This window comes from Rana temporaria, chromosome 9 (genome assembly GCF_905171775.1).
Source record: "Rana temporaria chromosome 9, aRanTem1.1, whole genome shotgun sequence".
NCBI lineage: Eukaryota > Metazoa > Chordata > Amphibia > Anura > Ranidae > Rana > Rana temporaria.
In genome coordinates, this window is record NC_053497.1 from 171,034,299 (window position 1) to 171,106,387 (window position 72,089).

Below are 72,089 nucleotides of genomic sequence, written 5' to 3' on the forward strand. Positions count from 1 at the left end.
GAAATGGAGGGTGCTCTAATTGCTAAATATAACTATCGTAATTTACTAATTAATGTGCTTATAACAATTATGCCAAACACAACATAGAAATCCTCGTGAAATGACAGTGATAGCCCTAGGCCAACCAGTGACGCTGGTTAGTCCAATAGTGGCTAATTAATAATAATGTCACAATATATATGTGAAGTGCAAAAACAGCAGGTTTTCTTCAAACACTCTGCATGCAATCTTGTTCCAAAGTGATACTGTGTTCCTTCACCATAGAAAATACAACATCTTCACCCGAAGTGCTCAAGATAAGTATTGCGCTTACCAGATAGTCACACAAAGCTTTGACAGGATTGTGCCTGCACACGTAGTAGGATTGACTGGATCTGGGATTATTTCCTCATGTCCAGAATGCAGATAAGGACAGAAAACAAAGAGTGCCCATAGCGTAATATTGTTTTATAAAAGTAAACATAAAAAAGATAGCCAGATGGCCTCTTACATTAAGAAGTGCCTTCCGGCACTGGGGCTGCAGACGTGTCAGATTGAAAGTCTTGGGGTCCCGCTCGCTCTAGCTTCCCAGCCGCGGCATGTACTCCCTCCAACTCTGATACCTCCACAAGCGCCGGGGACAGCGTGGGTATACACGTGACCAGGTATCGCCGCCGACGTACGTTTCGTATGTCTTACGTCATCAGGGGGCATACCTGGTCACAAAGGATCACGGTATTTGTAGTCTGCTTAACGATGTCATTACATCTTAGGCGGGGATAATTAAAAACCAAATCTGTTGCAGTTGCCGATCGGCTTACACATTGATATAAATGGTAATGCAACATCCCCATGCTTAAAATCAATTCTTATTCTTACAAAAAATTCCTATTATTTCGTAACATTAGTTATGGCGTATGTAAGGAACTTGTAATTAACTCTTCAACGGCAAGATATGGTGGTGCTACCTGTCCAATCCAACTGCGACTCTATGCATTTTTTATTAGTGATTAGTGTATTAAATTGTCGTACTCTCTACAGAAAGGAGATATTCCTATATAGTTAATTGAGGGGTTTCATAATAACTCATGTCCCTTCCTCTCAGATGAGATTTATATTGTAAATTAAAAAAATATACAGTATGTAATACCAGAATGACTTCCATTGTGTGATGGCCCTTCCCCCCTCCTGGAGCGGACCAATGATACCCCATATTGTTATATGTACCCTGCATACCAAAAGTGCATTGGCATTTGGTTACATTAGTACAAAATATAAATATATATGAAAACCAAATCTAAACGATTAATACCAGTTAGATTTAAGAATATAATTAACCACCCTTAAAGTGTTAAAGAAAAAAGGGTCAATGTTTTCCCTACAGGAACAGAAAAAGAAAGAAAGAAATCCCCCTTACCTATCAGTAGGTTTGAAAATGGTGAGGGTTTCAAACCTGACCCCATTTTTCCTGATGGTCAAATCCAGATAGTTAACGGACACGGTGCTTGCTTCTGCCAGAAACTTCAGCCCATAATTGTTATTATTCATTTGTGCAAGATACAAATGTAGATTGGCTTCTGTCCCCTGCCAAAACATGATCACATCATCAATGTAGCGTTTGTAAAACATGAGAGATTCATGCCTCTTAAGAAAAATGGTCTCCTGCTCCCACTTATTCAGCACTATATTTGCTACACTGGGTGCATAGCGAGGCCCCATGGCAACACCCCCTATTTGGTTGTAGAATTGGTTGTTAGCCCAGAAATAATTATTACCCATGGCCATTTGAAGGCCTTGGATTAGATAATTAATTTGTACTTTTTTGTACAAAATCTCAAAGCCACAGAAACTACCATCATGGCTACAGTGGACATAGAATCACTCTATACCAACATACGCCATCAAGATGCAGTTGAGGCTCTTCGGTGGGCCCTAACTAAAGATTCTAAACTATCTTTAGTTAGGGCCCACAGAAGAGCCTCAACTGCATCTTGATGGCGTATGTTGGTATAGAGTGATTCTATGTCCACTGTAGCCATGATGGTAGTTTCTGTGGCTTTGAGATTTTGTATTGCTACTATAAGATCTCTACTATCCTTCAAATAGGATGGGCTTTGGGACACTAGAGGTTTAAAAAAAACATCTAAGTACTCCCCTAGTCTGGAAAACAGGGACCCAATCCCGCTAATGATGGGTCGTCCAGGTGGGCTTGCTTTATTTTTGTGTATCTTTGGCACTGTGTAGAGTACCGGGACTTTTGGTGCATGTGGAACTAGGTATTCTGCCTCTTTGGGAGTAAGGATTTTCCTATCCACCCCCTCAGTAACCCAATTAATTAACACATCTTTCAAATGCATGGTAGGATCCCCCTTCATTAGTTGATAGGTGTTTGCATCTTCAAGTTGTTTTTGCATTTTACTATAGTAATATTTTCACGTAAGTATAACTAATCCCCCCCCCCTTTGTCAGCTGGTCTGACTACTATTTGTTTATTATTTTCTATGGATTTGATACCTTGTTTAAATTTGATATTGTCGAAGATTGAGTGATTGGTAACTCCCGAATCTTGCCCTGTACCATATTCCGAAATACCTCAATATGGTGGTTCATGCCTTTTTGAGGGTTAAACACCGACTGATTTCTTAACCCGCTATGCACATACGGGTCTCTTAAACTTGGTGTTGTATCAATGGTACGGCCCCCGCAAAGTATTTTTTAATGTTTAGTTTTCTAATGTGTTTTTCGATGTCAATAAATAAATCAAACTTATCCACATCTTTATTAGGAGCACATTTTAAAACTTGTTGTAATACCTCTAATTCTTGGTTGATAAATTCTACACCTGCTAGGTTGTAAATTCCCTCACTTAACTTTTTATTTTTATTTTTCTTTCCACCTCTTCCTCGTCTGCCTCTCTTTCTGAGGGTTCTTTTGGGTATTGGGGAGATTTGGGGGGATACAGTAGGCCTCCTTCCACCCCCTCCCCCCCCTGGTACTGATTATAGTAGGGCCCAGGTCTCCCCCTGAAATTCCCTCTAAATCCCCCTCGAGGGGGTCTGGGTGGGTATTGATGGCGATAAGGCTCATAGTAGTAGGGATCCGGAGCTCTATTATCCAAAGGGGCATACCTGTTATATAAATCCACTGGCTGAGGGGGAGGGTATGCATATGTCCCAGGTGTAGGATACCCCAAGGACTTGGATTGAGCTACCGGAGGTTTAGAGCTAGGTTTATTTATGTGTTTTTGGGGGGTACTGGATACTTGAGAATTCCCTTTAGTTATCCTAACAATGGGAGGATAAGTAGGCCATCCCTCAATGGTAGATTCTGGAGATGTTACTTGGCTCACAGTGTCTTGCCATTTATAGACTTTGGCCCGGATTCTCAAACGAGTTACGCCGGCGTATCTCCAGAAATATCTAGATTCTAGAACAGGGGCACAGGAGCGCCGCCCCCTCTCTCCTGCACCCGTCACTCAACAATAGATATATTCATGCATTGCATGAATCTATGTATTGTCACAGCTGAGTTCCAGCCATCTGAATAACAGCGGTGGGTGTGTTTTGGAAGTGCCTGATTAGAGCTATTGGCTCTAATAGGCTTCCTGATTAGAGCCTGTGGGCTCTGATCGGCTTCCAAATGGTTAAACAGAGGGCGCACTGCTGTGCGTTCCCTGTTCAAACCTTGCTGTGTTAGGGAATTGCTTCCTTAACACTGACCCCGCCTCTCAGCCAATCAGGTGCACTGGGTCTGGTTACCGGTCACCTGATTGGCTGAAGCGTCATCGAGGATGGGAGAAGACATTGGGGACTCGGAGGCAGCGGAGGGAGCATAGAGGAGGATGGCGCTGACCCAAGAAAGGTAAGTGCCAGCCGAGGGGAAACTGGCTGCATTTTGGGGGAAACTGGCTGCATTTGAGGGGAAACTGGCTGCATTTGGGGGGAAACTGGCTGCATTTGGGGGGAAACTGGCTGCATTTGGGGGGAAACTGGCTGCATTTGTGCGGACACTGGCTGCATTTGAGGGGAAACTGGCTGCATTTGTGGGTAAACTGGCTGCATTTGTGGCTAAACTGGCTGCATTTGTGGGTAAACTGGCTGCATTTGTGGGAAAACTGGCTGCATTTAAGGGGGCAAACTGGCGGTGTTTAATGGGCACAGTGGCTGCGTTTAATGGGCACAGTGGCGGCAATTGACTATTTTTTTGTAGCAACCCTAAATAATCCCAATTTACAATTATATCTTCCTTTCCAGCCAACATAAATGATGGACAGAAAGGGATATGGATGTCAGATGACTTTGTTTGGAGGGAACATAAGAATAAAACGAGATACCAGAAGAGAAGTTTGATGACTGAATCTGAAAAACCTACTCCAGCTGTATCAGAGAATACACACTACACTGAATCTGAGGGACCTACTCCAACTGTACCTGATAATACACATTACACAGAGACTGGGAGGTCTACTCCAATTGTATCTGAGAATACGCACTACACTGAATCTGAGGGATCTACTACAACTGAACCTGAGAATACACACTACACTGAAAATGGGGGAACTATTCAAACTGTATCTAAGGATACACCTCACTCTGAATCTGAGGGACCTACTCTAACTGTGCCGGCGAACAGACACAACACTAAAGTTGGTCGAACTACTTCAAATGTTTCTGATACTACTCACCACACTGAAACTGAGAGGTCTACTCTAAATGTACCCAAGAATACACACTACTCTAAATCTGAGGAACCTACTACAACTCTACCTAAGACTACACACCACACTGAAACTGGTGGAACTACTCCAACTGTACCTGAGATTACACACCACACTGCATCTGAGGGACCTACTACAACTGTATCTGATAATACACACTACACTGAATCTGAGGAACCTACTCCAACTGTATCAGAGAATACACAATACACTGAATCTGAGGGACCTACTCCAACTGTACCTCATAATACACATTACACAGAGACTGGGAGGTCTACTCCAACTGTATCTGAGAATACACACAACACTGAATCCGAGGAACCTACTACAACTGTATCTGAGAATACACACTACATTGAATCTGAGGAATCTACTCAAACTGTATCTGAGAATACACACTACACTGAATCTGAGGGACCTACTCCAACTGTACCTGATAATACACATTACACAGAGACTGGGAGGTCTACTCCAATTGTATCTGAGAATACACACTACACTGAATCTGAGGGATCTACTACAACTGAACCTGAGAATACACACTACACTGAAAATGGGGGAACTATACAAACTGTATCTAAGGATACACCTCACTCTGAATCTGAGGGACCTTCTCTAACTGTGCCGGCGAACAGACACAACACTAAAGTTGGTCGAACTACTTCAAATGTTTCTGATACTACTCACCACACTGAAACTGAGAGGTCTACTCTAAATGTACTCAAGAATACACACTATTCTGAATCTGGGGAACCTACTAAAACTGTACCTGAGTATACACACCACACTGAAACTGGTGCAACTACTCCAACTTCACCTGAGATTACACACCACACTGCATCTGAGGGACCTACTACAATTATATCTGATAATACACACTACACTGAATCTGAGGGACCAACTGCAATTGTATCTGAGAATACACACTACACTGAATCTGAGGGATCTACTCCAACTGTATCTGAGAATACACACTACACTGAATCTGAGGAACCTACTCCAACTGTATCTGAGAATACACACTACACTGAATCTGAGGAACCTACTCCAACTGTATCTGAGAATACACACAACACTGAATCCGAGGAACCTACTACAACTGTATCAGAGAATACACACTACACTGAATCTGAGGAACCTACTACAACTGTATCAGAGAATACACACTACACTGAATCTGAGAGGTCTACTCCAAATGTATCAGAGAATACACACTACACTGAATCTGAGGGACCTACTCCAACTGTACCTGATAATACACATTACACAGAGACTGGGAGGTCTACTCCAATTGTATCTGAGAATACACACTACACTGAATCTGAGGGATCTACTACAATTGAACCTGAGAATACACACTACACTGAAAATGGGGGAACTATTCAAACTGTATCTAAGGATACACCTCACTCTGAATCTGAGGGACCTTCTCTAACTGTGCCGGAGAACACACACAACACTAAAGTTGGGGGAACTACTTCAACTGTATCTGATAATACTCACCACACTGAAACTGAGAGGTCTACTCTAAATGTACTCAAGACTACACACTACTCTGAATCTGGAGAACCTACTAAAACTGTACCTGAGAATACACACCACACTGAAACTGGTGCAACTACTCCAACTGTACCTGAGATTACACACCACACTGCATCTGAGGGACCTACTACAACTGTATCTGATAATACACAATACACTGAATCTGAGGGACCTACTCCAACTGTATCCGATAATACACACTACACTGAATCTGAGGGACCTACTTCAATTGTATCTGAGAATACACACTACACTGAATCCGAGGGACCTGCTCCAACTGTATCTGAGAATACACACTACACGGAATCTGAGGCACCTAATCCAACTGTATCTGAGAATACACACTACACTAAATCTGAGGGATCTACTCCAACAGTATCTGAGAAGACGCACTACCCGGAATCTGAGGAACCTACTACAACTCTACATGAGAATACGCACTATACTGAAACTGGAGGAACTATTCCAACTGTATCTGAGGGACCTACTCTAACTGTGCCGGAGAACACCCACAACACTGAAGTCGGGGGAACTACTTTAACTGTATCTGAGAATACTCACCACATGGAAACTGAGAGGTCTACCATAAATGTACCCAAGAATACACATAACTCTGAATCTGAGGAACCTACTACAACTATACCTGAGGATATACACCAAACTGAAACTGGTGGAACTACTCCAACTGTACCTGAGATTACACACCACACTGCATCTGAGGTACCTACTAAAACGGTATCTGAGAATACTTACCACAGTGAAACTGAGAGGTCTACTCCAATTGTACCTAGAAATACACACCACTCTGAGTCTGAAGTACCTACTCCAACTGTACTTGGGAAAACATTCCACACTGCAACTGGGGGAACTACTCTAACTGTGTCTGAGGATAAACACCACTCTGAATCTAATAAACCCTTTCCTACAGAGAATACACACCACACTGAAACTGGTGGAACTACTTCAACTGAATCAGAGAATACACACCACATTGAAACAGGGGGAACTATTCCAACTGTATCAGAGAATACACACCATTTTGAATCTGAGAGGCCTACTCCAATTGTATCTGAGAATACACACAACACTGAAATTGGTGAAACGACTGCAACTATGCCAGAGAATACACACAACTCTGAATCTAAGGGACCTACTCCAACTGTACCCAAAAATACACACCAAAGTAAAATTGGGGAATCTACTCTAACTGCATCTGACAATACACACCACACTGAAACCAAAGGGTCTACTCCAAATGTACCAGAGACAACATACCAAACTGAAATTGGGAAAACCACTCCAACTGTTTCTGAAAACATACACACCACCAATACTAGGGGAACAACATCTACCATAAATGGGAAAACATTCTACACTACAAATGAGAGTTCTACTCCCACTACAAATAACAAAACATTACCCACGGCAAAGGAGAGATCTACTCTTACTATAAGTGAGAATATATTTAACACTACAACTGAAAGCCCTATGCCTACAATAAATCATAATACCTTTCACGCCCCAACTAAGGAAATCCCAAGTACAATAGGTGAGAATGGATTACACACCACAACTAAAAGATCTACTCCTAACATAAATGAGAGTACATTACACACTGTCATTGAGAAAGTTACTGCAACTATTAGTGAGAAAACATTTCACACTACAAATGAAATATCTACTCCTACCATGAGTGAGAAAACATTCCACACCACAACTGTGATATCCATTCCTACCATAAGTGAGCATACATTCCACAACACAAGTGAGGGATCCATTCATACCATAAGTGAAAACATATTCTACTCTACAACTAAGAAATCTTCTCCAACCACAACTAAAAATGTATCGAACGCTACTACTCAGATTTCTAGTTCTACTATGAGTGAGAATACATTCCATACCTCAACTGAGAGATTTATTCCTACAATAAGTGAGAACACATTCCACACTACAACTGAGAGCTCTACTTCTACCCTATATGAAAATACATTCAACACTGCAACTGAGAGATCTACTCCTACTATAAGTGAAAGTATATCCCATTCTACTATTCAGAGATCTACTCCTACCATAAGTGACAATATATTCCATTCTACAACTGAGAGATCTACTCCTACCACAAGTGAGAATGCATTTCATTCTACAACGGAGAGATCTACTCCTACCACAAGTGAAAATATATTGAACTCTACTATTCAGAGGTCTAGTTCTACCGTAAGTGAGAATACATTCCAGACCACAACTGAGAGATCCATTCCCACCATACGTGAGAATACATTTCACACTACAACTAAGAGATCTACACCTGCCATAAGTGAGAAAACATTCTTCACTACAACTGAGAGATCTACTCCTACCGTAAGTGAGACTATATTCCACACCAAAACTGAGAGATCTACACCTACCATAAGTGAGCATACATTCTACACTACAACTGAGATATATACTCCTACCATAACTAAGAATACATTCCACCCTACAACTGAGATATCTACTCACACAATAAGTGAGCATATATTCCACACCATAACTGAGAGATCTACACCTACAATAAGTGAGAATACATTCCACACCACAACTCAGAGATCTACACCTACCATAAGTGAGAATACATTCCACACCACAACTCAGAGATCTACACCTACAATAAGTGAGAATACATTCCACACTAAATCCGAGAGATCTACACCTTCCATGAGTGAGAATACATTTCACACTACAACTGAGAGATCTACACCTACCATAAGTGAGAATACATTCCACACCACAACTGAGAGATCTACACCTACGCTAAGTGAGAATACATTTCACACTAAATCTGAGAGATCTACACCTACCATAAGTGAAAATACATTCCACACCACAACTGAGATATCCACACCTACCATAAGTGAGAATACATTCCACACTACAACTGAGAGATCTACTCCTACCATTAGTGAGAATACATTCCACACCACAACTGAGATATCCACACCTACGCTAAGTAAGAATACATTCCACACTAAAACTGAGAGATCTATGCCTACCATACGTGAGAATACATTCCACACTACAACTGAGAGATCTACTCCTACCATTAGTGAGAATACATTCCACACCACTACTGAGAGATCTACACCTACCATAAGTGAGAATACATTCCACACTAAAACTGAGAGATCTACACCTACCATAAGTGAGAATACATTCCACACTACAACTGAGAGATCTATGCCTAACATAAGTGAGCATACGTCCCACACCACGACTGAAATATCTACTACTACCATAAGTAAGAATACATTCCACACCACAACTGAGATATCCACACCTACCATAAGTGAGAATACATTCCACATTACAACTGAGAGATCTACACCTACGCTAAGTGAGAATACATTCCACACTAAAACTGAGAGATCTACACCTACCATAAGTGAGAATACATTCCACACTACAACTGAGATATCCACACCTAACATAAATGAGAATACATTCCGCACTACAACTGAGAGATCTACACCTACCATAAGTGAGAATACATTCCACATTACGACTGAGAGATCTACTCCAACCATAAGTGAGAATACATTCCACACCACAACTGAAAGATCTACGCCTACCATTAGTGAGAATACATTCCACACCACAACTGAGAGATCTACACCTACGCTAAGTGAGAATACATTCCACACTAAAACTGAGAGATCTACACCTACCATAAGTGAGAATACATTCCACACCACAACTGAAAGATCTACACCTACCATAAGTGAGAATACATTCCACACCACAACTGAGATATCCACACCTACCATACGTGAGAATACATTCCACATTACAACTGAGAGATCTACACCTACCATAAGTGAGAATACATTCCACATTACAACTGAGAGATCTACTCCTACCATAAGGGAGAATTCATTCCACACCACAACTGAAAGATCTACTCCTATCATAAGTGAGAATACATTCCACACCACAACTCAGATATCCACACCTACGCTAAGTGAGAATACATTCCACACTTCATCTGAGAGATCTATGCCTACCATAAGTGAGAATACATTCCACACCACAACTGAGAGATCTATGCCTACGATAAGTGAAAATACATTCCACACCACAACTGAGAGCTCTATGCCTACCATAAGTGAGAATACATTCCACACTACAACTGAAAGATCTACTCCTACCATAAGTGAGAATACATTCCACACTACAACTGAGAGATCTACACCTACCATAAATGAGAATACATTCCACATTACAACTGAGAGATCTATGCCTACCATAAGTGAGAATACATTCCACACCACAACTGAGAGCTCTATGCCTACCATAAGTGAGCATACGTTCCACACTACAACTGAAAGATCTACACCTACCATAAATGAGAATACATTCCACACCACAACTGAGATATCCACACCTACCATAAGTGAGAATACATTCCACATTACAACGGAGAGATCTACACCTACGCTAAGTGAGAATACATTCCACACAAAAACTGAGAGATCTACACCTACCATAAGTGAGAATACATTCCACACCACAACTGAGATATCCACACCTAACATAAGTGAGAATACATTCCACATTACGACTGAGAGATCTACTCCTACCATAAGTGAGAATACATTCCACACCACAACTGAAATATCTATGCCTACCATTAGTGAGAATACATTCCACACCACAACTGAGAGATCTACACCTACGCTAAGTGAGAATACATTCCACACTAAAAATGAGAGATCTACACCTACCATAAGTGAGAATACATTCCACACCACCAGTGAGAGATCTACGCTTATGATAAGTGAGAATACATTCCACACCACAACTGAGAGATCTATTCCTACCATAAGTGAGAATACATTCCACACTACGACTGAAAGATCTACTCCTACCATAAGTGAGAATACATTCCACACCACAACTGAGATATCCACACCTACCATAAGTGAGAATACATTCCACACCACAACTGAGAGATCTACACCTACGCTAAGTGAGAATACATTCCACACTAAAACTGAGAGATCTACACCTACCATAAGTGAGAATACATTCCACACTACAACTGAGAGATCTATGCCTAACATAAGTGAGCATACGTCCCACACCACGACTGAACGATCTACTACTACCATAAGTAAGAATACATTCCACACCACAACTGAGATATCCACACCTACCATAAGTGAGAATACATTCCACATTACAACGAAGAGATCTACACCTACGCTAAGTGAGAATACATTCCACACCACAACTGAGATATCCACACCTACCATAAGTAAGAATACATTCCACACTACAACTGAGAGATCTATGCCTAACATAAGTGAGCATACGTCCCACACCACGACTGAAAGATCTACTACTAAAATAAGTAAGAATACATTCCACACCACAACTGAGATATCCACACCTACCATTAGTGAGAATACATTCCACACCACAACTGAGAGATCTACACCTACGCTAAGTGAGAATACATTCCACACTAAAAATGAGAGATCTACACCTACCATAAGTGAGAATACATTCCACACCACCAGTGAGAAATCTACGCTTACGATAAGTGAGAATACATTCCACACCACAACTGAGAGATCTATGCCTACCATAAGTGAGAATACATTCCACACCACAACTGAGAGATCTATGCCTACCATAAGTGAGAATACATTCCACACTACGACTGAAAGATCTACTCCTACCATAAGTGAGAATACATTCCACACCACAACTGAGAGATCTATGCCTACCATAAGTGAGAATACATTCCACACTACGACTGAAAGATCTACTCCTACCATAAGTGAGAATACATTCCACACCACAACTGAGATATCCACACCCACCATAAGTGAGAATACATTCCACACCACAACTGAGAGATCTATGCCTACGATAAGTGAAAATACATTCCACACCACAACTGAGAGCTCTATGCCTACCATAAGTGAGCATACATTCCACACTACAACTGAAAGATCTACTCCTACCATAAGTGAGAATACATTCCACACCACAACTGAGAGATCTATTCCTACCATAAGTGAGAATACATTCCACACTACAACTGAAAGATCTACTCCTACCATAAGTGAGAATACATTCCACACCACAACTGAGATATCCACACCTACCATAAGTGAGAATACATTCCACACCACAACTGAAAGATCTACACCTACGCTAAGTGAGAATACATTCCACACTAAAACTGAGAGATCTACACCTACCATAAGTGAGAATACATTCCACACTACAACTGAGAGATCTATGCCTAACATAAGTGAGAATACATTCCACACCACAACTGAAAGATCTACACCTACATTAAGTGAGAATACATTCCACACCACAACTGAGAGATCTACACCCACTATACGTGAGAATACATTCCACACCACAACTGAGAGATCTACGCCTACGATAAGTGAGAAAACATTCCACACCACAACTGAAAGATCTACTCCTACCATTAGTGAGAATACATTCCACGCTACATCTGAGAGATATACACCCAATATAAGTCAGAATACATTCCACACCACAACTGAGAGCTCTATGCCTACCATAAGTGAGCATACGTTCCGTACTACAACAGAAAAATCTACTCCTACCATAAGTGAGAGTACATTCCACACTACAACTGAGAGATCTACGCCTACGATAAGTGAGAATACATTTCACACTACATCTGAAAGATCTACTCCTACTATAAGTGAGAATTCATTGCACTCCACAACTGAGAGAACTACTCCTACCATAAGTAAGAATACATTCCACATTAAGACTGAGAGATCTATGCCTACCATAAGTGAGAATACATTCCACACCACAAGTGAGAGATCTACGTCTACGATAAGTGAAAATACATTCCACACCACCACTGAGAAATCGAATCCTATCATAAGTGAGGATACATTCCACACAACGACAGAGAGGTTTTCACCTACCATAAGTAAAATGACAGCCCACCCTACAACTGAAAAATCCAAGGCTACTACAAGGATGATTACCACTGAGAGCAGTGGTACCACAAATCAAGAAACATTCTATTCTGCAACTGTGGAAAGTGGAACCATACACACACTCCACACCCTACCAGGAATTTCATCTTCAGCTTTAATTCCTGGATCTTCCCATATAACAACTGAAAGCCAGAGTACTAAGATATCGAAGACAACAGAGTCCACAACCCAGACACATACCAGTAATGGACTCCAGACAACAGAAAGTAAGTATGACTATCTGTACACTTTTGTAGCGCTACCACCATAGAAGCTGTTTAGTAGATGCCAGGATCCCTTTCCCAGTAATTTCCTCACAGCCAGGCATACAGTACATTTCCAATCACTCTTCAGATTCAATAAACTGTCTTAAGCCTCATACACACGGTCGGACTTCAAACAAACTTTTCCGTGGATTTTTGTTTGAAGGGCGTGGCCGTGAACTTGGTATGGACTTTTTCAACGAACTTTCGCGAAATCAAGTGGTTTTTCAGCTCTTTTCTGCTCTTTACCGCCACCCTTTGGTCAACTTCTGCCATTGTTGGTTTATTTTAACATTGGTTCTAAGCATACGTGTTTGTACTTTGGACGATGGATTTCTGTACACACGATAGGACTTTGCACCGTAGGACTTTTGTTGCCGAAAAGTTTGTCCGTTTGCAGAGCAAACTTTTGTTAGATGAAAACCGAAAAAAAGTTTGTCCGATGGAGCGTACACACGGTCAGATTTTTTTGAAAACCTGCTCATTTTGAAGTTTGACCGTGTGTATGGGCCTTAAAGCCTCATACACACGGTCGGAATTCAAACAAACTTTTCCATGGATTTTTGTCCCAAGGGAGTTGGCCGGGCACACCCATAGCATACACACAGCAGGACTTTTCTGCAAACTTTCCTAAAACTTTCCCAACATCACGTGTTTTTTCTGCTCTTTTCTGCTCTTTACCGCCACCCCTTGGTCAACTTCTGCTATTGTTGGTTGATTTTAACATTGGTTCTGGGCATGCGTATTTGCACTTCGGACAAAAGTCTGATGGATTTCTGTACACACGATAGGACTTTGCACCGTAGGACTTTTGTTGCCGTAAAAGCCCCATACACACGGTCAGACTTTTGGCCAACCAACTTCAAAATTCGCATTTGTCCGACCGTGTGTACGTTCCATCGGACCAACTTTTTGGGCTTTCGTCGGACAAAAAGTTGGGTCTGCAAACGGACCAACTTTACGTCAACAAAAGTACAAATGCGCATGCTCAGAAGTAAAGAGCAGCCGGAAGCCTTCTGTCTAGTAAAACTAGCGTTCGTATTTGAAAAAGCACATTCGTGACGCGGCAAGTTTCGAAATCACGAAAGCACTCACACGAAACGTCAACTAACTATAGAGTAGCTGAAGGAACGCAACGGGTGACGTCGGAGAATTGAACTTCCTCTTTTAAATGCTTGGCAGTACGTTGAAACGTCACTACGTTCGTGTTGGTTGCCGAAAAAGTCTGAGCGTGTGTATGCTATGGGTGTGATCGGACAAATCAATTAGGACAAAAATCCAAGGGAAATTTTGTTGGATGTCCGACCGTGTGTACGAGCCTAAAGTTTGTGCGTTTGCAGAGCGAACTTTTGTCAGATGAAAACCAAAAAAGTTTGTCCGATGGAGCGTACTTTTGAAAACCTGCTCATTTTGAAGTTTGTTGCCTAAAAGTTCTACCGTGTGTATGGGGTGTAAAGCACTTTGATGCTTTAATGAGAACTTAAGCCTCATACACACAGTCGGACTTCCAACTGACTTTTCCGTGGATTTTGCTCCGAAGGGCGTTGTCCGTTAACTTGGTATGCATACACACGGTAGGACTTTTTCAGCCAACAAACACGAACGTATTGACGTAATAGACGTACTACGTGTTTTTTATGCTCTTTACCGCCACCCTTTAGGCAACTTCTGCTATTGTTGTCTGATCTTTAGCATTGGTTCTGAGAATGTGTGTTTGGACTTTAGTCCGATGGACTTGTGTACACACGATCGGATTATCCTCCATTGGACATTTGTTGTTGAAAAGTTTGAGAGCATTCACAGTCAACATTTGTCCAATGAAAAACAGAAAACAATTGTCCGACGGAGCATACACACGGTCGGATTGTCTAATAAAACACGTCCGTCTGACCGTTGTTGTCAAAAAGTCAGATCGTGTGTATGGGCCTTCAGAAACAATATGAGGACACTAAACTTTTTCCTCTAGAACTGTGAGCCAAGTACTCGCATCAAGTACTCGCACAAGTAAATGATGGACTGAGCTTTGAAGTTGCAACTTGAGGAGTTTAATCTTCCTCTTAAACAGAAAGGGGTGTGGTCTTGACAGGAAGGGGTGGGTCATATTTAAATTAGGGGGTGCACAAGTTTAGTCAGGCCTAGGGCAGCACAAAACCTAATTACACTACTCACTGCCAGTGTAAATACACTACTCACTGCCACTACTCACGGCCGCGTACACACGACCGTTTTTCGTTTCTAAAAAACAACGTTTTTAAGGGTCTAGAAAAAACGATTTTTTTTTCAACCCGATCATTAAAACGGCCTTGCCTACACACGATCGTGAAAAAAACATGCTCTAGCAAAGCGCGGTGACGTACAACACGTACAACGGCACTAAAAAAGGGGAAGTTCCATTCGGATGGTGCCACCCTTTGGGCTGCTTTAGCTGATTTCGTGTTAGTAAAAGACAATTCGCGCTTTTCTGTCTGTTACAGCGTGATGAATGTGCTTACTCCATTACGAACGGTATTTTTACCAGAACGAGCGCTCGCGTCTCATAACTTGCTTCTGAGCATGTGCGGATTTTTCACGTCGTTAAAGCCCACACACGACCATTTTTTACAACCTTGAAAACGACAACGTTAAAAACGTTGTGAAAAAATAGATATTGTTCGAAAAAAAATTTGCCCGTTTTTCAGAACCCGAAAAATGCTCTGGAGCCCACACACGATCATTTTTAATGACATAAAAAAAACGTCATTTTTTAGAACCCGAAAAAAGGCCGTGTGTACGCGGAATAAGGTTCTTTCTTCCAACTGACCACCAGCATAGGCAGTGTTCTTCTCCTTGACAACCAACGTAAGGTGGTTTCTTCCCATTGACCGCCAATGTAGGTTTCTTTCTTCCCACTGACGATCAAGGAAAGTAACATTCTTCTCCACTGACCATTATTGTATGGGTATTTCTTACAAATGACCACCAATGTAAAAGACATTCTTCTCCTTTATCATAAATATAAGGATTATTCTTCCCAATGTCACCAATGCAGGGGACATTCTTCTCCTTCACCAAAATATAAGGTCATTCTTCTCCTTGACCACCAATGTAAGAGGACATTCTTCACCTTGACCAGCAATGTAAGGAACATTCTTTTCCTTGACCACCAATGTAAGGAGGCATTCTTCGCCTTAACCACCAATGTAAGGAACATTCTTCTCCTTGAACACCAATGTAAGGAACATTCTTCTCCTTGACCATCAATGTAAGGAACATTCTTTTCCTTGACCACCAATGTAAGGAACATTTTTTCTCCTTGACCACCAATGTAAGGAACATTCTTCTCCTTGACCACCAATGTAAGGAACATTCTTCTCCTTGACCACCAATGTAAGGAACATTATTTTCCTTGACCACCAATGTAAGGAACATTCTTCTCCTTGACCACCAATGTAAGGAACATTCTTCTCCTTGACCACCAATGTAAGGAACATTATTTTCCTTGACCACCAATGTAAGGAACATTCTTCTCCTTAACCACCAATGTAAGGTCATTCTTCTCCTTGACCAGCAATGTAAGGTCATTCTTCTCCTTGACCAGCAATGTAAGGGGGCATTCTTCTCCTTGACCACCAATGTAAGGAGGCATTCTTCTCCTTGACCACCAATGTAAGGAGGCATTCTTCTCCTTGACCACCAATGTAAGGAACATTCTTCTCCTTGACCACCAATGTAAGGAACATTCTTTTCCTTGACCACCAATGTAAGGAGGCATTCTTCTCCTTGACCACCAATGTAAGGTCATTCTTCTCCTTGACCAGCAATGTAGGTCATTCTTCTCCTTAACCACCAATGTAAGGTCATTCTTCTCCTTGACCAGCAATGTAGGTCATTCTTCTCCTTAACCAGCAATGTAAGGGGCATTTTTCTTCTTGAACACCAATATAGGAGGCATCTTTCTCCTTGACCACCAATTCATTAATGTAAAAGGTTTGGATTGGGGGAGGATTTTGTAAAATGGATAAAACTTTTGTATGCAGCCCCAACAGCAAGGATTAGGATAAATGATGAGATGTCGGAGGCCTTTCCTTTGTTCCGGGGTACTAGGCAGGGGTGCCCTTTGTCGCCCCTGCTTTTTGCCCTAGCATTGGAACCCTTGGCCTCTAGGATACGTGCTTCCCCTGACATAGTGGGATTTCGGCGCAGGCATGGAGAGAACAGACTGTCCCTGTATGCGGATGATGCACTGCTGTATCTGGGGGATACAGAGGGGTCCCTGCTTGCCGTGATGCAACTCATCGAGCGTTTTGGGGAGTTGTCTGGTTTTGCTAATAACTGGCATAAATCGGTGCTCCTCCCGCTCGATGATCCACCTTCGGGGTTGCCGGAGGGAGTGTCCCGGATACAGCTGGTAGAATCCTTCAAATACTTAGGAATTGTAGTGACTAAAGACCCGACAGATTATGTGTCCCTTTAAAACGAAATGCTCCGCCTGGGGTAAGTTACCTCTGACAGTTACGGGACGAGTAAACTTGATCAAGATGATCTGGCCCCCACAACTGTTGTATATTTTGCATAACGCCCCGGTATGGATCCCGAAGTGCTGGTTTCAGCGTATAGACTCCCAATTCAGGTCCCTTATTTGGAACAACCGAGTGGCTAGGATAAAACTTACCACTCTGCAATACCCTAAGGATCAGGGGGGAATGGCAGTTCCCCATGCTCAGACGTATTTCTATGCAGTCCAATTACAGCATTTTGCAGGGTGGAACCAGTCAGCGGTGGCAGACCCCTCTAAGGCCTTGCTCATTGACCCAACCACCTCGTACTCTGCACTATCTCACATGGAGTTGGGTTTCCCTGGTGCCCCTGAGACATGCCCTACGGTCTGTCTTTTCAAAAAATTGTGGAGTAATGTTAGGAGGAGAATGGGGATCACGGGCTTCCTGACTAGTACGCCCATTTGGCGGAACAGGTCTTATACCGAACTAGTTAAAATACAAGATTGCTCTAGATGGGAGGCAGCGGGCATTAAATATTTGAGTCAAATCCTTGATGGGGCGGTCCTGAAATCTTTTGAAAGGCTGAAGGAGGAATTCCCTTTATTGGGTGGGTCCCACTATCAATATATTGGGTTGGCGCACGCAATTAGATCCCAGGGACATTGCTCAACTCTGCGCCTAGAGAACGCTCACTTTCTGGGTTCAGTTTTCGATGAAACTGAAAAAAAGGGATCGTCTCTCAAAACTACCGGTCATGAGGTTAATGGGATGGGTGGCTTGATAAACGATGTATCTGTGGCCTCAGGCTGGGCTGGTTCTTCCCCCCCCCCTTTTTTTTTTTCTTTTTGCTTTTTGTTTTCTCTTTGTTCTTTATCGCTATTCCTCTCCTGACGGATGTACCAGGGGGTGAAGTAGCAGCTGTACAAGGTCATAGATACAGTACTGTTATTGAGTTTATGTATTGCTCCCTGGTTTTATGTACAACTGATTATGTATCCTGTGTGGCCCTTTCTCCTTTGGGTCACTTAACTGCTCTGTACATTTCTTGTATTTTGTTTTGCTTTTTTCAAAATAAAAACTTTTCTGATTTAAAAAAAAAATTAATGTAAAAGGAATTCCCTGAGACCTGATAATTATTTTAAGGGTTCCCCTGGAATAAAAAGGTTGAGAAAGGCCGGTTTAGATGGAGCTAATGTTTGTTACAATTCCTTTATCTTAAAGGGGTTGTAAAGGTAAAAAATGTTGGGCAATATGCGATCTATATTCTATATAGATGTTATTTGAGACTAAATGATTTAATTACCTGTTGGATAAGTGTGCTTTTTCACCACTTCCTCCTTTCCTCTCTGTATTCTCTCCTAAATTCCGGGTTTTTGAGCGTGTTCACTTTAACTACATCAAGGCTTCAAAGGAACTACAGTTCCGTTGAGGCTTAGCAACATCGCGCATGCGCAGTGCCGCTTTTTCGCAGTGTGATTCAGCAAACAAGGGGCGGAGTTAAGGCGGGGCTGTGCTGCTGAGATAGTCACTTAATACAATAACAAGGCACGGAAGGCAGAGCTACAGCGTCTTAGACACACCCGTGGCTCCCCTGCCTCCCCTGCCTGTGAAGGCACACAGCGTCTCCCCGCAGGGATGTAGTGCCAAGGGAGGGGGCGAGCACGCCTAGTAACCCCCAGCCAGAATGGTTGGGATGATGGGGGCAAGCTTACAGAAGAGGAACAGGAAGTTAGAACTTAACAAAAAAGAAAAAAAAAATATTTACAAGGGAAAACATTAGTGAACCAACAATACACTTGCTTAAAAGAACATATTTAGAAAATAAAAAACAAACCTTTAGTATCACTTTAATTTCCCTAGGTGGATTTTTTTTATCCTTATTTTTATTTCAGCTTGTTTAAATGAAGGCCACTTGAATGGAACCTCATGTGCCTGCCCAGCTAAGTTTTATGGCTCTCGATGTCAGTATGCAAGCCCCACTGTCAATATAGGTAAGTTGATCTTCTCCTCAGCCATTTTTCCTCAGTATTTATGCTTTGGAACGTATGCAAACGGTGGCGTTCTATATCAGATTAATGTTTCAATGAACGGGCAAAGCACAGGTTTAATGGTTTATCTAAATCTACCGTAATAAAAATCTAAAATATTGCAGTCTGAGGCCTCGTACACACGACGGGACATCCGCGGACCGTTTTCATCGGACATGTCCGCTGCCGGATTTTGGTCTGATGGCTGTACACACCATCAGACCAAATTTCCCGCGGACAGCGAACGCGGTGACGTGACCGCGCCGTGGAAGGTCAATGCTTCCACGCATGCGTCGAATCACTTCGACGCATGCGAGGGCTTTCGGCCGAGCAGACATGTGCGGTGAGCATGCTAAGAAACATTTGTCCGCTGGAAACCTGTCCGATCCGCCGGAAAATTGTCCGGTCGGCCGTACACACGACCGAACATGTCTGCGGAAACTGGTCCGCGGACCAGTTTCAGCAGACATGTTCGGTCGTGTGTACGAGGCCTTAGATGTGGTGACTGTAATCATTTTTCTTTTTTAAGCTAAGTACAGTGGAACCTTGGATTACGAGGATAATCCGTTCCAGGAGAACGCTCGTAATCCAAAGCACTCGCATATCAAATCGAGTTTTCCCATAGAAGTCAATTAAAACAAAAATAATTTGTTCCGCATTGGCTTCAATGGCATGCAATACCGCTTGCAGCCAGAGGTGGAGGGGGGGCACCGGAGAGCCTCGAAAAACGTCCGGAAAGGCCTGAGGACAGCTTGCAAAGGCTCGGGAATGGGGTATTTCTGTGTCTTTCTGAGTCTTTCCGAGCATTTCCAAACGGCGCAGATCGATTGCGATCAGCGCCATTCGGCTCCGCTGCCCACCCCCACCTCAGGCCAAACGTGGTACTGCACACTGCTTTGGCCTGAATCTTGCTTGTTTTGCGAGACAACATTCGCAAACCAAGTTAGGATTTTTTTTTTAAAGTGGATGTAAACCCAATTATTTATTTATTTTTGATGTCACAATGTAGAGTATAAGATTTTCTATCATCTGTGCCCAGTCTTGCCACACAGAGTTAATCCAGCTCTGAGCAATCCTCTTTTATTGTTCAGTGAAATAAAACGGACTTACAGAGAAAAACCTTAGTCCGTTCTGCTCCCCTTGCTGTGAGTGACAGGTTATTTACATATCTCATACACTAGCCTGGAGACAGGCATTATTTTTTAATTCCCACCCCCTTTCCTTTTCTGAAGTCATGTGGTTACTTTTCTGGATTTTGACTGGATGTTAGTGATCATAGCAGAATTTAGTGTAAGGAATACACAGGAAAAAATGCATGTTGACAAGGGGAGTGTAGAGGAGGGCGGGGAGTCTACTGACATCACGACTCCACCCACCGAGCTCCAGACAACAGACCCGCCCACAGACTCTGCAGTTTTTCAGTTCTTATAACAGACAGAGGGGAGACATTTGACAGGTAAGGACACATGCAGGAGGCATCTATATCCTTATAGATCAGCACTATGGCAGGAGTTTAGAAAGGATGAGAGTGGCTTTACGTCCACTTTAATGACACACAAGTCGCTTCTCTGTTCCTTCGGATCTATAAATCTGCCTGAATGTGTATTTGATCTGCTGGAAAGTTGCTTCAGATATGACTCTTACCAGTTAAGATGAAGCTAAACACAAGGCTAAGCCTTTCTCGTTTTATTAGAAACAACAGGAACACAGAGACAGGAAATGACATCATAATCCTGTAGTTCCATTAGAAAGGACAATACATTATGAAAGCAGAACATCACCACCTAGTGGCAGACTACTATTAACAATATCATATATGAGAATTGTTGTTGCACATATGTCTATAAAAACATCATGTTAACATAATCATTGTATACGACTGCAGACAGAGGCGGCTCTCTAATTAAGGCCTCGCACTGACAGGGGCCTCGCAGCTGCCTAATTTGCCTAAGAGCCACCTCTGAGGCTGTCCCACAGGGCACCCATGGATGAGACAAAGTCATGCCTGTCACTCTCTGACTCCTGTCACATTTGTAAAGACACAGACACACGCGGGCATAGATTATCCTCCCTCTCATCTCTTTCTGGCACTGCCGCTCAGTGCGCTCCAACGCTGTCTGCAAAAATCTTACAAGGGAGGGGGTGGAGCTGCCCCCCTCCTGCACATACCACCCACCCCTATTCACTCCATGCCCCCCCTCTTGCACATACCACCCAACCCTATTCACTCCATGCCCCCCTCGTGCACATAACACCCACCCCTATTCACTCCGTGCCCCCCTCCTGCACATACCACCCACCCCTATTTACTCCATACCGCCCTCCTGTACATACCCCCACCCCCTCTTCGCCCTGTGCCCCCCTCCTGCACATACCACCCACCCCTATTCACCCCATGCCCCCCTCTTGCACATACCACCCACCTCTATTCAGTCCGTGCCCATCTCGTGCACACACCACCCACCCCTATTCACTCCCTGTCCCCCTCCTGCACATACCACCCACCCCTATTCACTCCGTGCCCCCCTCCTGCACATACCACCCACCCCTATTCACTCCGTGCCCCCCTCCTGCACATACCACCCACCCCTATTCACTCCGTGTCCCCCTCATGCACATATCACCCACCCCTATTCACTCCGTGCCCCCCTCGTGCACATACCACCCACCCCTATTCACCTTGAGGGTGAGGATCTCATTACTGCTGCTGCTTGTATGGGTGGGATGTGTACAGTGGAACCTTGGTTTAAGAGGGACTTGGTTTGAGAGCGTTTTGAGCTTTTTTTTTTAATTCTGACTCGGTTTGCGAGTGTTGACTCACAAGATGAGCAGAATTCAAGCTAAATAGGCCAGCAGTACCTCGTTTGGCCTAAGGTACGGGGGGCGCAGAAGCCGAGTAGAGCCAAAAATAGGCCTGCAGTACCTCATTTGGCCTGAGGTACGGGGGTGCAGGGAACGAGCTGAAGTGTCCTCTGGCCTTTTTGGACGTTTTTGGCACTCTCTGGCGCCCCCACCCCACCTCTGGCCGCATTCGGCATTGCATCCCATTGAAGTCCAATGCGGAACAAATTATTTTCGTTTCCATTGACTTCAATAGGAAAACTCGCTTTGATATGCAAGTACTTTGGATTACGAGCATACTCCTGGAACGGACTATGCTCGCAATCCGAGGTTCAACTGTACTGCGCTAATCCTTGCTGGCCCTCCTTTCATATTGATCTCATGTAATTGGTGCAGTACACATTCCACCCGCACAAGCAGCAGCAGTAATAAGATGCTCGACCTCGGGGTTCTTCCTTAACCCCTGCAAAGGGTGTGAGTGGGGCCTCATGTCTAAATTTTGCCTAAGGCCTCACAAAGCCTAGAGCCGCCTCTGACTGCAGAAATGTGGTGTAAAGAACATTATGTAGATTCTGACATTCCTCTAACTGTTCATTTTTTCAGTTGAAGTAAAGGTGATAACAATTTTTCAACTGAAAATTACCAACCGTATTTTTAATAAAGATCTCTCTAACACAAGCTCTGTTCAGTATCACATGTTGGCTAACAGACTGACTATAGAGGTGAGTAATATATCATTTTGTGTTTCAAGTTAGCGCTTTGTAAAAAAAAATATTCCACATTTTCATACCTCCCAACTTTTTGAGATGGGAATGAGGGACACCTATTAGCAAAAGTATGCAGGCATAGGACACACCCCTTGCCACGCCCCCTTAAAGGAGAATTGTACAAAAACACAAGATTGGTTAAAACCACAAGTGCTTTTTTTTTTTTTTACCACTACTATTTCTTTATATTGGCTTTTTGAATTTACAAATGCAACAATTTAGAAATCAGATGAAAGGTTTAGCGTTGGGAAACACTTTTTGATGGATAAAATGTGCATTTTATATACAACTCTAAAGATCAGACCAAAATGAGGGACAAATGAGGAGGAATGAGGGACAGAGGGACATTGCTCAGGGACTGTTGGGAGCTATGGGGCAGATTCACAGAAGAAGCACGCCGGCGTATCTACTGATACGCCGGTGTACTTTCAAATTACCCGCGTCGTATCTTTAGTTTGTATTCTCAAACCAAGATACGACGGCATTTGGGTAAGATCCGACAGGCGTACGGCTTCGTACGCCTTCGGATCTTAGATGCAATACTTTGGCGCCCGCTGGGTGGAGTTCGCGCCGTTTTCAGCGTCGGGTATGCAAATTAGCTATTTCCGTCGATCCACGAACGTACGCGCGGTTGTCGCATTCTCTTACGTCGCCTGTAGTCGGCTTTTTCCGGCGTGAAGTTAAAGCTGCTATTTTGTGGCGTATAGATAGTATGGCCGTCGTTCCCGCGTCGAAATTTGAATTTTTTTTTTTTCGTAAGGCGTCCGTGAATAGGAATGAACGTAAGTCACGTCGAGGTTCTAAAAACGACGTCGCTGCGACGTAATTTCGCGCAAAGCACGGCGGGAAATTTCGAGACGGAGCATGCGCAGTACGATCGGCGCGGGAACGCGCTTAATTTAAATGATCCACGCCCCCTACCTGGATCATTTGAATTAGGCGGGCTTGCGCCGGTGGACTTTACGCTACGCCGCCGCAACTTTACAGGCAAGTGCTTTGTGAATCAAGCACTTGCCCGTAAAACTTGCGGCGGTGTAACGTACATGAGATACGTTACGCCGCCGTAATTCTATGTGAATCTGGCCCTATGCATTTGCTGAACAAGATTTATCTAATAGGTGATGGTAATGCTTCTGATCTTTTCAAGTTATTGTGCATATAAATATCCCTACAGTCTTCCTGGGGTCATCTATGTACTATCTTTCCTATAATTACATTGCCAGTCTGAATTAATAACAAACTGCATCTAGTTACACTAGTGATTTAGTGGTACATACGGCTCTCTCGTTCTGGGACGACGTCATGACGTCACCCCAGTCTCACCATGCTTGTGCGCCAGCGGGGGCCTGCTGTGTCCCTGGGACACGGCTCAACTCTGATCTCAGTAAAGAGCCGTTGACAAGGCTCTTTGCCCATGTGATCAGCTGTGTCCAATCACAGCTGATCACATGTAAACAAGGGAATGCAGGTCATTTGCTTTCCTCTCCTCACACTGACAGCGTGTGAGGAGAGGAGAGCTGATCAGCAGCATTTCCTCATAGGGGGACCTGTACAGATAATAAGTGCCCTGATTATCAGTGCAGCCCCGACAGTGCCCAGCAGTGATGCCAGTCAGTGTTGCCTTTCAGTCCCATCAGTGCCTGCTCATTAGTGCCGCCCATAAGTGCCACCTATCAGTTCCCATAAGTGCCACCTATCAGTTCCCATAAGTGCCACCTATCAGTTCCCAAAAGTGCCACATATCAGTGCCTATCAATGCTGCATATCAGTGCCCATTAGTGCCATCTATCAGTTCCTATAAGTCTCACCTATCAGTTCCCATTAGTGCCACCTATCAGTTCCCAAAAGTGCCACCTATCAGTGCTGCATATCAGTGCCCATTAGTGCCACCTATCAGTTCCCATAAGTGCCACCTATCAGTGCTCGTCAGTGCCCACTATCAATGCTGCATATCAGTGCCCATTAGTGAAGGAGAAAAAATCTTTTATTTAAAAAAAATTCTGGCAGAAACTAAGAAAAACATATTTTTTTCAAGATTTTCGGTCTATTTTTTTTTGGCAGAAAATATAAAAAACCCAGAGGTAATTAAATACCACCAAAATAAAGCTCTATTTGTGTGGATAAAATTATAAATACAGTATTTATCGGGGTATTGCATTTATTACATTTTACTACTTACAGTTTTGGTGTCTTGCCCGGCGTCCATCGGCGGCCTCGTCCGGTCCTGCGTCCGTCTGCGGCCTCAGTGGTGTCCTCCCGCTCTGTCTTCATGTAGAATCCCCGCTTCCCGCGCTCAGTTTGAAGCCTCCGCCGATGTATACTGAGCGCAGTACACTCGGGTATATTCGGCCAGGCTCGGCTTCTCACGCATAAACGCCACAGAGCGTGACTACGAGCGAAGCCGAGCCTGGCCGAATGTACCCGAGTGTACTGCGCTCGGTATATGTCGGCGCAAGCATTCAAACACGGCGTGGGAAGCGGGTATCGGCGTATATCGCGCACCCACGATTTTGCCCTGATTTTCAGGGCAAAAAAGTATGCGGTATACGCCGATAAATACGGTATGTCATTTGGGTACAGTGTTGTATGACCGCACAATTGTCATTCAAAGTGCGACAGCGCTGAAAAATAAAAATTGGCCTGGGCAGGAAGGGGGTAAAAGTGCCCAGTATTGAAGATCTTAAAGTTGTTATAAACCCTTATATATACCCAGTAAAGTGACTATCCTCGGGTGATACAGAGAGAAGAAACAAATCTTCCTACATAAGTTGTACCTGTTTATGGGCAGGCTTCTCTTCTCTACAGCCATTCAAAGTGCTACATTGATAAAGCTTGTCTGAGCTGTCAGAAAGCAGGGGGTGGAGAGATGAAGTTACACACTACAGAGCTCAGTGAGGAGAGGTCTGAGAGCTGATTGGAGGGAAGGGTAACACCCCCCTTCACACTACAGCTCACAGGATCAGAGCTGAGGTCCCTCCCCATCAGGGGCGGACTGACAACTCATGAGGCCCCCGGGCAATAGGAGATTATGGGGCCCCCAGGCAATAGATTATGGGGCCACACGGTATACACACACACACATACAGTATACATACACAGTATACACACACAGGCTCACAATAAACACGCAAAGTATACACACACTGGCCCGGATTCAGAGAGCAATTGCGCCTGCGTAACCATAGTTACGCAGCGCAATTGCTTACTTTCCCGGGCGTAACGAGTGTTCTGTATTCAGAAAGCTTGTTACGCCGACTGCAGCCTAAGATATGCGTGGCATAAGGCTCTTATGCCCGGATATCTTAGGCTGCATTCTTGCGATGGCCGCTAGGGGGCGTTCCCGTAGTGGTCAGCGTATAGTATGCAAATTGCATACTAACGCCGATTCACAACGTTACGCGAGCCCTGCGTACGCAGTTTACGTTGTTTGCGTACGGCGTTTTTTTTTGCGTAAGGCTGCCCCTTCTATAGCAGGGGCAGCCAATGCTAAAGTATACCTGTCGTTCCCGCGTCGCGAAATTTGAAATTTACGTTGTTTGCGTAAGTGAATCATGAATGGCGCTGGACGCCATTCACGTTCACTTTGAAGCAAATGACGTCCTTGCGACGTAATTTACCGCAATGCACGTCGGGAAAGTTTCCCGACGGAGCATGCGCACTACGCTCGGCGTGGGAACGCGCCTAATTTAAATGATTCCCGCCCCCTACGGGATCATTTAAATTGCGCGCGCTTACGCCGGGCATTTTGCCGGAGCGCCCTCGCAATTTACGGAGCTACTGCTCCGTGAATCGAGGGTAGCGCAGAAAATTTGCGGGGGCGCAGGGCAAAAACGGTGCCCTGCGCCTACGTAAAAAATGCGCATATCTTACTGAATCTACCCCACTGTATACATACACACAGAATACACACACACACTAAAAAGGTACTGTAGAGGCATGGCAGCTATAATCTTGGAATTTTTTTAAAAACACAGATTTTTACATACTGTCACTGGTTTTACTGAGGCTGACAACCCTGATGGGCCCTCCAGTGGCATGGGGCCCTCGGGCAGTGCCCGAGTGCCAGAATGGTCAGTCCGCCCCTGCTCTCCGTCACGATTTTCTCTTGTCGTCAGGAAAACTTGCCAATGATTTATGCTGATAGCAGAGGAAGGAGGCAGCAGACAGAAAGGACACTCGTAGACACAATCGGATTTTCCGGCGGAAAAACCTTGGATGTTTTTTCCGACGGAATTCCGCTCAAGCTTGGCTTGCATACACACGGTCACACAAAAGTTCTCTGAACTTTTAACCGTCAAGAATGCGGTGACGTACAACACTGTGACGACACACAGCTCTTTTCTCTATCTGCAACGTAGAGAGCATCCTGACTCTCCGGTAGTCCAAGGGAGGGGGCGAGCACAACACTCCACACCAGGGAGAAAGCCTTGCATTACGGTGTGGAGTTACAGACAGAAGAACAGGAAGTGAGGATTTCTCAGAAGAAATAAGGACATTTAAAAGCAAAATGGAAGGATGAGGTAAGTAAAGGAGGACTGCACTAAGGTAAAGGAAGCTATTTAGGGAAAAAAATATTTTGCGCTGCCCTCGATTCACGGAGCAGTAGCTCCGTAAATTGCGAAGGCGCGCCGGCAAAATTGCCCGGCGTAAGCGCGCGCAATGTAAATGATCCCGCCGGGGGCGGGAATCATTTAAATTAGGCGCGCTCCCGCGCCGAGCGTACAGCGCATGCTCCGTCAGGAAACTTTCCCGACGTGCACTGCGGCAAATGACGTCGCAAGGACGTCATTTGCTTCAAAGTGAACGTGAATGGCGTCCAGCGCCATTCACGAATCACTTACGCAAACGACGTGAAATTAAAATTTCACGTCGCGGGAGCGGCGACTATACTTTAGCATTGGCTGCCCCTACTATTAGAAGGGGCAGCCTTGCGCTAAAGTTGCCGTACGGAAACTCCGTACCTGGCTTGCGCAGGGCCCGCGCAAGTTTGTGAATCAGTGGTAGTATGCAATTTGCATACTACACGCTGATCACAATGGGAGCGCCCCCTAGCGGCCCACGCAAGAATGCAGCCTAAAATCTGCGTGGCATAAGAGCCTTATGCCGCGCAGATTTTAGGCTGCAGTCGGTGTAACGAGGTTCCTGAATCAGGAGCACTCGTTACACCGGAGCAAGTAAGCAATTGCGCTGTGTAACCTATGGTTACACGGGCGCAATTGCTTCTTGAATCTGGGCCACTGTACCTTTACAACTCCTTTAAACTCGACAATAATTAAACACAGGATCACTCACAATATGTAGATGGATTTTTTTTCCTGGGGAGAATAAACAGATCATGATTGAGAATGTGTTTTTCTTTGCAGATGCAGCTCATTTATACCGACATTCAAGAATTTTATATTTCAAACATTGTCTTCACGTAAGTATCTTCTCATTCTTGTGCCATGGGTAACACCGAACATCTGGGGCCAGATTCACGTAGGAGAGCGTATCTTTATTTGGGCGTAACGTATCCTGTTTACGCTACGCCTCCGCAACTTAAACAGGCAAGTGCAGTATTCACAAAGCACTTGCTCCGTAAGTTGCGGCGGCGTAGCGTAAATCGAATTCCCGCCTAATTCAAATGTGGAAGAGGTGGGCGTGTTTTATTAAAATGAGCCGTGACCCCATGCAAATGAAGCGCCGATCGTACGGCACATGCGCGCGCATGCTCAGTATCACGTCGAATTTACTCCATAAGATACGCCAGGCCCAATGCCTGTGACGTGAACGTAATCCTACGCACAGCCCCATTCACGTACGACTTACGTAAATGACGTAAAAAGATACGCTTGCCGACGTCCATACTTTGCATTGGCTGCGCCTCATATAGCAGGGGTAACTTTACGCCGGACGTAAGCCTAACGTAAACGGCGTAGCGGGCGCAAGTACGTTTGTGAATCGGCGTATTTACCTAATTTACATACTCTACGGAAGCGCCCCTTGGGGCCAGCGTAAATATGCACCCAAGATACGACGGCGTAGGAGACTTACGCCGCTTGTATCTTGGCCAAATCTATGCGTAACTGATTCTAAGAATCAGGCGCATAGATACGACGGCTCACATTCGGACCTACGACAGGGTACATGGAGATAAGCCGTCGTAAGTCCACTGTGAATCTGGCCCCTGGGGTTTATTATCAAGCTCCCTCAACCGTCTTGCCTAAAATAACTAATGAACTTCTTTTAATTGCCATTTGAGTGGAAAACATATGAATGCAATTTATACACTGGGGGGAGAACCTCTGGGGGAATCTAGGATGGAAAAGGACCTGGGGGTCCTAGTACAGTTGAACCTCAGATTACGAGAATAATCATTTCCAGGAGAATGCTCATAATCCAAAGTACTCGCATATCAAAGCGAGTTTTCCCATTGAAGTCAATGGAAACGAAAATAATTTGTTCCGCATTGACTTCAATGGCCAGAGGTGGGGGGGGGGCGCCGGAGAGCCTTGGGAACACACAAAAAGGCCTGAGGACAGCTCTGCAAACATCAGAAAGGCTTGGGAATGGCGTATTTCCAAGTCTTTCCCATCATTTCCGAACTGCTCAGAACACCACCGATCGGCACCTTTTGGCTCCGCTCCCCCCACCTCAAGCCAAACGCGTTACTGCACACCACTTTGGTCTGAATCCTGCTCGTTTCGTGAGACAACACTCGCAAACCGAGTTAGTATTTTTCAAAATACAGTTCTCGTATTGTGAAACGCTCGCTAACCGCATTGCTTGCAATCCGAGGTTCCACTGTAGATGATAGGCTCAGCAATGGCATGCCAAGCTGCTGCAAGCAAAGCCAACATACTATTGGCTTTAAAAAGGAGGTCAACTCCAGAGATAAGGCAATAATTCTCCAGCTCTTCAAGACTCTGGTCCTGCCGCACCTGGAGTATGCTGTCCAGTTCTGGGCACCAGTCCTCAGGTAGGATGTACTGGAAATGAAGAGAGTACAAAGAAGGGCAACAAAGCTAATAAAGGGTCTGTTAGATATTAGTTATGAGGAAAGGTTGCGAGCACTGAACTTATTCTCTCTGGAGAAGAGACACCTGAGAGAGGATTTGATTTCAGATTACAAATACCGTACTGGTGACCCCACAATAGGGATAAACCTTTTCCGCGTTAGGAAATTTAACCACTTGCCGACCTGCCGCCATAAAATTAGGGTGACCGCATGTCCTGGATTGCCCGGGACAGTCCCGCATTTTGCAGGTCTGTCCCGGGCACCTTTATTCCAGGACAATACAGTGTCCCCGGAATGAAACTGACACAGCCACCCCCCCAAGCCAAACTAATGCCCCCAAAAAAGGCCGACACATCACCGCTTTACTCACTGACAGTGCTTGTCCTGGCCGGGAATTCCTGGAGGAGCACAGTCCCCACCCCCTGCTTGTGATTGGAGAAATCATAATTCTCGCCTCTTGTGCCTCACTGTGCTGTGATTCGTTACAGCACAAGCTGATTTTTGGGGGTGTGTCCCTGAATGGAAATTTGGAAATGTGGTCACCCTACGTATAATGATTTATATATTATACAGCGACAGGTCGGCACGATCCCGCGAGCCGTCGTAGCTGTACGTTGGGTCCTTTAACCACTTAAGCCCCGGACCATTTTGTTGCTAAATGCCCAGGCCAGGTTTTGCGATTCGGCACTGCGTCGCTTTAACAGACAATTGCGCGGTCGTGCGACGTGGCTCCCAAACAAAATTGGCGTCCTTTTTTCCCCACAAATAGAGCTTTCTTTTGGTGGTATTTGATCACCTCTGCGGTTTTTATTTTTTGCACTATAAACAAAAATAGAGCGACAATTTTGAAAAAAATGCTATATTTTTTACTTTTTGCTATAATAAATATGCCCCAAAAACATATATAATTTTTTTTTTCCTCAGTTTAGGCCGATACGTATTCTTCTACCTATTTTTGGTAAAAAAAATCGCAATAAGCGTTTATCGGTTGGTTTGCACAAAATTTATAGCGTTTACAAAATAGGGGATCGTTTAATTGCATTTTTATAAAAAAAATTTTTTTACTACTACTGATCAGCGATTTTTTTCGTGACTGCGACATTATGGCGGACCCTTCAGACAATTTTGACACATTTTTGGGACCATTGTCATTTTCACAGCAAAAAATGCATTTAAATTGCATTGTTTATTGTAAAAATAACAGTTGCAGTTTGGGAGTTAACCACAGGGGGCGCTGTATGAGTTAGGGTTCACCTAGTGTGTGTTTACAACTATAGGGGGGTGTGGCTGTAGGACTGACGTCATCGATCGAGTCTCGCTATAAAAGGGATCACTCGATCGATGCAGCCGCCACAGTGAAGCACGGGGAAGCCGTGTTTACATACGGCTCTCCCCGTTCTTCAGCTCCGGGGAGCGATCACGACGGAGTGGCTATAAACGAATAGCCGCGCCGTCGTCCCGGATCGCCCCGCGGGTATCCGACCGCCGCATGTAGCGGGGGGGTCCCGATCGGACCCCCGACCCGCGCAAAGGCAGGGACATACATGTACGCCCATATGCCTGTACGTGCCATTCTGTGGACGTACATATACATGCGGCGGTCGGCAAGTGGTTAAGCAGGTAAGCAGGCGCCGGGGTGCCGATGCTCGTGACCGGCAGTCGCAATGACGCTGGCGGCAAGCGATCACGGGCACGAAAGGCAGAAGAGGGACAAGTGTGTGTAAACACACAAATCCCTGTTCTGTTCTGTCAGGAGAAATAGGTCATGAGTTACTAATAGCTAGGAACCAAGATCTGTCATTTCCTCTGGTCAGTCCCCCCCCCCCTACAGTTAGAACACAGAGAGGGAACACATTTAAAGCGGATGTGCCATGGGAACATAATATTAAAAGCCAGCAGCTACAACTACTGCAGCTGCTGACTTTTAATATTAGGACACTTACCTGTCCTGGAGTCCAGCGCCGATCGCAGCAGAGCACGAGCGATCGCTCGTCACCCTGCTGCTCCCCCCTCCATCCACGCTCAGGGAACCAGGAAGTGAAGCGATGCGGCTTCACTGCCCGGTTCCCTACGGCGCATGCGCGAGTCGCGCCGCGCCAGCCGATTGGCTCCCGCTGTGTGCTGGGAGCCGAGTGTTCCCAGCACACAGCGGGCGACAGACGGGATGTGACGGAATGCCCGTCTTTTGCCCGTAGCGTGTGGCCGGAAGTGGGTGCAAATACCTGTCTTTAGACAGGTATCTGCACCCCCCTCCCCCCTGAAAGGTGTCAAATGTGACACCGGAGAGGGGGAGGGTTCCGATCAGCGGGACTCCACTTTAGGGTGGAGAACCGCTTTAACCCCTTGATCACCCCCTAGTATTAACCCCTTTCCTGCCAGTGACATTTATACAGTAAACATTTTTATAGCACTGTTCGCTGTATAAATGACAATGGTCCCAAAAATGTGTCAAAAGTGTCCGAGGTGTCGGCCATAATGTCGCAGTCCTGATAAAAATCGCTGATCGCCGCCATTACTAGTAAAAATAATAATAATAATAATAAAAATGACATAAATCTATCCCCTATTTTGTAGACACTGATACTTTTGCGCAAACCAATCAATAAACGCTCATTGCGATTTTTATTACCAAAAATATGTAGAAGAATATGTATCGGCCTAAACTGAGAAAAAATTTGCTTTTTTAAAAAAGAAAATGGGGATATTTATTATAGCAAAGTAAAATACCACCAAAAAAAAAGGTCAATTTCGTTTGTCAGTTAAAGTGACGCAGTGCCGAATCCCAAAAAATTGCCTGGTCATTCAGCAGCCAAATCTTCCAGGGCTAAAGTGGTTAACAAGACACGTGGCCGGGGGTGGACTGACAACTCATGGGGCCCCCTGGCAATAGAAGATTATGGGGCCCCTGGGCTTACAGATGGCCACTATGCCAGGAGGCAGTGCAGAGGCGGGGCAGCTAAAATCTCTGGATTTTCACATCAAAAGCATGTCGGTTTCGGACATATCAGGGACAGATCTAAAAAAAACACATATTTTTACATACTGTCCCTGGTTTTACTGAGCCTGGCAACCCTAATGGGGCCCCCTAGTGGCATTAGGCCCTCAGGCATCCGAGATTTGGATGTATCCTAATCTCCGAATCACAATAGTAACAAATTTTGACGAATTTGAAATAAATGATAACAAAATACATTTTTCAAATTCTAAATTCAATTCAAATTTGAATTCAAAAGTGATGTGATGATTTTTCATTGTGCACATCTCTATATGCACTGGCTGGACTGGAATGCTTTTTGATTCCTTAAAGCCCCGTACACATGGCTAGGGATCCCGTCTATTTGAAAACCGTCAGTTTTCCAGACGGGATTCCTGCCAAGCTTGCCTTGAAAAGCCATGTATACACACAGCCACACAAAAGACTCGCCGTTCTTTTGAATGGCAAGAACGCGGTGACGTCAAAGACAACGACGACCCGGCTAAATTATGTTCTATGCTACCGCGCATGCGTCAAATTGTTATCGAGCATGCGTGAATTATTTCCCCTTCAGGTAAGCATACAGACGATCGGTTTTCTCGTCAGGAAACACTCTGCCGCAGTGGCGGCTGGTGCTCAAATTATTTTTTTATGGGGGGGGGGGGGGGGGCGCAAACAAACGAAAAACAATTGCAGCCTCACTGTGCCCATCAAATGCAGCTACTGTGTCCATCATTTGCAACCACTGTGCCCCTCAAAGGCAGCCACTGTGCCCATCGAATGCAGCCACTGTTCTCATCAAATGCAGCCACTGTGCCATCAATTGTCGCCACTGTGCCATCAATTGTCGCCACTGTGCCATGCCATCAAATGCAGCCACTGTGCCACACCATCAAACGCAGCCACTGTGCCAACATTTATCGCCACTGTGCCCTTCAAATGTCACCACTGTGCCATGCCATCAAACGCAGCCACTGTGCCCATTGTCACCACTGTGCCATCAATTGTCGCCACTGTGCCCATCAATTGTCACCACTGTGCCCATCAATTGTCACCACTGTGTCCATCAATTGTCACCACTGTGCCATGCCAAACGCAGCCACTGTGCCATCAAACGCAGCCACTGTGCCATCAATTGTTACCACTGTGCCATCAATTGTTACCACTGTGCCATCAATTGTCACCACTGTGCCCAGCAATTGTTACCGCTATGCCATGCCATCAAATGCAGCCACTGTGCCATCAATTGTTGCCACTGTGCCCAGCAATTGTCACCACTGTGCCATGCCAAACGCAGCCACTGTGCCATCAATTGGCTCGTCGTGGTGTTTGACGTCACTGCGTTCTTGCCATTCAAAAGAACGGCGGGTCTTTTGTGTGGCCGTGTGTATACATGGCTTTTCAAGGCAAGCTTGGCAGGAATCCCATCGGGAAAACTGACGGTTTTCAAACAGAAAGGATTCCTGGCCATGTGTACAGGGCTTAACCTGCCTGCTTATTCTGTCTTGCTGTGTTCCAAGCCCTACTCCTTAGAAGCAATAGTTTCCATGCACTGCACTTATGATGGCCAAAAAGCCTGAAACAGCTGTATATAGTTTAGAATAAATGGCTCTATAATATTCGGTTATATTTGCACCATACACCGGCAATACTGGATGTGCATCTGGCTCTTGGGACATAAAGCAATGATTTACATAGCTCCACCCACTGTCCTAAAATGAGGGATAATCCTCTTTTTTGGATATGTGATGGAGGGAGAAATGTGAACACTTTCTGTTCTTAGAAGACTTTACTATTCTATACACCGATCCATTTTGAAGACTTTTTGAGTCCTTTAGTCACTTCTCAGCATAACCTGTATGCATGGGCGTCCGCTCCATAGGGCAAGGGAGGGCAATTGACCCCCCCTGGAAAATCGAGAAGGTGTTGAAGAGTCTCGCGGCCGCGGGCTGTCTGAGCGGTCCCGGGCCGGATGTCACACAGACGCGGCGAGCAGAGTGAAGCCGACTCCCCCTCCAGTGTTTATGTGTACACAGGGGGAGGGAACCTGCTGTGACCCGGCCATGCTGATGGCTGATCTGAGGTACTGAATGGGATGGGGGGGAGGGGAGGTCCGTCTGTGCTGAAGGGGGGGTCTGTGCTGAATGGAGGGGTCTGTGCAGAATGGGGGGCTGTGTTGAAGGGGGGGTCCATCTGTGCTGAAGGGGGGTCTGTACATTCTCTAGGCTATATTTATATGGACATGGAGTGAAGCTGAATTATCTCAAGAGCTATTTCACACTGCCAGCTGGCCGCGTTATCGGTAAAGCGCCGCTAAAAGTGCCGCTTTACCATCGTTTTAGCTGCGCTATTCAGCCGCTAGCGGGGCGCTTTTAACCCCTGCTAGCGTTTGAAGAAAGGGTTAAATGTGTATGGCCGCTGCAGAAGCGCCCCCCCCCTGAAAAAATTTCAGCGGACACCCATGCCTGTATGGTTATAATGTCTCTCAATCCATATGATAGCAATAACCTAATAACCATTTGTCTCTGTGACAGGAACGGAAGTGTCAATGCGAGCTTTGAGGTTCATTTCACTCTAAACAATGCTCCCAAGGATCAGTTAAATAAAGACTTCAATGACACAGTGAGTGGCATGGTGGATAGGCTGCAAGCGGCAAACCAGTCCCAACACTACTGCCAGCAGCAAGGTAATGTATTACAATGAAGAGTATTTCACAAGACAAGCCAGAGCTGCATACTCATTATATGTGAATCACAGGAAAGATGGTTGGCACTCAGGATGGCAACCAGTAAATATCGTCCTTTATTGAAAAAACAAGTACAAATAGCTGTAAATCGGCCTACGCGTTTTAGCCGTTAGGGCTCAATCATGGCATGATTAAGGCCTGGCAGTCGAAACACGTTAGCTATTGTGTTATAGAGGCACCGGCAGCCTCAGAGTCTGAGAACCGGGGGCGCAGCTTCGATGCATGAAGGTCGAAGTGCCCATACATCTGTTTCCAGAAGAGAATAGGAGCATGAACTCCCCCTTTCCGAGGCACCCCTTTTCTCCACGCATCATTCCTTGGTTCAGTCCCCTACCCACCACCCAGTACATCCTTTTAAACAATACAGAACCAAGTATTATTTAGTGGTGCTAAGTAACAACAATGAACCACCTGCAACAAACCCCCCCCCCCCCAGCAACAATAGACTCCTGGCAACCACAACAGATCTCCCCACTGCCAGCATCAAAAGACTCTTCGGCAGCCAGCAACAATTGACCCCTCTCTCAACAGTAGATCTCTCCCAGCAACAACTGGAGAGGCCTCCATCATCCGTAAATAGAAGAAGCTTGGAAACACCAGGACTCTTTCTAGAGCGGGCCGCCCAGCCAAACTGAGCGATCGGGAAGAAGGGCCTTAGTAAGGAAGGTGACCAAGAACCCAATGGTGACTCTGGCAGAGCTCCAGTGTTTTTCTGTGGAGAGAGGAGAAAATTCCAGAAGAACAATCATCTCTGCAGCACTCCAACAATCAGGCCTGTATGGTAGAGTGACCAGACAGAAGCCACTTCTCAGTAAATGGCACATGACAGCCCGCCTGGGGGGTTGCCAAAAGGCACCTGAAGGTCTCTCAGACCATGAGAAACAAAATTCTCTGGTCCGAAGAAACAAAGATAGAACACTTTGGCCTGAATGTCAAGCATCATATCTGGAGGAAACCAAGCACTGCTTATCCCCTAGCCAATATTATCCCTACAGTGAAGCATGGTGGTGGCAGCATCATGCTGTTGGGATGTTCTTCAGCGGCATGAACTGGGAGACTAATCAGCATCGAAGGAAAAATGAATGCAGCAATGTACAGAGACATCCTTGATTAAAAGCTGCTCCAGAGCACTCTGGACCTTAGAATGGGGCGAAGGTTCATCTTCCAACAGGACAAAGACCCTAAGCACACAGCCAAGATAACAAATGAGTGGCTACAGAACAACTCTGTGAATGTCCTTGAGTGGCCCAGCCAGAGCCCAGACTTGAACCCAAATAAACACCTCTGGAGAGATCTGAAAATAGCTGTGCACCGACACTCCCCATCCAACCTGATGGAGCTTGAAAGGTTCTGCAAAGAAGAACGGGAGAACCTGTCCAAAAATATGTGTGCCGAGCTTGTAGCATCATACTCAAAAAGACTTTAATTGGTGTAATTGGTGCCAAAGGTTCTTCACTGCATCTCTGGACCCCTTTACATTACACAGCACCCTGCACCTCACATTAAACAGCACCCTGCACCTCACATTACACAGCACCCTGCACCTCACATTACACAGCACCCTGCAGCTCTGGACCCCTTTATATTACATAGCACCCTGCAGCTCTGGACCCCTTTACATTACACAGCACCCTGCATCTCTGGACCCCTTTACATTACATAGCACCCTGCAGCTCTGGACCCCTTTATATTACATAGCACCCTGCAGCTCTGGACCCCTTTATATTACATAGCACCCTGCAGCTCTGGACCCCTTTATATTACATAGCACCCTGCAGCTCTGGACCCCCTGCATGTTACACAGACCCCCCTTCAGTGCAGTGTATGGATTGCGCTAACTCTTATGCCGCGTACACGTTTTTCATGATGAGAAAAATGCAATTTTTTTATTGGTCGGGAAAAACAGTCGCGTGTATACTCCAGAGCATTTTTCTCGACAAGAAAAATAGGCTAAAAAAATTTAGCGCCTTCTCTATTTTTACTCTCGTCGTTTTTCACGTCGTGAAAAACAGTCGTGTGTACGCTTTTACGAGGGGGAAAAAACGCACATGCTCAGAAGCAACTTATGAGACAGGGAAATTAGCAAAAGCAGCCCCAAGGGTGGCGCCATTTGAATGGAACTTCCCCTTTATAGTGCCGTTGTACATCACCGCGCTTTGCTCGAGCATTTTTTTTTTCACAAACCTCTGTATGCAAGGCCGGCTTGAGAGGAATCACGACAAATCATGTCGAGAAAAATGTTGTTTTTTGGCATGACAGGAATAACAGTCGTGTGTACGCGGCATTATAACAATTTATATCATACCACTTCTTATCGTGCCCAAAATATATACAATTTAAATATTTATGTATATACCCTGTTTATTGTGGGGGATCCTTGCGGGTAATACTCCTAGTGCCTCCTTCTTAAAGACTATATATACCCTAAATCTATGCTATAGTGAATAAATCGATTCAAATGATATAATACCAAAATGCATGTACCGTATATACTCGAGTATAAGCCGACCCGAATATAAGCCGAGGCACCTAATTTTACCACAAAAAAATGGAAAAACCTATTGACTCGAGTGTAAGGCTGCTTTCACATTGCAGCGTGCAGCGCGGTGACGGTATAGCCGCGCTATTTGTAGCGCGGCTATACCATCGTGTTTACCGCGATATTCGGGCGCTAGCAGTGAGGTTTTAACCCCCGCTAGCGGCCGAAAAAGGGTTAATACCGCGCTTTCCCATTGATTTCAATGGGAAGGCGCGGTATAGGAGCGGTGAACACACCGCTCCTATACCACAGTAAAGATACGGCTAGCAGGACTTTTGGAGCGTTCCTGCTAGCGCATCGCTTCAATGTGAAAGCCTTCGGGCTTTCACATTGAAGACTACAGGGCATGATTTTTCATGCGGTATAGTAGCGCTATTTTTAGCGATGTACCGCATGAAAAACGCCCCAATGTGAAAGGGGCCTTAGCCTAGGTTCTCCATCTGCATGCCTCACTGTGCCTCACGCCTCTCTGTGTCCATGCCTCACTGTGTCCATACCTCATCTTAATAGCATCATAGGCCCCTGGGCAAAGTAATTCGCTGGGACCCCTACGAGTCTGCATCAGTACCCCCTTACATCATGTTTCCCTATCACTGTGCCCATATACATCAGGTGTCCCCATACATCATGTTCCCCCATCACAGTGTCCACATACATCAGAGTTGTGCCCCCCTTGTACTCACAGATCACAAATGCTGTTCCCACCTACAATGAAGGCAGCTCCTTCTTCCTCTCTCATGCGCTGAGACTGAGGTGAGTTCTCAGTCTCAGTGCCTGCTCTCTTCCGCCCCCTACAGGGGGAAGGAGAAAGCTGAATCCTCTCTCAAGCAGAAACCAGCCATGTGCCAGCCAAGCCGCAATCGTGGCTGTCGGCATGAGATCTGTGAATTTTTTTCCTGATCTCATGCTTTCCAGCCTGGAGGAGAGATGTGAGGTCTTATTGACCCTGTATCTCTCCATAAAGAGGACCTGTCACAATATATTCCTTATTATATTACAAGGGATGTTTACATTCCTTGTAATAGGAATAAAAGTGATCAAGTGTAAAAAAAAAATGCAAAAATATTTTTTCTTTAGTAAAATATATATATTTTTTAATAAAATGTTTTATTTAAAACACCCCTGTCCCTGGTAGCTCGCATTTAGAAGAGAACACACACGTAAGTCCTGCCCACATAGGTAAACACCATTTAAACCACATATGTGAGGCATGGCCACGTGCGCTAGAGCGCTAGTAATAATTCTAGCACTAGACCTCCTCTGTAACTCTAAATTGGTAACCTGTAAAAAAAAAATTAAGCGTCGTCTATGGAGATTTTTAAGTACTGAAGTTTGGCGCCATTCCATGAGTGTGCACAATTTTAAAGCGTGAAATGTTAGGTATCTATTTTCTCAGCGTAACATAGTCTTTCACATTATATAAAAATAATTGGGCTAACTTTACAGTTTTTTATTTTTTAATTCATAAAAACGTTTTTTTTTTCCAAAAAAGTCGTTTGAAAAATTATTGCGCAAATACCGTGCGAGATAAAAAGTTGCAATGACCGTAATTGTATTCCCTAGGGTGTCTGCTAAAAAAAAACATATATAATGTTTGGGGGTTCTGAGTCATTTTCTAGCAATCAAATGATGATTTTTGCATGTAGGAGAAGAGTGCCAGAATAGGCCCGGTAGGGAAGTGGTTAAGAAGGAGGCACTAGGAGTATTACCCGCAAGGATTCTCCACAATAAACGGGGTATATACATAAATATTTTAATTTTATATATTTTTGGCACGATAAGAAGTGGTATGATATAAATTGTTATAAGAGTTAGCGCAATCCATACACTGGTTATCAACCCCCCTTTTTTTATTTTATTATAAAAAAAATATATTTTATATATATATATATATATATATATATATATATATATATTTATATATTTATTATTTTTAGTTTTTATTAAAGGACCCAGAGGTCCCCGGAAGGCAACCCCCCCTTTTTTTTCATATAATTTCTTTTTTTTATATATATATATTTTTTTTTTATTAAAGGGCCCGGAGATCCCCAGAGCCCCGGATGGCTACCCCTCACCCTTTATTTTTTTTTATATATTTTTTTGTAAGGGGCACAGAAGCCCCCAGGGCAACCCCCCCTTTTTTTGTTCGTCAGCACCCAAAGCCCCCCTCAATTCGTGGCGGCAACACCCCTCGCTTCTCAATTCGTGGCCACCCCCTTGCTTCTCAATTCACGCCCCCCCCGCTTCTCAATTTGCGGCAGCCCCCCGCTTCTCAATTTGAGGCAGCAGCACCCCCCCCGGTTCTCTGCTCCAGGGGGCCCATGCCTCAAGCTGTGTAAGGGGCCCCATAATTCCTGATGGTGGCCCTGCTGGTTATACTCAGAAGACTTATTTAATAAAAAAAAAAGTTAAAAAAAGTTCCATATTACAACGCAAAGGCATCCAACTAACTGAAAAGCTTTTAGAAGTTTAGAAGCATCTTCCATGTACATCATTTACATATATATCTATTTCTTCTTCAGATCTGCTTTGCTTCCGTAAATCCTCCATTTCTGCTGTCCAAACTATTAACTATACTGGTAAGTGAGAATAAATTATAGTTTTATTTTTCTAGAAAAACTCCAAGCACTTGTATGAAAACAGCATTTGTTGCCAGAGCTCTTTTGTTAAAGAGGAAGTAAACCCTCTAGAAATTTCCCCCCAAAAAAACCCTGCAAGAAAAAGGCATAATGAGCTAGTATGCATAGCATACTAGCTCATTATGAATGACTTACCTGAGATGGAAGCCCCGAATCGCTCCTCGTTCCCCTCCGCCGCCACCGTCATCTCTCCTCCGAGTGCCTTCTGGGTATCACCGCTCCGACGCTGTGACTAGGGCTGCAACTAACGATTATTTTCATAATCGATTAGTTGGCCGATTATTGTTTCGATTAGTCGATTAATCGGTTAATAACCTTAAAAAGAAGTGTGGCCATACAACGTCTTCCTTCAAAAAAATTTATAATTTTAGGAACATTCATTCGATTTTCTAATCGTCAGTGGGGTCAAATCGACGTTCTTTTTCAACCACAGTGACGGAAGTTTACAAATAATAGAAAACTTCTTGGTCAAAGGAATTTTCAGACAGTGTATGTGGTTCAGAAATTACATTCATTTTATACCTGAATGTTAAAATCAAGTGAACATTTCAAACAACATTCTTTTCGAATGTACAAAGATTTTTTGTATTAATATAATAGTAACAGTAGTGATTATTTTCTCGTTTTGTACTACAAAGGGCTAATTTTCATTTTTTTTAACCCATCATGTTACTGGCCGATTAATCGATTCTGAAAATAGTAATCGATTAATTTCATAATCGATTAGTTGTCGATTAATCGATTAGTAGTTTCAGGCCTAGCTGTGACTGGCTGGAGCTGCGATGATGTCACTTCCGCGCATGCGCGTGGGACTGGCAGATTCCTGGCAGATCCCATTCAAGACCCGGAACGCTCAGTGCACCTGCGCCAATATGTTTGCGAGATATTGCAAACACCTACAGGTAAGCCTTAATCTAGTAAAGATACGCCGTTTACGTAACGCACTTTCAGGCCTAAAGTTATTCCATCAAATAGCTAGAATAGTAATGTTAAGTATGGCCATCGTTCCCGCGTCTAAATTTGAAAATTTTACGGCGTTTGCGTAAGTCGTCCGTGAATTGGGATTTACGTCATTTACGTCCACGTCGAAACCAATAGGACCGTGCGGCGTACTTTGCCGCAATGCACACTGGGATATGTACACGGACGGCGCATGCGCCGTTCGTAAAATACGTCAATCACGTCAGGTCAACCCCCATTAACATAAAACACGCCCCCTCAGCCGAATTTGAATTAGCCGCCCTTACGCCCGCCCGATTTACACTACGCCGCCGTAACTTAGCAGGCAAGTACTTTGTGAATCATGTACTTGCCTCGCTAACTTACGGCGGCGTAGTGTAAACACGATACACTACGCCGCCGCAAAGTTAGGGCGGTCTTTGTGAATCTAGCTATTAGTCTTAGGACTAAAATGGCATTTTAGTTTTAGTCCCATTTTAGTCTTCTGCAATTGTTTTAGCTTTATTCGTATTTGGTCGACTAAATCTCCAGTACATTTTAGTTGACTAAAACGAATTTTAGTCGTCTAAAATCGAATGGGTGTGATTAAATTGTAATGCATTAGTTAATATTTCTCTACAGTTTCCAAACTCATTATTTACTGCTGGAGTGAAGAATCGAATATGTTATTATTTATGGTATTGAGGTATGAACATTTTGAAGTAAAATTTCAATTTACCCGTATATACTCGAGTATAAGCCGACCCGAATATAAGCCGAGGCACCCAATTTTACCACAAAAAAATGGGAAAACGTATTGACACGAGTATAAGCCTAGGGTGTCCATCTGCATGCCTCACTGTGCCTCACTTTGCTTCACTGTGTTCATGTGCATACCTCACTGTGCCCATGCCTCACTGTGTCCATGTGCATGCCTCACTGTGCCCAGATCAGATCAGGAGTGCGCTACGTGCAGAGATCAGGAGTGCACTACGTGCAGAGATCAGGAGTGCGCTACGTGCAGAGATCAGGAGTGCGCTACGTGCAGAGATCAGGAGTGCGCTACGTGCAGAGATCAGGAGTGCGCTACGTGCAGAGATCAGGAGTGCGCTACGTACAGAGATCAGGAGTGCGCTACGCGCAAAGTTCAGGAGTGCGCTATGTGCAGAGATCAGGAGTGTGCTACGTGCAAAGTTCAGGAGTGCGCTACATGCAGAGATCAAGAGCGCACTACCTGGAGCAGAGATCAGGAGAGTGCTACATGCAAAGATCAGCAGTGCATTACGTGCAGTAAACCATTGTGTCCAAGGCAGTCGTTCCTCCTGCCCACCCCTTGTCCAGGTCCTGCCAGCTCCTGTGCCTGTCACTTTATATATGCCTTGATTACATTGTTGATCTTACAAAATGTTCTTTGATTTCAGACATTTGTGTTCCAAATGTGCCGGAAGGATATTCCCAGTTCTATTCTCCTAGTTTTACAGACTCTGTCCTCACATGTACTTCTGCCTGTTCATTGGGAGCAAAAAATCAGTTAAACTGTCACTATGGGGAATGCAGATTAACCCAATCAGGACCTGTGTGTGTGTAAGTCAAAAACATGTTAATAATTTTTTATATATTTTTTAAAAAGTGCAATGCATATTATGATTGTCTGTATTTGTAAGCTCCTATTTATTTAGGTTGCTGGCAGAAGTTTCACAATTAGGGATGAGCCGAACACCCCCCAGTTCGCAGCAGAACATGCAAAAAATGTGTTCGAACACGTGAACACCGTTAAAGTCTATGGGACATGAATGTGAAAAATCTAAAGTGCTAATTCAAGTCTGGTATGGAGTTTAAGGGGAACCCTGCACCAAAAAAAAAATGGCGCCGGGTTCCCCTCAAAAATCCATACCAGACCCTTATCCAAGAATGCAACCTGGCAGGCAGCAGGAAAAGAGGGCCAGGCCACATGCCCTTAACATTGGGAGGATACTTTGGTGTCTGGACCCCAAAGGGTTACCATGTTGATGGGGACAAGGGCCTCTTCCCCACAACCCTTTGCCCGGTGGTTGTGGGGGTATGCGGTTGTGTGGGGCTTATCGGAATCTGGAAGCCCTCTTTAACAAGGGGAACCCCAGATCCCGCCCCCCCCCATGTGAATTGGTAATGGAGTACATTGTACTCCTACCATTTCACAAAAAAAAGTGACAAAAATTGTGAAAAAAAACACAGGAGACAGCTTAGGACAAGTTATTTATTAAAAAAAAATATTCCAGTGATGTAATCCATTCTCAAGTTCCGGAACAAGGAAAAAAAATCAAAGCGCTGTACCCTTAATATTCATACCAGATCCAAAGGGCCTGGTAATGGACTGAGAGGGGACCCCATGCCTTTTTTTTCAGTGACTTTGATCTGTATTGCTGGGACCCGACAATTCATTATAGCCGCGAGTAGTTTTAAATGACTTTTTTTTCCTTTAGAAATTTCATTTTGTGCAGGGACTGTTCTAAACACGGCAAAAATGCGCCACTTTACAGGCATACTATAGACACTTTTATTGTTTGACTTTAAGCATTATTAAAATCACTGCTCTTGAAAAAACTTTTGTTTTTAAAACTTTTTTTTGCATTGATACATGTCCCCTGGGGCAGGACCCGGGTCTCCAAACACTTTTTATATAATAACTTGCATAATAACCTTTAAAATTAGCACTTTTGATTTCTCCCATAGACTTTTAAAGGGTGTTCAGCGGCTTTTGAATTTGCCGCAAACACCCCAAATTGTTCGCTATTCGGTGAACAGGCGAACACCCTTACGTTCGTCTCGAACATCGGGCTCATCCTTATATTGATGCATTCTGGTTTGTGTTTTATAAGATATTCTTAAAGGGGTTTTCCACCCATTTTTTAAGTTTATTAAAAGTCAGCAGCTACAAAAAGTGTAGCTGCTGGCTTTTAATAAACTGACACTTACCTGCTCCACGTTCCAGCGACGCGCCGGCCGGGGCTCCGCTCCTCTCCCCCCCTCCCCGGGCGGCGTCTTCATTGTCACTGTGGGCACCCGGCCGTGACAGCTTTCGGCTTCACAGCCGGGCACCCACTGCGCATGCGCGAGCGGCACTGCGCGCGCGGCGCTGCGCTGTTTGATTGGACAGGCGATCGCCTAGGACCTGTCACGTGTCCTAGGCGATCGCCTACAGGGAGGGGCTGCCAAAAGGCGATATGACGTATCGCCTTTGCAGCCCCTCGGCGGAAGGAGGAAGTGGGACAGGAAGTCCCCTTCTCCTGAAGCCCCCACTCCCCCCTCAAAAAAATTACATGCCAAATGTGGCATGTAAGGGGGCGAGGAGTGGGTTAAGCGGAGGTCAATTTTTAGGGTGGAACTCCTCTTTAAGTTTGAGAAAAAATAAACTATAGCTGGTATTTTTCTAGAGTAGGATATAAAAAGGAATAGATCCAACTGCTTGAGGCTTAAAAACACTGTGGGCTAGATTCAGATAGATTAGCGGATCTTTAGATCCGAGTAATCTATCTGATTTACGATCCGCCGGCGCAAATTTGAGAGGCTAGTGCAGTATTCAGAAAGCACTTACCTCAAAACTTGCGCCGGCGGATCGTAAATCCCCCGGCGGAAATTCAAATTCCGCAGCTAGGGAGAGTGTAGTATTTAAATCAGGCGCGTCTCCGCGCCAATTTAAATGCGCATGCGCCGTCCGCTAATTTTCCCAGCGTGCATTGCTCCCAATGACGTCGCTAGGACGTCATTGGTTTCGGCGTGAACGTAAATTACGTCCATCCGTATTCACGACCGACTTACGCAAACGACGTAAAAATTCAAAACTCGGCGCGGGAACGACGGCCATACTTAACATTGGATACGCCGCATATAGCAGGGGTAACTATCCGCCGGAAAAAGCCGAACGCAAACGACTTAAAAAAAAAGCGACGGGCGGGCGTTCGTTTCTGAATAGGCGGATCTCCTCATTTGCATATTCGTCACGTATACAAATGGAAGCGCCACCTAGCGGCCGGCGGGAGATTGCAGCCTAAGATCCGACGGTGTTAGTCACTTACACCTGTCGGATCTAAGGGAGATCTATGCGTAACTGATTCTTATTAATCAGTCGCATAGATCCGACCGTCAGATCTCAGAGATACGACGGCGTATCAGGAGATACGCCGTCGTATCTCTATCTGAATCTCCCCCACTAACATATAATTGGAATAAGTTCACCATATTAAAACTATTTTAATAGGTTTTAATACCATTAATCTAGAACAGTGGTCTCCAAACTGCAGCTCTTTGCTTGCTTTTATCTGGCCCTTGGGGCACTATTTCATCCACGGATACCAACAATGGGGCATAATTCCCGTCTCTGACGCCAAGAATGGGGAACAATTTCTCCCAATGACACCAGTGATGGGACCCAATTTCTTCCAATGACACTACCAAAGAGGCCCAGTGACATCAATGATGGGGTCCAATGACACTGATGATGGGACACAATTTATTTCAATTACACTAACAAAGGGGCCCAATGATTCCAATGATGGGACACAATTCCTCCTTCTACTCCCAATGGCCACAGTCTGGCCCCCCCTAAAGTCTGAAGGACTGTAAACTGGCCCTTTGTATAGAAAGTTTGGAGACCCCTGCCTTATTGTATTTGGTCCAAACAATGGGCAAATCGTGAGCTTGTCATGTTTACTGTGAAATTGCAATAAATATATTGAAACAGAAACAAAGCTCTTGGGGCCAGATTCACGTAGAATCGCGGCAGCGTAACGTATTGTATATACGTTACACCGCCGCAAGTTTTCATCGCAAGTGCCTGATTCACCAAGCACTTGCGTAAAAACTTACGCCGGTGGCCTCCGGCGTAAGCCCGCGTAATTCAAAGGGGCGTGTGCCATTTAAATTAGGCGCGCTCCCGCGCTGGACCTACAGCGCATGCTCCGTTTTGAAATTCCCGCCGTGCTTTGCGTGAAGTAACGTTATTTTTTTGAACGGCGACGTGCGTAGCGTACTTTAGTATTCCCGGACGTCTTACGCAAGAAAAAAGCATTTTGAAATTTGACGCGGGAACGACGGCCATACTTTAACATGGGCTGTGTAAAGTTAGGGCAGGTAAAACGACGACTAACTTTGCGACGGGAAACTAGACTAGCAACGACGCAACGAACGCGAAAAACCATCGTGGATCGCCGTAAAAACCTCATTTGCATACCCGACGCTGGAATACGACGCAAACTCCACCCAGCGGCGGCCGAGGTACTGCATCCTAAGATCCGACGGTGTAAGACAATTACACCTGTCGGATCTAAGGGCTATCTATGCGTAAATGATTGGATGAATCAGTCGCGTAGATACTCTGAGTGATACGACGGCGTTTCAGAGAAACGCCGTCATATCTCTTCTGTGAATCTGGCCCTTGGTGTTTGTCCAAATTGGTAGGGGGGCAAAAGAAGGTGAGTATGTGCTGCCTCCTGAGAGGCACATTAATGTGAACCCACATTGTCGTGGAGATAAGGATGTACGCAGAGCGCACTCTCCTGTGCTAATAAGCACACATTTCGTCTAATGATATAATGCATCTTACCAACAACTCTATTTCCCGTATATCTAAAACCCAGCAATCCAAGTAAACAGACATGACCACACCTTACGTTCTCAGCTCCTCAGCATGACTGCCTGCCGAGCAGTTCACTGGTTCTTTTATTCAAAGACCACAAAAGAAATTACAAACAGGAAGTCCTGGCTCCAACAGCCAATCGCCTCCTACACAGGACGTGACAACACAGGATGTGAATTTATACAACAACAAAATGAATAATGGCCAAAGGAGTCCTATGGGTGTGTTCTGAGCAGAGATAGGGTGTATGTATGTATTTCCTGTCCCCTGTACCTGGAAGCTAAACAAAAGAAGCCACATGGCTTTTAAACATAGACGCAATCTCTGACCATAACCACTCAAAGACTCTTGTATTTCCACTGATAAAAATCCTTATTCTACGTTGTTCCAGAGAACAACGCATACCCAGATTATACTACCATTCCTTGTGGATGTACGCTGCAAATCCCAACATATGCTGATCAGATCAGACACAGCAGAGACAAGAGTGTACATCCGCCTATAACCGATAATGTCCTTGCAGAGTGAACATATCTCCCCCAGACGATCGCTCTGTGCTAATGCACAGAGGCCCTTTCGCTGGCGGACATATTCCCACTCTGCAAACATCTCTCTCCAATCCAAGGAAGTTTTCCACTACCAGACGGGACTCAACCAGCGTCAGTCTGCTCTTTAGAGTGGGCTGCGGGAGTACTAACACTAAGCGACACTATGACAATACATATTAAATACATGTTCATAAAATTTCCACAACAACGTGAGCACTAAACAGGTTGACTTTAAACAGTCCACAGGTTTCCAAAGAAGAAAAGGGGACAGCCTATGCCGCTTATAGCAAAACATTTTTAAATCTTCTGTATCTTCTACATTGTTTCAGAGATTCTTCTGGTTGCCAACTGTGGTCAGTAAGGTATTATCTCCCTAATACATAGTGCGAAAATGTGCACATGATTTTAAAGGCATTTTAGTCCACCTCTGTTGATAAGCTAGAGTTTCGAACAAACCCAATCAGACTGTGTTTATAAAAAAAGACCTAGGTTGAACATAATAGAACCGTCTTTTTTCATCAAACCCATTGTATTACTATAAATGAAGATGTGACAATATGCTTTCTCTCGCCACAGCTGTCCCGATACAAGTTATTTTTGGTATTCTGGAAATGACTGCCAGTCCCGGATCAGCAGACCTGGTGTGATTGCTGGAGTGACGTCTGTTCTGGCCGCTTGCCTCATTCTCATTGTCATTCTTGTGGTGATATTGACTTTTCGCAGAGTTCGAAAATTAGAGATAAGTTCCAGGTGAGTCTATCTTCCTAAATTCCTTTTAGTGGGGTGTTTTGTACACCTAAGCTCGGGAGGGACTTTGACATATGAACATAACATGCCAATGTATTAGGCCCCATACACACGATAGAATCCATCCGCTGAAAAATCCCAGCGAATGGGTTTCAGCGGATAGATCCTATGGTGTGTACACTCCAGCGGATCTGTTTCCGCGGATATATCTCCCCTGGGATGGATTCCAGCAGATCGAATATTCGCTGACATGCTAAACAAATCCATCTGCTGGAATCCATCCCAACGGATGGATCCGCTGGTCTGTATAGACTCACCGGATCCATCCGTCCGAAGGGATCCCCCGCATGCGTCGTAATGATTCGACACATGCGTGGAATTCCTTATATGACAGCGTCGCGCACGTCGCCGCGTCATAATCGCGGCGACGGCGCGACACGTCATCGCCAGAGGATTTCGGCGCGGATTTCAATGCGATGGTGAGTACACTCCATCGCAGAGAAATCTGCTGAAATCCTCGAGAGGATTTATCCGCGGAAACGTTCCGCTGGAACGTATTCGCGGATAAATCCTCTCGTGTGTATGGGGCCTAAGTGATACTTTTATTTTTCATTTTACAGCCCATTTTGACCACATGTAAATCTGTTGCGGTGATTTAACTCATGCATATATTGTTGTGCATTACCATGTGTTTTATTATGATGGCCTATTTATTTGAATAAGCTGCCATTGGACTATAAAATCATATTTCCAGAAATTTTAGTAATGCAGTGCACCACAAAACATTAATATACGATGTGTTGTCAATAAAAATGGATGGCACCAAAAGCACCTTCACAACACATCTGCACAGCGGGGAAAATGAATGGCAATTCAACGTACTTATTATGCATGTACGGTGCGTTACCACGTGTTGCCACAACATGCGTGTGGTAACAAAGCCTTAAAGTGGAGGTTCACCCAAAAAATCAATTTTTAACATTAGATTGAGGCTAATTGTGCGAAGCAGAATCGGGTGTTTTTTTTTAAATCAATGCAGTACTTAACGTTTTAGAGATAGATGTTCTCCGTGGCCTCCGGGTATGGACTGCGGGACTGGGCGTTCCTATTTGATTGACAGCCTTCCAACGGTCGCATACAGCGCATCACGAGTTCCCGAAAGTAACCGAACGTCGGTGCGCAGGCGCCGTATAGAGCCGCACCGACGTTCGGCAACTCGTGACGCGCTGTATGCGACCGTCAGAAGGCTGTCAATCAAATAGGAACGCCCAGTCCCGAAGATCATACCCGGAAGCCACGGAGAACATCTATCTCTAAAACGGTAAGTACTGCATTGATTTAAAAAAAAAACCACCTGATTCTGCTTCCCACAATTAGCCTCAATCTAATGTTAAATTTTTTTTTTCGGGTGAACCCCCGCTTTAAAGAGGAAGTTAACCCTGATGGATTTTACTTCCTCTTTGTTTCCCTGCAAAGGTAAAGCATAATGGGCTACTATACAACGCATAGTAACCCATTATGTGTCACTTACCTGAAACCGAAGCATGCGATGTCCCCAATTATCATCGCCTCCACAAAGCGTCCATCTTTCACCCTCTTCCTTCCAGGTATCGCGGCTCTGGTGCTGTGATTTTCCGGAGCCGCAATGACGTGCGTGGGAACCACCAGTCACAGCACGATCTCCTTTAGAAACGTCACGATGGCTGTTTCTAAATTGCGCCGTAGACATCGGCGCCCGTCTCTTTTGCAAATATCTCCTGAACCGTGGAGGTTTAGGAGATATTTCGAGCACCTTCAGGTTAGCCTTAATCTAGGCTTACCCGCAGGTAAAAGTGATTGTAAAGGGTTTACAACCACTTTAAAGAGGTGTTCCAGTCTGTAAAAAAAATGTTTTAAGTCAGCAGCTACAAACACTGTAGCTGCTGACTTTTAATATAAGGACACTTACCTGTCCAGGGATCCTGTGATGTCCGCACCCCTAGCCGATTCATCAATTGGCTTCAGATGGAGGTACCGGCATCTGTAGTAAGGGAAACAGGAAGTGAAGCCTCGTGGCTTCACATATAAAGGGGAAGTTCCATTCGGATGGCACCACCCTTTGGGCTGCTTTTGCTGATTTTGTGTTAGTAAAAGACGATTTGCGCTTTTCAGTCTGTTACAGTGTGATGAATGTGCTTACTCCATTATGAACGCTAGTTTTACCAGAACGATCGCTCCCGTCTCATAACTTGCTTCTGAGCATGCGCATTTTTTTCACGTCGTTAAAGCCCACACACGACCATTTTTTACGACGTTAAAATCGACAACGTTAAAAACGACGTGAAAAATTAGAGCATGTTCAAAATTTTTAATGCCCATTTTTTTACATTGTGAAAAATGCTCTGGAGCCCACACGCGATCGTTTTTAATCACAAAAAAAAAACCTTCATTTTTTACAACCCGAAAAATGGTCGTGTGTACGCTGCATGAGATTTACAACCACTTTAATGCCCAATGTTTTGCAATGGCATTTCCAACAAGCAGATACAGGTGTGAAGGTCGGGTTTCCACAAATGTTTGGCATATACGTAGAGTGTATTGGTACATCATTTCTTATTGACCTAAATAAAGCATACCTGTAGGGTTTGCATATTGCAATTTATGGGTTTTAAAGTGATTCTAAAGGTATTAATAAACAAAAATAAATATGGTATCATTACCTGCTCTGTGCAATGGTTTTGCACAGAACAGCCCCAGTCCTCTTCTTTTTGGGTCCCCTGCTGGGGGTCCTGGCCCTTCCCCCCCTGCCGAGTGCCCCCAATAGCAAGTCTCTTTCTAGGGGGGAACTCAAGCAGGCTTGTTTCCAAGCCACGCTTCTATGAATAGACATTGTGGTCCAGATTCACAAAGACTTATGACGACGTATCTCCAGATACGCCATCGTAAGTCTGAATGGCCGCCGTCGTATCTATGCGCCTGATTCATAGAATCAGTAACACATAGATTTGGCCAAGATACGAGCGGCGTAAGTCTCCTACGCCGTCGTATCTTGGGGTGCATATTTACGCTGGCCGCTAGGTGGCGCTTCCGTTGATTTCCGCGTCGAATATGTAAATGAGCAAGATACGCCGATTCACGAACGTACGTACGCCCGTCGCAATTAGTTACGCCGTTTACGTAAGACATACGCCAGTGTAAAGATAAAGCTGGTCTCTAGGTGGCGCAGCCCATGCAAGGTATGGACGTCGGAACAGGCGTATCTTTTTACATTGTTTACGTAAGTTGTACGCGAATAGGGCTGTGCGTAAGTTACGTTCACGTCGTAGGCAGTGTTCAACGTATCTTAGGCATTCTATCCGACGCATGCGCACTGGGATACGTCCACGGACGGCGCATGCGCTGTTCGTTCAAAACGTCAATCACGTTGGGTCACGATTCATTAGCATAAAACACGCCCACCTCTTCACAATTTGAATTAGCGATTACGCTGGCACATTTACGCTACGCCGCCGTAACTTAGGACGCAAGTGCGTTGTGAATACAGCACTTGCCTCTCTAAGTTGCGACGGCATAGCGTAAATACGATACGCTACGCCCGCCCACACTTGCGCCGCTCTACGTGAATCTACGCCTTTCTATTCACACACAGAGCACTGCAAAGCCCTGCCCCTCATTTGTTTACTGGCTGTGATTGACAACAGAGGGAGCCAAATGCTGGATTGAGATGGGGCTCAGGTAAGTATAAGGAGGGACTAGGGGGGGAGCTGCACCCAAAAGTTTTTTTTACCTTAATGCATATAATGCATTAAGGTAAAAAAATAAACTTCTGCCTTTAGAACCACTTTAAATTCTTCACTCCTGCAGTAATGGCGCTCTCATCAATTACCTAATGAGATCAGGAAGAGGAAACATCACTTCACTACCTGCAAACAGTTCACCAACTGTCTGGTGCGCATTAAGCCTATTGGTTAACCCTTTCAGGCTCTTTAGGTAAAACATTTCTTATTTTATTCTAAAATTGTTTGCCTTCTGGTTGGTTTTGCAGGGAGAAGAAAGAGTGTGGAATCCATTCATCTGTAGGTCTGCAGACAGGGTTGTATATCCCGAAATACGATGTATAATATTCTGAAGCTGAAGGTGAGCCTTTTTTTTAACCATCATTATTCTTTTTTAAGCAACTCACCTCTTCTCACAACTACCGGAGGTATCCTATGACCCTTTAGCCATCCTCTGGGGAATGCAGTATAGCAGGGGCATGGGCGTCCGCTGAATTTTTTTCAGGGGGGGGGGGGGGGCGCTTCGGCAGCGGCGATACACAGTCGCATTTAACCCTTTCTTCAAACGCTAGCGGGGGTTAAAAGCGCTTAACCGATAATGCGGCCAGCTGGCAGTGTGAAATAGCTCTTGAGATAATTCAGCTTCACGCCATGCCCATATAAATATAGCTAAGAGAATGTACAGACCCCCTTCAGCTCAGATAGACCCATCCATTCAGCACAGATGGACCCCCCCTTCAGCACAGATGGACCCCCCCTTCAGCACAGATGGACCCCCCCTTCTGCACAGACCTCCCCATTCTGCACAGACCTCCCTATTCTGCACAGACCCCTCCTTCAGTACAGATGGACCCCCTTTAAGCACAGACCCCCCTTGAGCACATATGGACCCTCCCTTCAGCACATATCCCCCCTTCAGTACAGACCCCCCTTCAGCACAGACGGACCACCCCCGCCCCCCCCTTCCATTCAGTACCTCAGATCAGCCATCAGCGCAGCACAGGCAGCAGGTTCCCTCCCCCCTATGTACACATAAACACTGGAGGGGGAGGCGGCTTCACTCTGCTCGCTGCGCCTGTGTGACATCCGGCCCGGGACTGCTCAGACAGCCTGCGGCCGCGAGACTCTTCAACACCTTCTCGATTTTCCAGGGGGGGGTCAATTGCCCCCGCCTTGCCCTATGGAGCGGATTCCCATGAGCAGGGGTGCCCAACCCATGGTCCGGGGGCCATATACGTGGCCCGCGGAGCCCTCTGATGTGGCCCGCGACATCCTTCTGGGATGGAATAAAATAGAATAGAATACTGTTATTAAAGGAAAGTTTATTACTAAAATCACAGTGTATATAAGGACATATCAGTGTTCTGCAGTGGTTACTGGGCTGCTTTCAAACTGATCCACAGGTGCAGAGAAGTGAACCTGTGGGTTACCTGCACTGAGCCATAGACTTCTATTACCTGCGAGTTTGCTCTACTTGTTGTCTAACATACATTAAACAAATGTTTTTTCTATCTAAGGCACTAAAGTTGCATATAAACCCCACTCCGCTCTCGAGCATGGCCACCTGCCCACTGCATTGTTAGCTGAGTAACATTTCTTAAATAGGTAAGAAAGCGGGGGCATCCAGTGATGTCACATGGTAGCAATGTCTCCTTGTGACGTCACCGACCGGTTCATGCTGGGGGGTGGGGGGGTCCCTGAATGGCAGTTTGGAAATGTGGTCACCCTAGGTACCAAGTGCTACATTGTGGAAAAACATGGAGAATGCAATGTTTTCCTCATACCTGGAAGTGCTGTGTGTTTTTCTGGCATTCAATGGCATAGAAGAGTGGTTGAGTGAGTTTGGGGTCAGGACTCTGTTCAGGCCAATCAAGTTCTTCCACCTCAAACTCACTCATCCATGTCTTTATGGACCTTGCTTTGTACACTGGTGTGCAGTCAGGTTGGAACAAGAAGGGACCATCCCCAAACTGTTCCCACAAAGTTAGGAGCTTGAAATGATCCAAAATGTCTTTGCAAAGAGTTCCCTTTACTTGAACTAAGGGGCCAAGTCCATCCCCTGAAAAACATTCCCACACCATAACCCCACCTTCACCAAATGATTAGGACCAGTGCACAAAGCAAGGTTCATAAAGACATGGATGAGCAAGTTTGGGGTTAAAGCGGAGCTCCACCCTAAAGTGGAACTTCTGCTCATCAGATTCCTCCCCCCCTCCGGTGCCACAATTGGCACCTTTTGGGGGGAAGGGGGAACAGGATACCTTGACGTCACCGCGGGGCTCCCTCCTTTGTTTATATACACTTTATATGCATTTTTTAAAGTCAAGTTTTTGTTGGTTATTTTTGTCATAAATATATTTATTACACTTTGGTTTTTGATTTATAAGATTGATATATTCATTCTTGATCATGTAGGTGCTGCACTTTTGTTTTAACTTTTTTTTTAAGGTATTGTGTACTTACCTTACTTGCTAGCTGCCTAAGTATTGCAGGTGTCTGATTTTTGAAGTTAAGCAGGGTAAGACCTGGTCAGTACTTGGATGGGAGTCCATCTTGCTTTACTTAAACTACATACATACATGTTCTCTTTTTCCCTAGCACTGACTATTCCTTTTGAATTAGGATAAAATATTTGATCTGATCTCCTGTTTCTGTCCAGAAGCCAAAACATACCAACACCGAAGAAATGGCAGCACTCCAAGATCCATCGAAATTCTTATTTAATAGACCAACAGTTAAAATTGTAGACACGTTTCACACAAAGATTTTCTTAACCAAAACATACCGCTTGGTTAAAGGGGTTGTAAAATTTCATGTTTGTTCCCCCTAATGCATCCTATGCATTAAAGTAAAAAAACATCTGATGTTATAACTTTTGCGCAAAACCAATCGATAAACGCTTATTGCGATTTTTTTTTTACCAAAAATAAGTAGAAGAATACGTATCGGCCTAAACTGAGGGAAAAAAAACGTTTTTTTATACATTTTTTGGGGGATATTTATTATAGCAAAAAGTTAAAAATATAGAATTTTTTTAAATTGTCGTTCTATTTTTGTTTATAGCGCAAAAAATAAAAGCCGCAGAGGTGATCAAATACCACCAAAAGAAAGCTCCTTGTGGGAAAAAAAAGGACGCCAATTTTGTTTGGGAGCCACATCGCACGACCGCGCAATTGTCAGTTAAACCGACGAAGTGCGGAATCGCAAAAAGGGGCAAGGTCCTTAACCTGCATAATGGTCCGGGTCTTAAGTGGTTACGTTTTACAACCCCCTTTTAGTTTGCTTCCTCCAGAACTGGCCCCCCTACATGATTGTGACAGGAACATTAGAGTGTAAGCTCTTTTTGTGTTATAGACTGATGTAAATGGTTCGAGGTTCTCTGCAAAATGCTGCAGAAAATGCATCAGCATATAAAAAAGCATAACATTAGTATAAAATACTAAGTATTGCACATTATATCAAATAGAAAGTTAGATCAATCAGTCAATGATTTATTGAAACAACCAATCTTTCTTTTTAATTTAGGAAACAACTGCAAATAACTGGAGACACTGTTGGAAATGCCTTGCTAATGATCTAAGGTGGCCTTATAACCCAGGACATCAATCTTGATCAAAATACTGAGCTCCAAGAACAAGTGTGGTGGTCATGAATGGTCTCTGAGCACATACTGTACCTAATGCTTTTCTAATAAACTATAATATTATATTCTACAAATGCAAAGTCATCTGATCCGAGTCTGGTATCTTTATGATGGAGGCTGAAGATGTAAAGTGTATACGCAAGTCCAGGACAATTTGTGTCTATGTGCCCAAGGAAGACCTGCAAGCACAACCAAGCTGTGTTGACATGGCATGATGCACCTTTTGGTTCCTTACCAGCTGGAAGGTTCCAGGTAGTCCAGGACTGCACTAGCGTGGTCATTGTAAACTGCGGTCCAGGCACAATTGGTGGTCTACAGTGTTAAGTGGTCCTTAGTCATTTATTCTAATCTCCTAAAGGTAGCGTCATATTTGGTTATTAATTGGATGGCTATGAGGCGAATCACATCGGTCACGGTTGAAGCTTTACCAGAACTAAATGTAGCACTACCCCGAAGGAGCTGCTGGTTTGTTTTGGGCGGCATGTTACCTCGTGTTTCTCCGATGTCTAGGGGTGTTTGGTGAAAGTTGTAGTAACGGAATGTCCAAGACAGGTGTCTTTTTCTGTGCTCTTTATTACCCAGCTGGGTAAAAACAATAAAACTTGGTGAAGAGTAGAGGTTCAGTAGAAATGAAGATAGCAGATTCAGGTGTCAGCAATAGAAAAACAGTCCTGCTCCCACGTGTAATGTCTCTTTCACCACTCCAGACAGAGCGGGTACAGCGCACCTGGACAGGCCTCTCTCACCAGCCTGGCAGCCAGAATGTCACTCGAACCTCAGGAAAAAGTCAGCGGATCCCATCATCTGCTGCGCCTACAACGCCGACTCACCCCCTTTATCACGAAAGAGGACATTGAAGTCGTGGTGGGAACAATCATCAATTCCAGACTAGACTACGCAAATGCCCTCTATCTAGGACTCCCCAAATACCAAATCACCCATCTGCAAGTCGTTCAAAACACGGCCGCTCGATTAGTGACTGGCAAAAAAACATGGGAATCAATCTCAACTTCACTGAGATCCCTTCATTGGTTGCCAGTAAAAGACAGAACCACTTTCAAGGCGCTCTGCCTAACGCATAAGTGTATTCACGGAATTGCTCCCCAATATCTATGCAAAAAAATAAAAGCCCATAACCCAAATCGCATTCTGCGATCCACAAATCAAAACCTACTCCAAATACCCAAAGCCAGATACAAGTCCAAAGAAGATCGAAGATTTGCACTCCAAGGACCTCGGCTGTGGAATGCGCTACCAACTACCATCCGACTGGAATCGGACCACTTGACCTTCTGGAGAAAGATTAAAACCCATCTCTTCTGAGGTCAGGGGGTTTCCTTACCCATGGAATGGAAACAGCGCCCAGAGGCGATTCAGTTCGCATGTGTTGTGCTTTACAAGTTTTTCACTCATTCACTCACTCAAAAAGTCTCTGCCACAGACCCTCCTGATGATTGAAACAACGGAGACAATCCTCCTTAGCGGACATGGCACCTGGATCTCCTTCAGGTAGTTTTGAGTAAGGGTACCGACTGACAGGTGGCCAACATTCAGCCTCTCAGTGTCCGGTTCCCTTGGTCTCCGATGGATGGTCAGGCCACTATCGGAACACCAGCCTCTCTTGGCGCTCCTCCGGCAGACTCTCCACCGTACGGCCTCCTCCAACTGGACAGATGACCCAGGACCTCCTTAGGTGGGACCCTGTCAATTACTGAGTCCCTAAGTGGCAGATCTGTTGCTCCGGGGCCAACAAGGTCCCAAAGCCAGGATCCTTGCATTGCACGTGCACCCCGGCCCGGAAGGCCATTTGCCGGAGCGGCGTGAAGTGGCTACCCTAAAGGTGGGCGCCACACGAGGAGAAGACCCAGGAAGATGGCGTCTGTCTCATAAATACTCTCCCCCAGCATGCACAGCGAGGCCAAACCCTTCTGATAGGCTAATGGGTAAGAGCACCCAATCCTTGACTCCACTGCTGCCACCTGCCGAACAGGGGTGAGATCAGCACCCCAGAAACAACAGAATGGACCCACAGCACAGCCAAAGCTGAGACAGAGACCCAAATTTAGACACATCAACATGGTCAGAGTTAACTAACTCTCTGACCGGCTGTAAATTTAACATAGCACCTGTTCTAGAAAATAACCAGGCGCTACATAAACATATTAAAATATATCAAACTGAAACTAGAAAGTCCAAATGATAAAACATTGCTTATTTAAGTTGGTTAAATGCCCAACTGCATAGAGGCATAGCTAACTTTAGGGGAACTCAGCAAGGCCAATATCCACAGCAGTGGGTGATACTACAGCAATGCAACAACAAGATGTCAACCTGTGAGACATACTACTTTTCCCACTAAACCCTCTGTTGTTTCACTTACAAGTAGGATAAACAGAGCAGGACCTAGTAAAGAGCATTGTGGTCCACCGCGAGTGACTGGTCCTTGTTCCCAATGAATCCCATTTACAACGAGGCTCTAATATGTATCCTTTAGACAATTGCGTATCCACCGAACCACTCAAGTCCTAGCTTGCACAATTTTGTTATGAGATCATTGTGTGGAACCGTATCAAATGCTTTCCTGAAACCAAGATAGGCTATGTCCACAGCACCACCCTGTCCAAAACATTTGTGCTATAGTCAAAAGCAGATTAGTCTTGCAAGATCTGGAGGTCCACCCTAAAAAAAAAAGTGACACCAAAATCCTTCAAAAAAATAAAAAAATGTTACTTACCAGAAATGGCGGTTGTTATGTTATCTTCCTAATCTGCCTCTTCCTAGTCCGCGGCAGGTCTTCTTCCTCGTCCTCCCCGCGTTGTCTTCTGGGAAATGGGGCGCGCTACCTTCTGGGAACTGTGTGTATCCCAGAAAGCAGCTGCCCATTCACAAAGCGCCGAGAGACTCGTGCATGTGCAGTAGGACATGGGCAGTGAAGCCGCAAAGCTCCGCTGCCTGTTTCCCTTAGTAAGGATGGCGGTGTCGGGACCTGCCAGGATCGAGGGATTGGCCTCGGGAGGACCGACATCACCGAGGACAGGTAAGTGTCCTTATTAAAAGTCAGCAGCTACAGTGTTTGTAGCGACTGACTTTAAAAAAAAAGAAAATTGCGGGTGGAACCCCGCTTTAATGCATCAAAGCGGGGGTTCACCCCGAAATTTATTTTTTTAACATTAGATTGAGGCTAATTACGGGAAGCACAATCGGGTTCTTTTTTTTAAAACAATGCAGTACTTACCGTTTTAGAGATAGATGTTCTCCGCCGCTTCCGGGTATGGTCTTCGGGACTGGGCGTTCCTATTTGATTGACAGCCTTCCGACCGTCGCATACAGCGCGTCACGAGTTGCCGAAAGAAGCCGAACGTCGGTGCGGCTCTATACGGCGCCTGCGCACCGACGTTCGGCTACTTTCGGCAACTCGTGACGCGCTGTATGCGACGGTCGGAAGGCTGTCAATCAAATAGGAACGCCCAGTCCCGCAGACCATACCCGGAAGCGGCGGGAGAACATATATCTCTAAAACGGTAAGTACTGCAATTGATTAAAAAAAAAACACCCGATTGTGCTTCCCGTAATTAGCCTCAATCTACTGTTAAAAATTTGTTTTTCGGGTGAACCCCCGCTTTAAGGTGAAAAAACTTCTGTCTGTCACCGCCCCCCCGAGCCCCCGTTTTACTTACCTAAGCCCTCGAACTTGAACCGGCGGACACGCGCTCTTCCTCATCCCGCGGTCCTCGGCTCTTGAATGGATAGATTGATAGCAGCGCAGCCATTGGCTCCTGCTGCTGTTAATCAAATCCAATGACGTGGGTGCCAGGGGGCGGGGCCGATCATACATTCGGTGGCTATGGACGCAGAATGAATGAATCGGGAAGGTGCCCGCAAGGTAACCCCCTGGGGGCTTCTCCTAGGGGGTTACCTGATGAGAGGAGGAGCCAGGAGAGCCGCCGGTGGACCCAAGAAGTTGCGGGTCGGGGCCAAAACAAACTGCACAGTGGAGGCAAGTAGGACCCGGTCCGAAGCTCCGTGACCGCGCCCACAGGACCCGCGGACCCGATCGCCGTGGCTGTCCCGCGATCGGGTCACAGGAGCTGAAGAATGGGGAGAGGTGATTGTAAACACACCTTCCCCGTTCTTCTCTGTGGCAATGTCAGTGATCGCCTGTTCCCTTATATAGGGAACGACGTTCACTGACATCACACGTCCAGCCCTGCCCCCCTACAGTTAGAAACACACATGAGGTCACACTTAACCCCTACAGCGCCCCCTAGTGGTTCACCCCTTCACTACCATTGTAATTTTCACAGTAATCAGTGCATTTTTATAGCACTTTTCGCTGTGAAAATGACAATGGTCCCAAAAATGTGTCAAAAGTGTCCGATGTGTCCGCCATAATGTCACAGTCACAAAAAAAATCGCTGATCGTCGCCATTACTAGTAAAAAAAAAATATTAATAAAAATGCCAGAAAACTATCCCCTATTTTGTAAACGCTATAAATTTTGCGCAAACCAATCGATAAGCGCTTATTGCGATTTTTTTTAACCAAAAATAGGCAGAAGAATACGCATCGGCCTAAACTGAGGAAATAATTTTTTTTTAAATATTTTTGGGGGATATTTATTATTGCAAAAAGTAAAAAATATTGCATTTCTTTCAAAATTGTCGCTCTATTTTTGTTTATAGCGCAAAAAATAAAAACCGCAGTGGTGATCAAATACCACCAAAAGAAAGCTCTATTTGTGGGAAAAAGAGAATGCCAACTTTGTTTGGGAGCCACGTTGCACGACCGCGCAATTGTCAGTTAAAGTGACGCAGTGCTGAATCGCAAAAAGGGGCAAGGTCCTTAACCTGCATATTGGTACGGGCCTTAAGTGGTTAATTTACTGTATTTTTCCTGCTCTATTCTAGCCACTTTATATGTGCCAGCTCAACTAAAGGTTGGGGGGGGGGGGGGTTGGGCGCACACTGGCATTTTAGCTTTGAAGGAGAGAGGACTATGTTCTGGCACTGTGTTGGTTTGTCATTCAAATAAATGGCAGTATAATGCACCACACAGCGGTTCACATGTTCCAAAGTTTTGGGGTAAGGCACAGTAAAACACCTATATTACCTGATGAATGGGGTCCAAAAAAGTCCTTGTCCATAGCCAACTACCCATATGTTTGCCTTTCCTATTTGTAAGATTCACCGGAAGAGTGAACGCTAGAATATTGCATTCTGATTTGTTGCTGTAAGCATCTCTTTTATTTTATGTATGTTTTATACTCTCAACCTCTTGACGAGATTTCGGCCTCTGACATTTACATTTTTAATGTATACATGTATACACTGCGCAGATGACTTGAAAAACTATTTTTTTTTATTGATTGTATTAAAGGAATAGAAACATAAATATACAATGAATATATGTGTGCCTCTATTTATTATGTATTTAAATTATTCATGTGAAACAAAAAGCAAAAATACAATAAATACTGTATATATACTCTCTTTTTTTGTATCAGTACAGTTGAGTAGTTGTTCCTTTTCATTCACTATGTGGACAAAAGTACCTTGTATTTGGACACTAGAGATAAGTGAACCTGGTTGGGTTTGGTTTAACTAGGAGACCATGTCAAGTCCATGAACCCCAAAAGTTAGCACCAAACCTCATTGGAGTCTATAGGAGCTGAACCCTACTTTTTTTCCTGTCCATTTGCAAGCTATTGTTAAAAAAAGTTGTATTGAGAAGCTGGGCACTAAGGATGAGCCGAACAACCCCCCCCCCCCCCCGTTCGGTTCTCACCAGAACCTTCGAACGGACCGAACGTTCGCGCAAACATTTAGAACCCCATTGACGTCTATGGGACTCGAACGTTCGAATTCAAAAGTGCTCATTTTAAAATCTAATATGCAAGTTATTGTCGTAAAACGTCTTTGAGAACCCGGGTCTTGCCCCAGGGAACATGTATCAATGGAAAAAAGTTTTAAAAACTGTCGTTTTGTTCAGGACTCCTGAAAAAACGACTGTGTTTAAAACTTTTTTTCCATTGATACATGTTCCCTCGGGCAAGACCCGGGTTCTCAAAGACGTTTTCACAGGCATACTATAGACACCCAGCAGGTACAATATTTAAAGGAATTTTTCATTTTTTTTTTTTTACTTATTTAAGCATCATTAAAATCACTTTTCCTGGAGCAGTGATTTTAATGATGCTTAAAAAAAATAATAAAATAAAATTAAAAATTCCTTTAATTAAATATTGTACCTGCTGGGTGTCTATAGTATGCCTGTGATAACGTCTTTAAATAGCACAATCACCTGCCTGCCAGTAAATTAGGAAGAAAACAAAATAATACAGCGCTATTAACTTGACCTGTGAAAAATATGTGTGTGAAACAGATATCCAATAATAATTGTGAACATAATAAGTGAATTAAAAAAAAAAAAAAAAATAAAAATTGAAAGTTCAGAATATCAGACCCATTCAAATGAATGAATGAGTATAGTATAAAGAATAGTCCATAAAAATCAGTGGGTTGAGTCCATTTAAATAACCACCAGTATCTGCATTTAAAAAGATCCTCCACCGAAGATGAAGAAGAAAGACACCAAATGCGTGGGAAATGAAATCTCCTTACCAGAGAAAAAGACCGGGCTTTCAACGGTCTTATAAGATATGAGGATGTTTAAAGTCTTCCCTAAAAAGACTACTCCAGATACTGCTACTGCACCAGCACAAGAACTCCAAGGGACAAGATCCTGGATTTCAGGGAGGATCTATTGAAGATCTGCATACATCCTGCTGGATATTCTCAGCACCCCATGGAGGAATGATCAGCACTCACTGAGCCAGAGATCAGCCATATGCTGCCTGATAAAAGTCCAAACTAAACACTGTCAGCCCCAGCCTGTGTTCCTGCTATCCGGATAGTCTTTTTATCAGGCAGCATATGGCTGATCTCTGGCTCAGTGAGTGCTGATCATTCCTCCATGGGGTGCTGAGAATATCCAGCAGGATGTATGCAGATCTTCAATAGATCCTCCCTGAAATCCAGGATCTTGTCCCTTGGAGTTCTTGTGCTGGTGCAGTAGCAGTATCTGGAGTAGTCTTTTTAGGGAAGACTTTAAACATCCTCATATCTTATAAGACCGTTGAAAGCCCGGTCTTTTTCTCTGGTAAGGAGATTTCATTTTCCACGCATTTGGTGTCTTTCTTCTTCATCTTCGGTGGAGGATCTTTTTAAATGCAGATACTGGTGGTTATTTAAATGGACTCAACCCACTGATTTTTATGGACTATTCTTTATACTATACTCATTCATTCATTTGAATGGGTCTGATATTCTGAACTTTCAATTTTTTTTTTTTTTTTTTTAATTCACTTATTATGTTCACAATTATTATTGGATATCTGTTTCACACACATATTTTTCACAGGTCAAGTTAATAGCGCTGTATTATTTTGTTTTTTTGCTTTTTTGTTTACTATGGTATTTAGTAATTAATACTGGCAGCTTCTTATTTTCATTTCACATGGTTTGACACTTAATAGATTTCACACGTTAGTGCAGTGTTTTTTCTGTTTATACAGAGAAATCCCTTTCCAGTAAATTAGGAAGAACTGATCTAGCTAAACTATACAGTGTATAAATATATGTACAACACCCGCGATGTATATATATCCTCTACACACTGTGGCCCAGATTCAGATAGAGATACGAAGGCGTATCTCCTGATACGCCGTCGTATCTCTGAGTTCCGACGGTCGGATCTATGCGGCTGATTCATAGAATCAGGTTCCGCATAGATCTCCCTAAGATCCGACAGGTGTAAGTGACTTACACCGTCAAATCTTAGGCTGCAATCTCCCGCTGGCCGCTAGGTGGCTTTTAGTTTTTTGTACGAGACGAATATGCAAATGAGGAGTTCCGCCGATTCAGAAACGAACGCCCGCCCGTCGCTTTTTTTTTACGTTGCTTGCGTCCGGCCTTTTCCGGCGTATAGTTACCCCTGCTATGTGAGGGGTATCCTATGTTAAGTATGGCTGTCGTTCCCGCACCGAGTTTTGAATTTTTACATCGTTTGCGTAAGTCGATTCAGAATATGGCCGGACGCAAGTTACGCTCACGCCGAAACCAATGACGTCCTAGCGACGTCATTTGGAGCAATACACGCTGGGAAAAATCGCGGACGGCGCATGCACTGTTGGATCGGCGCGGGGACGCACCTGATTTAAATTGTAGACGCCCCCTAGCCGCGGAATTTGAATTCCGCCGGGGGATTTACGATAAGCCGCTGCAAGTTTTGAGGTAAGTGCTTTCTGAATACAGCACTAGCCACAAAAACTTGCGCCGGCGGATCGTAAATCAGATTGATTACGCGGATCTAAAGATCCGCTAATCTATCTGAATCTACCCCTGTAACATTAACTGACTAGCCTGCCTGCTCTATCTACCTGCAACCGCCGCAACACACTACACAAGGCCGACCTGCAGGCAACCTTTTATAGTGTGGGGCGTGTACTAAACCCCCTGAGCCATAATTGGCTCTCAGTTTTTTGCAAGCTGTGATTGGCCAAGCATGCGGGTCATAGTGCATGCTTGGCCAATCATCAGCCAGCGATGCCATAGTGAATTATGGTCTGTGAAACGTAACTCGAATTTGGCGCGAACGACCCGTTTTGTTCGTATTTAGACGAACGACCTAACATACGATGTTCGAGTCGAACATGAGTTCGACTCGAATATGAAGCTCATCCCTACTGGCCACTATCATGGGTTCCAATGCAAAACAATTGTTGAGAAAAATATCATACAGTGGGGAGAGGGACTTTTGATGCAGTTTAAAGGGCAACATTGATAATTAAAAATTCCCCTATATAACATGCTTGAGGGATGCACCTGAACGATCACAACATACAGGGATATACAATGTAATACTGACATATAGGGATGCACCGATACCGGTATCGGTGCCGATACTAGGCATTTTCAGGGGATTAGGTTCTCGTGAAAATGCCTCGATAAGCTGCCCCTTCCCTTTTTGCCATTAGAGGGAGCGACGCCTTTTAAAAGCCCAATATTCAAGTTATTGTTGGAAAACGTCTTTGAGAACCCGGGTCTTGCCCCAGGGAACATGTATCAATGGAAAAAAAAAAACTTTTAAAAACTGTATTTTTTTCTGGAGCAGCGATTTTAATGATGCTTAAAGTGAAAAAAAAAAAATTCCTTTAAATATCGTACCTGCTGGGTGTCTATAGTAGTGGCACGTGTTTAGAAATGTTCCTGCACAACATGAGATTATTATATAAAAAAATAAATTGAATACTGCTTGCGGCTTTAATGTAATGTTTGGTCCCTGCAATATGGATAAAAAAAATCATTGAAAAAAATAGCATGGGTTTTCCCGCCACCACTCCCCCCAGGTCATTACAAGACACACGTGCAGTAACAGCAACTACGTTTAGGTGCAAATAAACAGCACACTTGCAGTAACAGCAACTACGTTTAGGTGCAAATAAACAGCACACTTGCAGTAACAGCAACTACGTTTAGGTGCCATTAAACAGCACACGTGCAGTAACAGCAACTACGTTTAGGTGCAAATAAACAGCACACTTGCAGTAACAGCAACTACGTTTAGGTGCAAATGAACAGCACACTTGCAGTAACAGCAACTACGTTTAGGTGCAAATGAACAGCACACTTGCAGTAACAGCAACTACGTTTAGGTGCAAATGAACAGCACATGTGCAGTAACAGCAACTAGGTTTAGGTGCCATTAAACAGCACACGTGCAGTAACAGCAACTACGTTTAGGTGCAAATAAACAGCACACTTGCAGTAACAGCAACTACGTTTAGGTGCAAATGAACAGCACACTTGCAGTAACAGCAACTACGTTTAGGTGCAAATGAACAGCACACTTGCAGTAACAGCAACTACGTTTAGGTGCAAATGAACAGCACACGTGCAGTAACAGCAACTACGTTTAGGTGCTATTAAACACCACAAGTGCAGTAACAGCAACTACGTTTAGGTGCAAATAAACACCACACTTGCAGTAACAGCAACTATGTTTAGGTGCAAATGAACAGCACACGTGCAGTAACATCAACTACGTTTAGGTGCTATTAAACACCACAAGTGCAGTAACAGCAACTACGTTTAGGTGCAAATAAACACCACACTTGCAGTAACAGCAACTACGTTTAGGTGCAAATGAACAGCACACTTGCAGTAACAGCAACTACGTTTAGGTGCAAATGAACAGCACACTTGCAGTAACAGCAACTACGTTTAGGTGCAAATGAACAGCACACGTGCAGTAACAGCAACTACATTTAGGTGCAAATAAACAGCACACTTGCAGTAACAGCAACTACGTTTAGGTGCAAATGAACAGCACATGTGCAGTAACAGCAACTACGTTTAGGTGCAAATAAACAGCACACTTGCAGTAACAGCAACTACGTTTAGGTGCAAATGAACAGCACACTTGCAGTAACAGCAACTACGTTTAGGTGCAAATAAACACCACACTTGCAGTAACAGCAACTACGTTTAGGTGCAAATGAACAGCACACTTGCAGTAACAGCAACTACGTTTAGGTGCAAATAAACAGCACACTTGCAGTAACAGCAACTACGTTTAGGTGCAAATGAACAGCACACTTGCAGTAACAGCAACTACGTTTAGGTGCAAATGAACAGCACACTTGCAATAACAGCAACTACGTTTAGGTGCAAATAAACAGCACACTTGCAGTAATAGCAACTACGTTTAGGTGCAAATGAACAGCACATGTGCAGTAACAGCAACTACGTTTAGGTGCAAATAAACAGCACACTTGCAGTAACAGCAACTACGTTTAGGTGCAAATGAACAGCACACTTGCAGTAACAGCAACTACGTTTAGGTGCAAATGAACAGCACACTTGCAGTAACAGCAACTACGTTTAGGTGCAAATGAACAGCACACTTGCAGTAACAGCAACTACGTTTAGGTGCAAATGAACAGCACACTTGCAGTAACAGCAACTACGTTTAGGTGCAAATGAACAGCACACTTGCAATAACAGCAACTACGTTTAGGTGCAAATAAAAAGGACAAGTGCAGTAACACCGAGTACGTTTAGGTGTAAACTAAACAGCACACAGGCAATACAACACATTAGAGCACTGCAGCTAGCACAATCTACTGCCTGACAAATAGGAATAGCTGATCTAGCTAAGCTATACAGTGTATAAATATATGTACAACGCCTAGGTTGTATATATATCCTCTACACACTGTAAATTTAACTAAACTGACTAGCCTGCCTGCTCTATCTATCTATCTATCTATCTGGTAGAAAAGACTATTGTGTCTCTCTCTCTCTCTAACTGACTGACTGTCTGTTCTTTCTTTAACAACGCCGCAACAAACTACACGCGACCGACTTGCAGGCGGCCTTATATAGTGTGGGGCGTGCACTAAACCCCCTGAGCCATAATTGGCCAAAGCCACCCTGGCTTTGTCCAATTATGGCTCTCCGTTTTTTGCGCGCTGTGATTGGCCAAGCATGCAGGGTCATAGTGTATGCTTGACCAATCAAGGAGTTTTCAGGAGGACATAAGATTATGATGGAACCACCTAATACCAGGAACCCCCCAGAGAGATGTCCCCATCCTCTGTTTTCCCGGGATTCCACACAGGTCAATGAGATAAAAGAGGAGGAGGGTGTGGATGGGGTGATGGAGGAGTCAGAGTTTTCAAAAGAACACAAAAAACTTGACATGTTAAGGACCGATCTTAGTGACCACTTAATACCTTAAACCCCCATGTTACCACCCCCTTTCGTACCACCCTGCTAACCCCAATAAAGCCAAAGACCACGTTGTGGAGTAAAATTGGCCATCAGGCCTTATTTATTAAAACCAATAACATTATATAAATAACTGTATTAAATAACTCTTAAATACTATATAACCCTATCAACAACCCCCTGGTGGTCAAAAGGACCACCCCTCTCGAACTTGGACACTGGGACAAATACTTCTAAACTAGGCCTCAGCCGCAAGACACCGACTCGGAGGCAGTGTAACCGTCCTCAGTGACCTTAACCCTTTAACCCCTTCCTGGTTAACACCCGCCAACCACAAGGTACACCATAACCTCCCATACCACGTATGGGTACAACTTTAACTTACCCCAACTAGCCAGACTTTTAGTCTTACCGAGACCCAAAAACACGCCCCACTAGCCTGCCTAAAACTAGGGAGGGTGGGTGGGAAGCTTTCCCTCTGCTGTAAAATGGAGGAGTGACCCACGTCACTTCCTCCACGTCTGTCCTTCTGCCGACCACGCCCCCTCTGCCCGGCCAGCCCATCCCCTACTTCCCCCTGACCTATCTGCACTGACGGTCCCACCCTGTCATGCGGCCCTTCCCCCACTGCGTTGCTCCGTGCCTTTCTTGACATGTTAAGGACCGATCTTAGTGACCACTTAATACCTTAAACCCCCATGTTACCACCCCCTTTTGTACCACCCTGCTAACCCCAATAAAGCCAAAGACCACGTTGTGGAGTAAAATTGGCCATCAGGCCTTATTTATTAAAACCAATAACATTATATAAATAACTGTATTAAATAACTCTTAAATACTATATAACCCTATCAACAACCCCCTGGTGGTCAAAAGGACCACCCCTCTCGAACTTGGACACTGGGACAAATACTTCTAAACTAGGCCTCAGCCGCAAGACACTGACTCGGAGGCAGTGTAACCGTCCTCAGTGACCTTAACCCTTTAACCCCTTCCTGGTTAACACCCGCCAACCACAAGGTACACCATAACCTCCCATACCACGTATGGGTACAACTTTAACTTACCCCAACTAGCCAGACTTTTAGTCTTACCGAGACCCAAAAACACACCACCGCTCACAAGGATAAAGCCTTACCCTTGCGAGCACCTCCACACCCTCAGGGCCCTCTGGATTCCCTCCTGCAGCCCTAGCACCCATAGGGCGATGCCCACCTCGTTGAGATGGACCCCGTCCCTACGCAGAAAACGCCATGTCTCAACTTCCAACTCTCTATGTCTCACCACCACTCCCCCATTGCGCATAAAGAACCTCCCCACCTCCTTGTTCACTTTAACCCGCGCCTTGTTGACCTTCTCCACCGACCAGGCCCATCTCCACGCTGTGCGTCCAACCATCTCCGACCAGACAATAATCATGTCCGGAAACAACGAGCGCAACCTAAGAAAATCATACTTTATGTTCCGGATTAGCTGATGCATGGACCTAGAACCCATGTCGTTCCCGCCTGCATGGAGTACCAAGACGTCCGGAGCCCTATCTAAACGCACAAACTTCAGTACCTCCGGCATGACCCTGCTCCACACCAACCCCGGGAACCCAATCCACCTGACCAGGGCTTCTTGAAAAGGGATGCCCAGTTGCCTGCCGTTCGGCCGACCATCCACCTGTCTGACCCCCCAATGCACGTATGAGTGACCTAGTATCCATACCAGGCAAGGCTCACCACCTGAAAAACATCAAGTAAAACACATATAACTTCTAACAGCAATCCCCATTCCCACTCTCACTGTGTACAAACAACTGCCCCCCAGATAACTCCCCTGCCCTGAACTTACTCCTGCATCAAATGAGGGCGGATGTAGATCCTGAACCTCTCCGAATCCCACCGCCCGATTTTTTTCACCACGTCCGCAGCCAAACCGGCCCGGGCGGCCTCGGTAGCCGCCCCGATCCGGAACGAATGCGCCGAATAATCCTTCGGGTCATACCCTGCTTCTTTCAAACATCTCCGGAACACCGCCACGAACTGAAACTTTGACAATGCTGACCCATCTTGATGCATTAGGAAGGACCCTGCCGCCCCAGGACGCATGGATCGAAACGATTCCACCGCCCGCACTGGACAAATTGCCGCTCCCGAAACCCTGAACAACTGTAGCCGCATTCCTTTCCCCCTTTGGTCCGTCTTAGACCTACGCACCCAGATTCCTAGACCTCCCCCGGATAGTTCCACATCTTGAATCAGCAGACCACCCTGCACCCCTCGCGAGGAACTGACCAGTTCACTCACCCTCAATGCTCCGAAAAAGGCCAGTGCAAAAGCTGCCTTGAACAGTGCACACTCGTATGCCGTTGAACACACCGCCGGTAAACGCAGAAAAAGGCTCTGAAGCATCCCAAACGACACCGGCCGGCGGCAATCGGCCGCCTTCCTGCCCTTCCTATACCCTTTCACCGTCTGCCTCACCCAAAATTCCTTTGTGCAATCCGTCACCCCGTGCCACTTAAAGAAAAACGTCAAGCCTGCCAACACCCGATCGATCGCTGACACCGACACCCCCTGCTCCATCTTCAACGTGAGAAAATAGAGGACAGCGATGCCTGCCTCTTGCCCCACCGGGGAGATACCCAGTCCTAACGCCAGCTCCACCCATTCTCGCCATACCTTGGAGTAAGCCGACCATGTCGCCTTGCTCACCGACCGCTGGATCCACCCTGCTGCGCTGTGAAAACAATGTCCCACATCCAGGCGGGACAGGGGACTCCGTGTTGCTCCGCTGCTGGTGCCAACTCCCGGAACCTGTCCCACTGAAAACGAGACAAAGCGTCAGCCAAGGTGTTCTCGACCCCCGGTAGGTGTACAGCATACATGTAGACATTCAAGTGCAAGCAACGTAGCACCAAATGGCGCAGCAAACAAATCACCGGCGGGGATCCCGCCGACATACGATTCACTACCTGCACCACCCCCAGGTTATCGCAATTGAAACGTACCTTCGAATTCCGCAGCGTCTCACCCCACAGTTCCAGCGCCACCACAATCGGGAAGAGCTCTAGGAGCACCAGATTCTTCAAGAATCCCGCCTCCTGCCACTGCCTCGGCCACGCCTCAGCGCTCCACCTGCCCTGACAAAATGCTCCATACCCTGTCGAGCCAGCAGCGTCCGTAAACAACTCCAAGTCGAAGTTGCTCACAGGCCCGGACATCCACAACGCACGGCCATTAAAGGAACTCAGAAACTCCTGCCAGACCCTCAAGTCGGCTCTGTGCTCCCCCGTAAGGGTAACAAAGTGCTTGGGCTTCCGCACGCCAGCTGTCGCTCCCGACAACCGGCGGCAAAACACCCTCCCCATGGGCATAATTCTGCAGGCGAAGTTCAACTTACCCAGCAGCGACTGCATACTGCGCAGCTGAATCTTCCGTAGCCCAATGGTCCCTCGCACTTCCGCCTTCAACGCCTCCAGCTTGTCCTCCGGTAATCGGCACTCCATCTTCATCGAATCCAGCACGATACCCAA

The 72,089-nt window shown here is 44.9% G+C and overlaps 1 protein-coding gene across 2 annotated transcripts; it reads left to right on the forward strand.

The window, feature by feature from the left end:
• The first annotated feature begins 8,073 nt into the window (after positions 1-8,073).
• Positions 8,074-57,283, forward strand: LOC120914341 (mucin-5AC-like). 2 transcript variants are annotated; one of them, XM_040325006.1, is made up of 10 exons: positions 8,074-13,487; positions 19,894-19,992; positions 23,473-23,591; positions 29,000-29,055; positions 36,142-36,293; positions 41,415-41,471; positions 43,892-44,054; positions 49,209-49,382; positions 53,404-53,495; positions 56,660-57,283. In XM_040325006.1, exons 1-9 carry the CDS (start codon positions 8,120-8,122, stop codon positions 53,477-53,479), a joined length of 6,264 nt encoding a protein of 2,087 aa, XP_040180940.1. In that variant the 5' UTR covers positions 8,074-8,119; the 3' UTR covers positions 53,480-53,495; positions 56,660-57,283. The 2 variants fall into 2 exon arrangements, with proteins under 2 accessions (XP_040180940.1, XP_040180941.1); XM_040325007.1 differs by lacking the exon at positions 56,660-57,283 and having other exon boundaries at positions 53,404-53,496.
• The last annotated feature ends 14,806 nt before the right edge of the window (positions 57,284-72,089 follow it).

Excerpts from the sequence above, each read along its gene's own strand:
- LOC120914341 (XM_040325006.1), top strand. The coding sequence starts at position 8,120 with ATGAGTGAGAATACATTCCATACCTCAACTGAGAGATTTATTCCTACA. Across the intron at positions 19,993-23,472 it reads AAGCCCCACTGTCAATATAG|TTGAAGTAAAGGTGATAACA; the intron begins GTAAGTTGATCT and ends TCATTTTTTCAG. Across the intron at positions 44,055-49,208 it reads CAATCAGGACCTGTGTGTGT|CTGTCCCGATACAAGTTATT; the intron begins GTAAGTCAAAAA and ends CTCTCGCCACAG.